The sequence below is a fragment of the Coregonus clupeaformis genome, chromosome 17, assembly GCF_020615455.1.
Source record: "Coregonus clupeaformis isolate EN_2021a chromosome 17, ASM2061545v1, whole genome shotgun sequence".
Classification (NCBI taxonomy): Eukaryota; Metazoa; Chordata; class Actinopteri; order Salmoniformes; family Salmonidae; genus Coregonus; species Coregonus clupeaformis.
This window is the reverse complement of record NC_059208.1, coordinates 43,491,970-43,564,058: the sequence shown is the minus strand read 5'-3', so window position 1 is coordinate 43,564,058 and position 72,089 is coordinate 43,491,970. Positions and strand designations below refer to the sequence as shown.

At 41.3% G+C, this 72,089-nt stretch overlaps 3 protein-coding genes, 1 long non-coding RNA gene and 1 pseudogene across 7 annotated transcripts; all 5 read right to left on the bottom strand.

Annotated features, from left to right (window-relative positions):
* Nucleotides 1-6,772: 6,772 nt before the first annotated feature.
* On the bottom strand, nucleotides 6,773-11,977 carry LOC121586486 (major histocompatibility complex class I-related gene protein). 2 transcript variants are annotated; one of them, XM_041903198.2, is made up of 6 exons: nucleotides 11,766-11,976; nucleotides 9,940-10,212; nucleotides 9,514-9,807; nucleotides 9,114-9,398; nucleotides 8,800-8,916; nucleotides 6,773-7,758 (listed from the first exon to the last, which is right to left on the bottom strand). In XM_041903198.2, exons 1-6 carry the CDS (start codon nucleotides 11,833-11,835, stop codon nucleotides 7,751-7,753), a joined length of 1,047 nt encoding a protein of 348 aa, XP_041759132.1. In that variant the 5' UTR covers nucleotides 11,836-11,976; the 3' UTR covers nucleotides 6,773-7,750. The 2 variants fall into 2 exon arrangements, with proteins under 2 accessions (XP_041759132.1, XP_041759131.1); XM_041903197.2 differs by lacking the exon at nucleotides 6,773-7,758 and adding an exon at nucleotides 7,766-8,399 and having other exon boundaries at nucleotides 11,766-11,977.
* Nucleotides 11,978-29,113: 17,136 nt separating this feature from the next.
* Nucleotides 29,114-34,351, bottom strand: LOC121586484 (major histocompatibility complex class I-related gene protein-like). 2 transcript variants are annotated; one of them, XM_041903194.2, is made up of 6 exons: nucleotides 34,149-34,351; nucleotides 32,328-32,600; nucleotides 31,902-32,195; nucleotides 31,502-31,786; nucleotides 31,188-31,304; nucleotides 29,114-30,122 (listed from the first exon to the last, which is right to left on the bottom strand). In XM_041903194.2, exons 1-6 carry the CDS (start codon nucleotides 34,216-34,218, stop codon nucleotides 30,115-30,117), a joined length of 1,047 nt encoding a protein of 348 aa, XP_041759128.2. In that variant the 5' UTR covers nucleotides 34,219-34,351; the 3' UTR covers nucleotides 29,114-30,114. The 2 variants fall into 2 exon arrangements, with proteins under 2 accessions (XP_041759128.2, XP_041759129.2); XM_041903195.2 differs by lacking the exon at nucleotides 34,149-34,351 and adding an exon at nucleotides 33,232-34,142.
* Nucleotides 34,352-48,314: 13,963 nt separating this feature from the next.
* On the bottom strand, nucleotides 48,315-57,368 carry LOC123481361. The gene is made up of 3 exons (XR_006661907.1): nucleotides 57,175-57,368; nucleotides 48,503-48,618; nucleotides 48,315-48,401 (listed from the first exon to the last, which is right to left on the bottom strand). It is a non-coding gene; the product is annotated as an uncharacterized LOC123481361 (long non-coding RNA).
* A 792-nt stretch (nucleotides 57,369-58,160) lies between these two features.
* Nucleotides 58,161-59,500, bottom strand: LOC121585773 (annotated as a pseudogene).
* Nucleotides 59,501-62,953: 3,453 nt separating this feature from the next.
* LOC123492874 (H-2 class I histocompatibility antigen, Q10 alpha chain-like) lies at nucleotides 62,954-68,213 on the bottom strand. 2 transcript variants are annotated; one of them, XM_045226379.1, is made up of 6 exons: nucleotides 67,798-68,213; nucleotides 65,255-65,530; nucleotides 64,802-65,095; nucleotides 64,362-64,646; nucleotides 64,023-64,142; nucleotides 62,954-63,744 (listed from the first exon to the last, which is right to left on the bottom strand). In XM_045226379.1, the coding sequence occupies exons 1-6, from the start codon at nucleotides 67,865-67,867 to the stop codon at nucleotides 63,647-63,649; spliced, it is 1,143 nt and encodes a 380-aa protein (XP_045082314.1). In that variant the 5' UTR covers nucleotides 67,868-68,213; the 3' UTR covers nucleotides 62,954-63,646. The 2 variants fall into 2 exon arrangements, with proteins under 2 accessions (XP_045082314.1, XP_045082315.1); XM_045226380.1 differs by having other exon boundaries at nucleotides 67,801-68,209.
* Nucleotides 68,214-72,089: the final 3,876 nt, after the last annotated feature.

Here is a 72,089-nt window from a genome sequence, read left to right as displayed (position 1 = left end):
AAATTTACAGAACAATGTCAGTCCTTGATTCCCAAAACATCTGTAATTAACCCAAGTGATGCACATAGCCTCAAATGCAATTTTTAATGAATCATTTGCCAAGCCTATGTAAAATCGTCACAACATCACATATTTTGTCAAAGATGATTTTGTGAACTAGCCTGATATCTGATCCTCTCGTCTGCCTCGTCACACCTTGTCACGTGACGCACGTCAGTCACACGTTAGCCCCTGCTCTCTCCTGTCTCTCATGACAATGGAACAAAGACACAGAAACAGCTTTTAGTAGTTAATGCAATCACTGAGTATTTCCAACCATTCAATATTCGTTCGTTCTACATTATTCACTCTAAGACTAACCTCAGAACTAAATAGATCGCTCAAAAACATTTTTATTTAATTTTAATCGTCTTTTAATTATTTAATTCAATTCATTATACTTCGCCAACATATATTTAATGTATAAATTCAATAGATCACAAAACAAGTTTCATCTTTAACCATCGCCGATGTAACAACTAGAATATTTGTGTAAAAATTTCTCCTCTGTCTGTCTATTTTCCCTTGCAGGGTAACGCCAAATGGGACCTATGACCTGTACCCACCATTTTGTTTTGTAGGCTTAGCACAACCGCATGTTGTAGTTTTAGCCCCGTAAAATCAAGCGCATGCGCACATCCATTCAAAAATACTTTTTCACCGTGGACTCTCCCCAATCCCAAATAGACGGTTAACAGTCCAGCTGTAACTCCCGTTTCCCCCTTATAGTCAAACAACATTTAACAGCGCTCACAAAACATATAACCTGACTCACACACACAGAGACAAATTTAAGAGACTTTAATCCATCGCAATGGAGTCTCTAAGGATACATTAGCATGTAGCACACAACACAATTAGCATTTAGCATTAGCCTTAGCCACGATGTACCATGTAGCATGAAACACACTCCCATTTAGCATTGACATTAGCTTTAGCCTCTAGCTAACTGCGGCCTACCCAGCCCTAAGTAACCTGCACTGCCCTATCAATTTTAAACATATTTATCCTACCGTTTTTGCTACCGGGACTAATGACCATTACACCGAGAAATTAGACCCAATCAGACATCCCGTCGGACGAAAGTCAAATCATAATCACAATCAGATAAACCTCATTAATCCGAGCTCTCTTTAAAAAAATAAAAAAAACACCGTCCACCCATTCTATCGTGTAAACGGATTTGCCGGCCCGACATCTAAAATGGCCCCCCCTGGAGGTCTTAAATGGTACAGTGCCCTAAAGAATGCGCATATCTGCCTTAATCGTACACTTCAATACTTAAATCCTACCGTTTAATGCTCTAAAAACTCCCAATTATCTGCCGTTTCCAATGGAATAAATTTTAGCAGACTCTAGTCGACCGCAATAACGCCACCCTAGGCAAGGTCGTATGGTACATTTCTCCAGTGTACACAAGTCGTATCCAATCTAACAAACTCCGAAGCGGTAAGAAAACACTCACCCTTTTTGGCCATGCTTCAAAGCGAGTTAGCCTGGCGGTTGACTGAAACAAGGAAGAGACGCAAACCCAGCCCCACGTTGGGCGCCATTATGTCGTATCGGGTGAATGGTGGCCATTATTGCTGTCAACAAAGAGTCCGTCTATGCTGCATCGTGTTAGAGGCTTTTATTAAAATCACGAGGTTACAGCATAAATGACAGGTGACATGACACCCGGAGAGCGACGCCTCCGAATGGCTGCTCGCTCTGACGTTCTTCTTCGTTTTCCCCCCTATTTATAACCAATGATGCTCCCTCTTCTGGCCAATCACCAGTCTCCCCTGTCTACACACACTTCCGGTCTGTTGGATATGGCGTTACACCTAAAACATTCCCTCTTGATACTAACATAAACACATTCCATTTCTTCATGAAAAACATTTAACAAAGGCATAATCTTCAGATACGATACTAGCTTAACGTCCGATGACTGACCAGCAAAATAGTCTAATGTTAACCCCTCTATTTCCATACTAAGCTGGAGTTATTATTTTCTTATTACCGTAGCTAGTAGTTGGCTAGGGTCATCATGTTAATTATGTATTAAAATGCATGATCAATATCCTATGCACTTGCATATGCTGGTGTGTTTGTGGTGGAAATGTGCTTTAGCAAGTAGCTAGAGTTTATACACTTCATTTTATTGTTTCATCTATTAATCCATTCTGCTCACTGTGATTAAAATGTACATAATTTATGCTTATTAAATGCAAACTTTCCCCTTTATTTTCACAGCAGACATGGAGCCCAGCTTCAGAAAACTGCCAAATGGAAGCCTTGTCTTAATGGACAGTAAGGATTCCAGGATTTACAGGACAAAAACTACTAAAAGAGTGTGGAGCAGTGCTGTTTCTCCAAACAAAGTGGTGGATTCAGCCAGGAGGGCTGTACTGCTCAGAGGTGGCAACCCAGCAAGCAGAGCACATTTGCTGGGTCAGCATGAGATGCAGTTTAGCCTTTATAAGGAGCAGACCTGACAAATTGTGGTGTGACCCCCCTCCACCACCCCTCATCTGCAGCTCAGTACTGGTGATGGAGAGGTACTGTGCCCATTCTCTGCTGCTCTGGATGCCCAGGAAGCTCTGGCAGGTGAAGCTGTATTGCCCACATTCTGACTGTGAGAGGGGGGAGTTGACCTCATCAGGACTCCACCAGAAGATCAGGAATTTTGTGGATGTGGATGGATCCTACTATGTGGCAGCAGAATATCTTCAATGTCCCAAGTGCAGTAGGAAGGTCATCAGTTGTAACATATGGTTCCTTACACTGTTCCAAGAAAATACACTGGTAATGGCAGTATAATTTTAATCTAATGAATAATCTAATGCAGCTTTTATATTTAACACAAACAGCAACACATTTCTCTTTGAGAAATGTTATTATAGAGTTATTCCATACTCAGTTCGATGTATTCTCATATATTTGTGTTGTGGGTTTTTTCTTTAGGGAAGCTGATAGGTTTGGAGTACCTCTTTGATCAGACTGGTTTGGTGCTGCAGGATTACAAGGCTGCCATTGAGGAACTGGAGACAGGTGATCCTGAAGGGGAGGATGATGAGGGCTTTGTCGAGCTTGTGGAATTTCAGGACCTGACAGTTCCAGTGCTGGAGACAGCCCTACCTCTTGTTGGCACCTTTCGTCCTACTGCAACCCCGTCTACTGATGTGGAAAATTATCACTATACTTTATTAAAAATCAAAGTTCTTCCAGAGTTTTTGTAGAATTAAGATAGACTTTATTACACAGAGTAACGTGGGCCGAGATGATCTGCAGAGCACCTCCCGTCTCCCTCTACGCTCTCCGTCTATATAGTCATATTCACACACATCCCAGCTCAAAGCCCCTCCCTCTTAGGTTCCCCCACCATTATCTTCAGTTTCCCTCTCTCTACCGCTCCGCCCACTTCCTTAGTCTATGATAGGGCTAAATTTGACTTTCATTCAGTTTAGAAACAATATTATTACAATCAATCACGCCCTTGTCATGCAAAAACACTCATCAACCCCGGCTCTCCCTGCCTTGACCTAAAGATTGATTGTTGGACATGACAGGTCCACACTTAATCATTCAAACATTCCCAAACCCAACTCCCCCCCTTCATGCTGTAATTACTCATGATTAGTCTAAACTCTGTTCAACTCTGGCGCCGCTCTTTGTACTTTGTTTGAGGAGAGATGCATTACGCAACAGTCTGGTTTCAGCCTCTGATAAGGTAGGACAGCCATGGATTAGGTAAGAGCGAGCAATTCGACCCTAGGTCAGATCCCCACTTCACACACACATCCAAGCCCAGTGAAAGGAACCATTCAAGTTCTTGCCTAGCAACAGAGAATCCCGACGATGTGTTCATCACGTCTGTGATTTAACTTTGTTTATCCCATAGTTCACTAAAAAATTCCCATCACTACCAGCATCCAGTCCACAGCTGCATCAGTCAGTCCCCTGTCCTCCACTCCTGTACGGCTACTCCACCACCTGGGTCTCTGTCCTCCACACCTGGGCTCGCCAGTCCATCAGTCAGTCCCCTGTCCTACGTTCCTGTACAGGCTGGGCATTCTGATGGAGGCAGTGTTCAGTCTCTCACCCCGCCGGTGCACTCTATAAACCCTGATGTAAGTAATTAACATTTATTTGGAATTTCTGATGGAAATAGATTTATATGCTTCTTATGTTGATTTATGTCAGTGATACAAGGGCTAATTTGTTACTTTATGTTTCTTTCAGGAATCTGTTGGTCCAGACAACATCGGAGGTTATGGTGGGATCCAGGACTTGGTTGATTACCTGGTCACGCTCCGTTCTCATGGCCTCTGAACACCCACAAAGCATTATTACCTATCGCTCCACAAAAGCCACAGCCCTTGCACACGCATACGCACGTTCACTCACTCCCATAACTGTTGCTATAATTTTGGACTATTTACTTGTACTGCTCACTTTATCTACTTGTTGACATACTGTAGCACATTTCATAGTACATATCGTTACTGTTTGTTTGACTCCTACTTTTATACCTTTTAATATTTGTTTACCACTTGCCTTGTGTTTTTGTTGTTACTTTTATTGTTGCTATTATCATATTTCACTGTTGAGAGGTAGCCCAATAATGGACTAAAGGAGCCTAACGTTACTCCTTAGTCCAAGGACCTTAAATGTTCTTTTTAAAGTGTGAATTGGCTCTGGCAGCCAAAACAGCCAAATACTTTAAACTCTAAACGTGAATCGATTCTCAATTCCGGTACGGTTCTAGAAACATAAATCACGTCGAAATAATTTCAAATGCAAAATACACTTACTGTTTTAACACAGTTGCAGCCAACCTTATTTTTTCGTGACAACATGTTTGTGGCGCTCGTCTTCCGTTTACACATAGGTGTTAGGAGAGGCAGATAGCTTTTTAGCACAGGTAGTCAACTCGGTCTTCCGTCTGTTTTCTGAAAACTCGCGCTATAACATGGAGATATGGCCATGTGGTAACACTAACCCTATAAAGGTGTGTATAATTTTAACATGTTGTTTAGAGCGTTGGGGCTTGTAGTATCGAGTCAATGCTGGCAAATATTGCTGATAAACAAAGGAGTCCGCTCATACTGAACCTTGATCATAAGTTTATTCATATCACAAGCTTTCAGCATTAGTTTACGGATGTCATGACACCCGGAGAACGGCGTCCCAGATTGCAATGGCCGCTCTAACCTCTTCGTCGTTTTTACCCAGTATATATAATCTTCCCAAGATATGGGTGGCTCCCTCTACTGTCCAATCCCCTGTCTACAACACACAGACTTCTCTGTCCTATCCGGGGTGTCACACTAAAACCGGCTCTCTTTCTGCTAAATAAACATCCTTTCAGGTTCCACTTAAAAACATTAACAAAGTCATAATCTTCATATACGACAGGCTCTAAACAAAACTCCCCTGTACAGAAGACGCCTTTGTCCAATGACTCTTATGTGTAATGTAATGGAACTGAGAGTCATGTTCAACGGCTATCTCAGGAGAAGCAAAGAGTTTGAATACAATATACAGTGAGCTCCAAAAGTATTGGGATTGTGAAATGTTTTGTTCTTTTGGCTCACTACTCCAACACTTTGGATTTTAAATGATACAATGACCATGCGGGTAAAGTGCAGACTGTCAACAAAATGTTCATCCATATCGGGTGAACCGTTTAGAAATTAAAGCACTTTTTGTACATTGTCCCCCCATTTTAGGGGACCAAAAGTATTGGGACAAATTCATTTATGTGTATTAAAGTAGTCAAAAAAAATGTATTTGGTCCCATATTCCTAGCACACAATGACTACATCAAGCTTGAGACTCTACAAACTTGTTGGATGCATTTGCTGTTTGTTTTGTTTGTGTTTCATATTATTTTGTTCCCAATAGAAATGAATGGTAAATAAAGTATTGTGTCATTTTGAGGTCACTTATTGTAAATAAGAATATAATAAGTTTCTAAACACTTCTACATTAATGGATTACGGATAGTCCAGATTAATTGTGAATAGCGATGAGTGAGAAAGTTACAGACGCATAAATATCATACCCCCAAGACATCCTAACCTCTCACCATTACAATAACGGGAGATTTGCATTTGTTTCGGGGGGATGACATAAGGGCTATGTTGAGAGGTAGCTTGCAAGTAAGTATTTAATTGCACTGTTTACACCCCGCTGTATTCTGTATATATGATTAATACAATTGGATTTGATTTAATTTGATTAGATTCTTGACAGTAAGGATGCTTGCCGTTTCAGGAGACATAGTTCTAAAAGAGAGTACACCATGGCCATACAGTGGCTTGCGAAAGTATTCACCCCCTTGGCATTTTTCATATTTTGTTGCCTTACAACCTGGAATTAAAATAGATTTTTGGGGGTTTGTATCATTTCATTTACACAACATGCCTACCACTTTGAACCCTCCCACGACAAAACATTTTTTTACTGCTCTAATTACGTTGGTAATTATGTTGGTTACTGCTCTAATTACGGGGGTTTGTGGTGTATTGGCCATATACCACAAACCCCAGAGGTGCCTTATTGCTATTATAAACTGGTTACCAACGTAACTCTCAGTAAAGAAATGTTTTGTCATACCTGTGTTATAAGGTTTGATATACCACGGCTGTTGCGTCGTGCCTAAGAACAGCCCTTAGCTGTGTTATTTTGGCCATATACCACACCTCCTCGGGCCTTATTGTTTAATTATAGAAAGTGCAAAAAAAAGGGCTTGAATTATTTATTTTGTATTTTTTTCAGAAAAACGAATAACTCATACAGGATGTTTCAAAAGCAGTACAAATTATACACATTGTGTGTGTACATCCGTGGGCATGTATGCATTAAGTCATGTAAAATACTGGTTTAGTAAATAGTAACAGCAATGCCAAGCAAAATTAAAGAAATACTTTGGTGAATGCATTTAGTCCAGAGGTAGTATGCATAACACTAGAGGCCCTATTCATTAAAAACCCCTGACTAGGTTTCTGGCAGAAGATACAAAATATTTTTGTCTTGAGCTTCAAGACTGCATGTTGGAATTACTTGTGTCCTCCATACATCAATGTTTACAATGTGATATTAAAAAAACTCCACTGCATATTAATTCAAGTGTAGCTTTGTCTTAGCCTGGAAACCCAGTGAACGGTTTTGAAATGGGCCCTAGGTTGAAATAAACAATCATAACAAATGATATTGCAAATACCCCAAGTATTAACAATGCTCTACAATATTAAACAACATAAAACTTTTACATATACTTGCAGGACCTTAAAACAAGATACACAATCTGGTAAAAACACTGTAAAGAACATGTGCTTTTTTGTTACTCAAAATATTACTTAAAATGTTTGTCTACAACTCTTTTGAAATGTTACTTAAAAATGAGTATGTCATTGATTTGCCAGAGGTATAAAAACATATCAGCATATACCTGTAGACTTATATAACCCTGATCTAGTACAGGTCTAGTTATAATCCCTGAAGACCTATACAAATACCTTAAAGATGCCTCTCCATACAGTAACATCCACTGTAACAGTAAAACAATGAAATATATGACAGAATACATCCATTGAAGAGAATGAGCTACATCAACATGTAACTGAATAACAAGCGTTAGCAATAGCCATACTATAAAATTATGAAATGAATTGACTTTCCTTCGTGGTCCGGTCAGGAAGTTTTAGCCACCAATGGTCATCTAACAACCTGCACATAATTAGACATGGAAAATATGTGCATTATTAGATTGAACATGAGTTAACAGTGCATAATAGAGTTGCACTGATTACTTATTACTGACATGTAAAAACAACTCTCAACCAACAAATTTCAGAAAAAGCAGTCATCTAAATTACTGCAAAATCCTATTTCATCTAAATTAATAATGGGTTACCTGTACCATTTGGCATTTTATTTTATTTTAATTATCAATAAAATATTACATTTGTAAAATAACTGTCCTTAAGGATTATATAGTAATTCTATTTAGCCCTACGTCTAGCCCCCCCAAAATTAGATAATGATTGACATATCATAAAACCATTTTGATAATGAAAATATGCTGATTGTGTGGTAACCAAACAATATGCTATTTTCTTCTAATTGCTTTTTTAGTGTATATGTGATTGATAATAGTGCCTTGTTCTGTTCTCTGACATAAGGTAACTCAGGTTTCACTGCATGTTTATTATCATACTAACATTGCTTGTCTTATAGAGCAATCAAAGAAACCTTTGGACTATGGTGAATGATCACACAGAAAATCTCTCATATTGGGGTCAGCCATTTTCTTCATCTTTTGAGAACGGCAAAACCTAAATCAGAAAAGGCCACTCCATTGCCAGTAGCTGGAAAAAACACAATCTAAAGTTCCAGTAAATTGAAAAAACAAAATTATCTGTGACTTTCAAAAGTAACTTTTAACACAATGTATTTAATGCAACCATTCTCTTCAGAAGAGGATAATGTAATAGGAATGAGTGTCTAAAATAGGCCGTATTTTTCAGAACCAAAACATATATCTAAATACAGTAAATGGATGAGCAGTTAGTTGTTTTGATATAGAAACATCATGTTGTCCTCACAACTAGTGTCAAAAGTATGTTATACATAACATTCAACCATTATGTTGATAAATCACATGTATACAGACCGAGGGAGAGGCTGTGATACTAACCTGTAGTTCTCAAGCCAGGAATAATTTGATTTAAAAAAAAAATAGTTTCATTGATATAAATCCAGACCTACCAATTATGACTCTTCTGTACCGAACCAACAGGACCACCAAGATCAGAACTCCAATAATGACAATGACTGCCGGAATGACTCCACCAACGACACTTCCGCAGTCACAACATTTTCCATCTGCAAAACAAAAGGCATAGTTTTTATAAAAAGCAACAATATGTAACCAGAAGCTAATTTCAGTTTCGTTCCTGCTTCACTTGCAAAGCTGTTGTTAGTATGCTGTTCAGATCAAATTAAGATTGTTTCCTATGTCAATAACACTAAACCAAATTAACCATCAATAACACTACTAAACCAAATGAACCATACTTTACCCCATTTTTCCACAATTGGCTCCTTCAAAGTGTCATGGTTGACATAGCATTCATAAGTTTCCTTATCTGCCTCTGGGATCTGCACACTCATCCTGATCTGGTAGGTGTCATCATCATTGGGTAGGACTCCTGTAGACAGCACTCCATCATGTTTGGTCAATGGAACACCATTCTTCTTAATATGCATAACCACATCTTTGGGATAGAACCCTGTGGCCATGCAGGTCAGTCGGACATGTCCTGCAATTTGGGCCTTTTTAGCAAATGGATATACCTTTGGAGGGGCTAAAGAGGGAATAAATGGAGAACATTAATATTATTTCTGATCTCACATTTACGAATGGTCGTTTTTTGTTAACCATTTGTTAGGCTATACTATTTAAGGTTCATAAGTACTCACAATCAGCACTACTGAATTCTTTCTCCCCATATTCCATGAATTTAGACAGCCAGTCCACACACTCCTTCTCCAGGTAGCCCTTGGTGTACTGGTTGAGGATCTGCACCCCGTCCCACTTCCTCTTAGTCGGCAGAGCTTGATCAACTGGGGCCACCCACTGCATAGTGGCATCATCGAAGGCCAGGAAGTCGTCACCATCGTAGCTGTATTGGTCAATGCCCTTCATGAATTTCAATGTGCCGTCTGGCTGTTGGTCAATCTCACAGCCATGCTTCCACTGAAGGATATGGACATCTGAAACAAAAAATAAACAATGAAAAATGAGGTAAATGATGCCTCTATGGCAATATACATAGATAACTAATGACCCACAATTTTAAAAGATTAACGGTGAGCGTAGGACACATTTCAGGTGTGGTCCCTCACCAGTGCTGTTATGCATCATGCGGTCCATCAGGATGTTGACGTTAACTTTGAACCACTGCTCCTTGCTCTTGCGTGACTGAGTGCCTTTTTCCCAGTAGTCTGCTGGCAGCTTCTCCCTCATCCAGTCCTGTTTGGGAATCTTCTTCTTTGCCACACTGTCATAGTAGTCGATCTGTTTGTTATTGATCAGGCCCATGGCAGTGAACTCATGGATACCAGGCAATTCTACTGGCTTTGAGAGGGCAGTGTAGATGTAATTCAGGGAGTAGATGGCTGTAGAGGAAAACTTTTTACATTAAGATAATTTATCGGAATTTGCCTTCTCTCTATGTTACTCAGACAACGCAGTAAAACATGAACAGGAAATTACTGTATGTCAAATATTTATCTCTATCACACTGTAGGTCTGTAACGGCAAACAAAATAATGTAGTCAATTAATAGTGTCAAAGAGACCTTGCATGATGTTGTCTAAATGGTAGGTAACATATCAATAACAAATAAGCCCACACTAGTGCATTAGTGAGAAGTGGGACACATTCTGCAACTTATAAATCAACCTATTTCATATTAATATATTAAAAAGGATACTTTGGGATTTTGGCAATGAGGCCCTTTATCTAATTCCAGAGTCAGATGAACTCATGGATACCATTTTTATGTCTCTCTGTCCAGTATGAAGGAAGTTAGCATTGGCTTGTGAATTTACCTCTAACTAGCATTAGCGCAATGACTAACAGTCTATGGGTACAGCTAGTTAGCGTTGGCTCTCAAAAGTACCTCTAACTTCCTTCATACTGGACGCAGATACCTAAAAATAGTATCCACGAGTTCATCTGACTCTGGGGTAGCAGATAAAGGGATTCATTGACAAAATCCTGAACTATCCCTTTAACCCAACACCTACCGACCTCATGAAGAGCTTTGGAACTCTTGATATAATGATTAAGGTGTTGGCTTGACAGTCGCTGGAACTGGGTTTGAGTCCCGGTCCGGGCTACCCTGTGAATTTGCTACATTGGTGTCAGAAATGGGATGTGGCCCGTGAGGTCATCGGAGAGGGACTTGGTAAAGAGAAGTGTGGGGACACGCTCGCCTGAATTAAGGTGGTAATGTAGTGACCTTAACCCAACACCTACCGACCTCATCAAGAACTTCGGACCTCTTGGTGAAACGATTAAGGTGTTGGCTTGACAGTCGCTTGATCCAGGTTTGAGTACCGGTTGGGGCTATCCCCCAGATTCACTACCATAAAGAATATAAATCATATGTCTTTCCTTTGTACATGTATTGTTTTGTTGTTGTATTGTTTGTATATCGTATTTTAAATATCAGTGAGTGTATAAGTGTTTTGTTACTTGTTATGACTTGTGTTTTGTTTGTGGGCCCCAGGAAGAGTAGCTGCTGCTAAACAAATAAACAAATGTGTGTAAAATTGCAGAAGTCATTATCAGTATATAGGCTACTGTAAAATTGCAAACACATTACAAACATATTAAATCTTCTTGCACTTGTTTTACTTTGTGATAATAAAAAATAAGTAGATGACGCTATGCCTGGTTATTCCAAGCAAAGTAAAAATATGTGTGTTCTTGTTCTTGTGCTGGCCTGTAAGTGCGCAATAGATTTCCGGTAATCGATACAATGGATGGAGAAACGCGCATAAAGGTCCACTACAAATGCTATAATGCAATTTAAACAAGTAGACTATTATGCTAATAGGCCGCAGCAGTTTATATAGCGATTTTAAAAGTATTATTTTGTATTATTTTTTTGGCAAGCCTGGATGTAAACTTTTACTTTCACTTTTGATAGTCGAGTACTTACCGCTTTGGCTCTGGCAAATACATTCTAATGAAAAATATAAAACAAAAACCATCAAATTAGGTCTATACATCTTGTTAATTAAACTACAGGTGTTTTCTTAAGCTATATCCCTATTTTTAAAAGTAAATGTCGATGGAAAGCTCCTTCACAAATGTCTGATGAGTTGCTGCTGCTTCTGCTTCCTCTTCTTCTTCTGTGGGTTTTATGGCGGAGTACTTTTTTTATTTTTTTTTCATAGTCATTTAGCAGACGTTCTTATCCAGAGCGACTTACAGTTAGTGAGTGCATACATTTTCATACTGTCCCACCGTGGGAAACGAACCCACAACCCTGGCGTTGCAAGCGCCATGCTCTACCAACTGAGCTACATGATTTTCTTTTGTAATAATAATAATAATCCATTTAGCAGACGCTTTTATCCAAAGCGACTTACAGTCATGCGTGCATACATTTTTGTGTATGGGTGGTCCCGGGGATCGAACCCACTACCTTGGCGTTACAAGCGCCGTGCTCTACCAGTTCAGCTACATGGAATATTGGCGAAAGCCATATCACCATCTCAGGTCCTAGAGCCTGAGAAGGGAGATATGGAGATTTAAAAGAAGGAAGAAATGGGAGTTTTGTTTTGGCAATGTACTATTTTCATTAGGGTGGAGTAAGTTAGTATCACTATTAAGTATGGATTTTGTTTTGTTTTTTTGTTTTATATATATTTTGTGGTTTCAAACCGTCCAGTTGCTGCCACCAAAATCCATTGTCCACCAGATGGAAGCAGTTTGTGTGCAAGGTTTCAGAATGATCCAGAGAAGAATTACATCACTACACAATATTTTGTATCAAGTCTGCCAAATTGTCATGCAACGGACACACCGATTGTGTTTGGCTTTTTGGTACACAATAAATACATTAATTTCCAATAGAACGCTGCGTCTACCTTGCAGCATTGCGTTGCGGAGACAGTTGCAGTGCGTTCTGTGAGGTGCATACCTTGGATTTATCGAACGTATGCGTCAAACCTTATGCGTAAATGGGTTGACAGAAATGGTAGCAGAAGGTGAATGTTGAACTTTTGTTGCACACATTTCTAGATGATGCTGCATACTATTTTGCGCAAAAACACAGTCGGTGTGTTCAAAAAGCGATGCATTGCATTCTTTGCCATTTGATGAGTATTTCTATCCAATGATTTTCGAGGGCTGAAATAAACGTGGGAGGTTTCCGTGGCTGTAGCCTGTGGCGTCATAGTGAAGAAAAATATAGACAAGGCTATTAAAATATCACAACATATTTTTACTTGAAATCAAATATTTAATAAAATCTCTACAATAAGTCAATTACAATAAAATGTGTTGTTACAACTCTATCATAGGTCTACACAATGGTAACACCTGACCTTATTCTCTTTATTTTATTTGAGGTACTTAAACTTTTGAAACTGTTGTCACTGACAATTCATGTGTAGTGATTTCATTTATTGTTTATTTGCTTTACTTTAATGTTATTTTATGTTTCTTAAGAGAAAATATACTTGTAGTGATGTCCTATGTTCATTTGTTATTTTATTGCAATTTGAAATTTAATTTGAAATAAAAAATTAAAAGGCTGATTTTTCACTGTAGATAGGAATGGATAACTTATTTCATGCACAACATGAAATAAACATTCACATACCCTCAATAATTGTATTATGTAACAATAATGATAATTTGAATTTTACATTGACAGACTTTTTCTGACCACTTGGTAAACTTTCTGTTTATCGGTTTGTAAGTCTATTTTTCTCGATGATACATACAGTGGGGGAAAAAAGTATTTAGTCAGCCACCAATTGTGCAAGTTCTCCCACTTAAAAAGATGAGAGAGGCCTGTAATTTTCATCATAGGTACACGTCAACTATGACAAATTGAGAAAATAAAATCCAGAAAATCACATTGTAGGATTTTTAATGAATTTATTTGCAAATTATGGTGGAAAATAAGTATTTGGTCACCTACAAACAAGCAAGATTTCTGGCTCTCACAGACCTATAACTTCTTCTTTAAGAGGCTCCTCTGTCCTCCACTCGTTACCTGTATTAATGGCACCTGTTTGAACTTGTTATCAATATAAAAGACACCTGTCCACAACCTCAAATAGTCACACTCCAAACTCCACTATGGCCAAGACCAAAGAGCTGTCAAAGGACACCAGAAACAAAATTGTAGACCTGCACCAGGCTGGGAAGACTGAATCTGCAATAGGTAAGCAGCTTGTGGGAGCAATTATTAGGAAATGGAAGACATACAAGACCACTGATAATCTCCCTCGATCTGGGGCTCCACGCAAGATCTCACCCCGTGGGGTCAAAATGATCACAAGAACGGTGAGCAAAAATCCCAGAACCACACGGGGGGACCTAGTGAATGACCTGCAGAGAGCTGGGACCAAAGTAACAAAGCCTACCATCAGTAACACACTACGCCGCCAGGGACTCAAATCCTGCAGTGCCAGACGTGTCACCCTGCTTAAGCCAGTACATGTCCAGGCCCGTCTGAAGTTTGCTAGAGTGCATTTGGATGATCCAGAAGAGGATTGGGAGAATGTCATATGGTCAGATGAAACCAAAATAGAACTTTTTGGTAAAAACTCAACTCGTTGTGTTTGGAGGACAAAGAATGCTGAGTTGCATCCAAAGAACACCATACCTACTGTGAAGCATGGGGGTGGAAACATCATTCTTTGGGGCTGTTTTTCTGCAAAGGGAACAGGACGACTGATCCGTGTAAAGGAAAGAATGGGGCCATGTATCGTGAGATTTTGAGTGAAAACCTCCTTCCATCAGCAAGGGCATTGAAGATGAAACGTGGCTGGGTCTTTCAGCATGACAATGATCCCAAACACACCGCCCGGACAACGAAGGAGTGGCTTCGTAATAAGCATTTCAAGGTCCTGGAGTGGCCTAGCCAGTCTCCAGATCTCAACCCCCATAGAAAATCTTTGGAGGGAGTTGAAAGTCCGTGTTGCCCAGCGACAGCCCCAAAACATCACTGCTCTAGAGGAGATCTGCATGGAGGAATGGGCCAAAATACCAGCAACAGTGTGTGAAAACCTTGTGAAGACTTACAGAAAACGTTTGACCTGTGTCATTGCCAACAAAGGGTTTATAACAAAGTATTGAGAAACTTTTGTTATTGACCAAATACTTATTTTCCACCATAATTTGTAAATAAAATCATTAAAAATCCTACAATGTGATTTTCTGGATTTTTTTTCTCATTTTGTCTGTCATAGTTGACGTGTACCTATGATGAAAATTACAGGCCTCTGTCATCTTTTTAAGTGGGAGAACTTGCACAATTGGTGGCTGACACTTTTCTCAATTGAACGATTCAAGTAAAAACATCATACAACCAGACTTCTATAATGATCATACAACATCAACTATGGCTGAAATTCCAACACGAAAGATAACTTCTCTTTTGCTTTCTGTTTGCCATGTAAAAATCCTATTTTTATGTGGGTAGTTGGATGTATTTGTTTATGTTTTCTTATCGGTATATTGGTATCCAAGTTCATGTCATTTTCTGGTGTTGTTGTGTGTCTACACAATATCCTGTCTTTTGGGCATTGGGTAATTGGTATTATGCAATCATAAGTAGTTTATTGAGGTCACAACCATACTATAGATTACATTAAATACTAAACAGAGCTGTTATCCTCACAGAGGACAGTCCTGCGTGCTTAGTCAATTCTCCTTTTAAAGACGTTCTCCGGTACTTTTGTATACTTTTTAGCCAGTAGTTCTGAAAGTAGTGCTAACGAGCCAAAAGTGGTCCCTGAAAATTGCTTGTTATGTCACATATGTGCAGATATGTGCTCCCTCTCTCACTCTGTTGTGTGTGCATCTTGCTAGGTGTTACTCAAATGGCGAGGGGCTGAAGCTCATTGGCTGAAACTCGAATTGCTAGGGGGCTGGCCCATGTGGGGGAAATGGTGCTGCACAGCTTCCAGAAAACAGTCGCTTTCAAACTAGGGATTTTGTGGCCAATTAAGGTAAGACAGTAATTCTGCTCATAGATTATGCATGTATGAACTACACATTGAAACATCCAGCCCAAAGCAGGAGGTTTAAAAATACTTATGTCGTGTATTAGGATCATGTCTTTGTTAATGGTTTTAAGTGGAACTGAAAGAATGTTGTTTATGTTAGTTCAAAAGTAGCCAATTGTGGGGTGACGCCCCAGGGGAGACCGGTGATTGGACCGCAGAGGGAGCAACCCATATTTTCACATTGTTTATAAGTATATGCTGGGGGCATAGGGGGTTAGAGCAGCCATTAGAATTCGAGGACACTGCTCTCCAGACCCTGCAAGTCTGTAACTCATGCTGAAAGCTTGTGATATGAATAAAACTTATGATCCAGGTTCAGTATGAGCGGACTCCTTTGTTTATCAGCAATAATTGCCAGCATTCACCCGATACGACACTTACTAATTGCCAAAGTTCCAGAGCATGCCTAAGAGGATTGTAGCATGATCCTAACTAAACCTGGTCTGTTAAAAGCATTCTAGTAAGGTACGACTTCTCCAATTTGACTGATAGGTGTTTACTTCAGCTATCTGATCTGTTGAAAAATGCTTTTAGACAACGAGTAAATAAAAGACTACCTACACTTCCATTAGTTAATATAGCCCATTTATTAAAGACCTCATATTGTCACATTGTGACAAGGTGTGAATGAAGGAGTCAGGCACAGGAGGTAAAATACTGAAGTCCAGAGATTAATCCGTTTGCATAAATCAAACGCCTCAAGCGTCAAACGAAACTATACAAGGGAAAATATCCACCTTGGCAATAACACAGTGAAATGTAGCTCAACCGAGCTACACGCTCTCACAACAAACAATCACTTACAAAGACAAGGGGAACACTTATACACATACTAATTAGGGGAATGAGCACCAGGTGTGTGTGATTGACAAGACATGACAAGTGGAGTGATGAGAATCGGATCGGCAGTAGCTAGTACTCCGGTGACGACGAACGCCGAAGCCTGCCCGAACCAGGAGGGGGGGCAGCCTCAGCAGAAGTCGTGACACATATTTGGGGTGGGATTGGGTTACTTGATCTTGCGCACAGATTTCCTGGCACTCACTGTGTACAATATCAACACAAACGATGATGGGCCAATTGTGCGCCGCCCTATGGGACTCACAATCACAGCCGGTTGTGATACAGCCTGGAATCGAACCAGGGGGTCTGTAGTGACACCTCAAGCACTGAGATGCAGTGCCTTAGACCACTGCGCCACTCGGGAGCCCATGACCCGAGTGGCGCAGTGAACCATGACAAACCGTGGAACAAAAAAAGTAGTCGCGAGGAATAATCATAAAATGCTTACATTTACCATAGCATTATTATATACTGAACTAAAATATAAATGCAAGATTGAACAATTTCAAAGATTTTACTGAGTTACAGTTCATATAAGGAAATCAGTCAATTGAAATATATAAATTAGGCCCTAATCTGGGCAGGGGTGCATTACATTTACATTTACATTACATTTTAGTCATTTAGCAGACGCTCTTATCCAGAGCGACTTACAGTTAGTGAATACATATTTTTTTATACTGGACCCCCGTGGGAATCGAACCCACAACCCTGGCGTTGCAAACGCCATGCTCTATCAACGGAGCTACATCCGTGCCGGCCATTCCCTCCCCTACCCTGGACGACGCTGGGCCAATTGTGCGCCACCCATGAGTCTCCCGGTCACGGCCGGCTGCAACAGAACCTGGATACGAACCAGGATCTAGTGGCACAGTTAGCACTGTGATGCAGTGCCTTAGACCACTGCGCCACTGCGCATTCATGGGTGGACCTTGGATGGCATAGGCCCACCCACTTGGAAGCCAGGCCCACCCACTGCGGAGCCAGGCTCAGCCAATCAGAATTTGTTTTTCCCCCACAAAAGGGCTTTATTATAGACAGAAATACCACCCCACCCCTCCTCAGGTGAAGAAGCCGGATGAGGAGGTCCTAGGCTGGCGTGGTTACACATGGTCTGCGGTTGTGATCCTCAATGACTTTAAATGCATTGTATCCAGGTGTGGTTGTAGTGTGTTTTTAAATGGTCAAATAAATCAAACAAAGGATAATTATTTTGCCTGAACTGAAATAATGGATGGATGTTTATCAGAAGTAATTGAATGTAATGTAATTTAATTGTAACTGAACAACTGCACTGCACATAAAGAATTTGCACTTTACTGGAGTCTATTGTACATCATGAATGAACAGCATTAGGTGAAAATTGATGGGAAATACTCTTAGACAAATACAAGCAGACCTCTTCTGGAATGTATATACTATTCTTTAATGTTATCAATAACATCAGTCTGACCATTTACAATAACTGCCTGGCCAAGTTGCCAAAACCCAGCAATAGGCTACAATAAAAAGAGACACATGGACAATGCAATACTTAAGAGTTAAAACACATGGTAATGTTATGAGACAACGATTAAATTATGTGGCATAAATATTGCTGCTGCCTGAGCTCTGTCTTCAACCACTCCTCTCTGGAGAGTCTCTGCTTGTGGGCAGTAAACAGTCCCTTTACATTGGCTGTGCCCAGTCTGCTAGGTTCTGAACTGGCCAAATTTTTTGGCATGTGTTGCTACTGACTTTCCTTTTGTAGGCACGGCGCATTCTGTGGGTGGGTATGGTCACGGATGAAGCTTTTGTGGTAACAGTGGGTGTTGTCTGGAATATCACCTGGGGAACAAATTACATGAAGCACTGTCCAGAGACAGATGGAAGTTGAACAACCAGAACACCTCTGGTGCCAGACAGCTGGTTATTTGGTAAATAGCTGCCTCTGATCAGAGGTGGTCCAATGGTAGGTGAAGTACAAACTCTTCTTGGTTATTGTCACGTTCGTTGACGGACGGGATGGACCAAGGCGCAGCGTGATACGCCGAGACCGGCTCAATCGATGCCTCCAATGACGCTATCTCTTTCATTGTTACCCAACGCTTAGGGTTACCTGAACTGTACTCATATCCTTCCATATCCTTTTCTGTACATAATGCCCTGAATCTTTTCTACAACGCCCGGAGAACTGCCCCCTTTATTCTATGTACCCAACGCACTAGAAGACCAGTTCTTAAAGCCTTTAGTCGTATCCTTATTCTAGTCCTCCTCTGTTCCTCTGGTGATGTAGAGGCTAACCCAGGCCCTGCAGCCCCCAGTATCACTCCTACTCCCCCAGGAGCTATCATTTGTTGACTTCTGTAACCGTAAAAGTCTTGGTTTTCTGCACATAAATATCAGAAGCCTCCTTCCTAAGTTTGAGTTATTCACTGCGTTAGCACACTCCGCCAACCCTGATGTTCTAGCAGTGTCTGAATCCTGGCTTAGGAAGGCCACCAAAAATTCAGAAATTTCCATCCCCAACTATAACATTTTCCGTTTAGATAGAACTGCCAAAGGGGGTGGAGTTGCAATCTACTGTAGAGATAGCCTGCAGAGCTCCATCATACTATCCAGGTCTGTGCCCAAACAGTTTGAGCTTCTACTTCTAAAAATCCACCTTTCCAGAAATAAATCTCTCACTGTTGCCGCTTGCTACAGACCCCCCTCAGCCCCCAGCTGTGCAATGGACACCATATGTGAATTGATTTCCCCCCATCTATCCTCAGAGATGTATTGCTTGGTGACCTAAATTGGGATATGCTTAACACCCCGGCCATCCTACAATCTAAACTAGATGCCCTCAATCTCACACAAATTATCAACGAACCTACCAGGTTCAACCCTAAATCCGTAAACATGGGTACCCTCATAGATATCATCCTGACTAACTTACCCTCTAAATACACCTCCGCTGTCTTCAACCAGGATCTCAGCGATCACTGCCTTATTGCCTGCGTCCGTAATGGGTCCGCGGTCAAACGACCACCCCTCATCACTGTCAAACGCTCCCAAAAACACTTCAGCGAGCAGGCCTTCCTAATTGACCTGGCCCAGGTATCCTGGATGGATATAGATTTCATTCCGTCAGTAGAGGATGCCTGGTTGTTCTTTAAAAGTAATTTCCTCTCAATCTTAAATAGACATGCCCCATTCAAAAAATACAGAACTAAGAACAGATATAGCCCCTGGTTCTCCTCAGACTTGACTGCCCTTGACCAGCACAAAAACATCCTGTGGCGTACTGCATTAGCATCAAATAGCCCCCGCGATATGCAACTTTTCAGGGAAGTTAGGAACCAATATACACAAGCAGTTAGGAAAGCAAAGGCTAACTTTTTCAAACAGAAATTTGCATCCTGTAGCACTAACTCCAAAAAGTTTTGGGACACTGTAAAGTCCATGGAAAATAAGAGCACTTCCTCCCAGCTGCCCACTGCACTGAGGCTAGGAAACACTATCACCACCGATAAATCTACAATAATCGAGAATTTCAACAAGCATTTTGCTACGGCTGGCCATGCTTTCCACCTGGCTACCACTACCCCGGCCACCAGCTCTGCACCCTCCGCTGCAACTTGCCCATGCCCCCACCGCTTCTCCTTCACACAAATCCAGACAGCTGATGTTCTAAAAGAGCTGCAAAATCTGGACCCCTACAAATCATCTGGGCTAGACAATCTGGACCCTTTCTTTCTAAAACTAGCCGCCGAAATTGTCGCAACCCCTATTACTAGCCTGTTCAACCTCTCTTTCGTAACGTCTGAGATCCCCAGAGATTGGAAAACTGCCGCGGTCATCCCCCTCTTCAAAGGGGGTGACACTCTAGATCCAAACTGTTACAGACCCATATCCATCCTGCCCTGCCTTTCAAAAGTTTTGAAAGCCAAGTCAACAAACAGATCACCGACCATTTCGAATCCCACCGTACCTTCTCCGCTATGCAATCCGGTTTCCGAGCTGGTCATGGGTGCACTTCAGCCACGCTCAAGGTCCTAAACGATATTATAACCGCGATCGATAATAGACAGTACTGTGCAGCCGTCTTCATTGACCTGGCCAAGGCTTTCGACTCTGTCAACCACCGCATTCTTATTGGCAGACTAAATAGCCTTGGTTTCTCAAATGACTGCCTCGCCTGGTTCACCAACTACTTCTCAGATAGAGTTCAATGTGTCAAATCGGAGGGCCTGTTGTCTGGACCTATGGCAGTCTCTATGGGGGTGCCACAGGGTTCAATTCTTGGGCCGACTCTTTTCTCTGTGTATATCAATGACGTCGCTCTTGCTGCTGGTGACTCTCAGATCCACCTCTACGCAGACGACACCATTTTGTATACATCTGGCCCTTCATTGGACACTGTGTTAACAAACCTCCAAACGAGCTTCAATTCCATACAACACTCCTTCAGTAGCCTCCAACTGCTCTTAAACACTAGTAAAACTAAATGCATGCTCTTCAACCGAACGCTGCTTGCACCCGCCCACCCGACTAGAATCACTACTCTCGACGGGTCTGACCTAGAGTATGTGGATAACTACAAATACCTAGGTGTCTGGTTAGACTGTAAACTCTCCTTCCAGACTCACATTAAGAATCTCCAATCCAAAGTTTAATCTAGAATCGGTTTCCTATTTCGCAACAAAGCCTCCTTCACTCATGCTGCCAAACATGCCCTCGTAAAACTGACTATCCTACCGATCCTTGACTTCGGCGGTGTCATTTACAAAATAGCCTCCAACACTCTACTCAGCAAATTGGATGTAGTCTATCACAGTGCCATCCGTTTTGTCTCCAAAGCCCCATATAATACCCACCACTGTGACCTGTACGCTCTTGTTGGCTGGTCCTCACTACATATTCGATCGCCAAACCCACTGGCTCCAGGCCATCTATAAATCACTGCTAGGCAAATCCCCGCCTTATCTTAGCTCATTGGTCACCATAGCAACACCCACCCGTAGTCTGCGCTCCAGCGGTTATATCTCACTGGTCATCCCCAAAGCCAACACCTCCTTTGGCGCAATTCCTTCCAGTTCTCTGCTGCCAATGACTGGAACAAATTGCAAAAATCTCTGAAGCTGGAGACACTTATCTCCCTCACTAACTTTAAGCATCAGTTGTCAGAGCACCTTACCGATCACTGCACCTGTACACAGCCCATCTGAAATTAGCCCGCCCAACTACCTCATCCCTATATTGTTATCTATTTTGCTCATTTGTACCCCAGTATCTCTATTTTCACATCATCTCTTGCACATCTATCATTCCAGTGTTAATACTAATTGTAATTATTTTGCACTATAGCCTATTTTATTGCCTACCTCCATAACTTGCTAAATTTGCACACTGTATATTATATGTATTTCTGTTGTATTTTTGACTTTGTTTTGTTTTACCCCATATGTAACTCTGTGTTTGTTTTTATCGCACTGCTATGCTTTATCTTGGCCAGGTCGCAGTTGTAAATGAGAACTTGTTCTCAACTGGTTTACCTGGTTAAATAAAGGTTAAATAAAAAAATAAAAAAATAAAAACAGGGTAGGGGCAGGGGCAGGGTGGGCATTCCGCCTCGGAGGAGGATCCGGCTCCGGGCGTGACAACCACCTATTCTCCGCCTCCCTGTTGCGCCCCTGGTCTGGTCTGGACCTCAGCGCGCTGCTTCCCCTCTCCTTCCTCCCACTATACTCCAAGCCCTGTCTGGACCCTGGTGTGGGAGACCCAGAACCAGAAGAGGGGCTGACGTCTGGGTCTGGACTATAGCCGCTGACTGGAGCTGGACCAGGCACCGGTGGAGCGGACTGCTCTGGCTCCGGAGTGGAGCCGCTGACCGGAGCTGGATCAGGCACCGGTGGAGCGGACTGCTCTGGCTCCGGAGTGGAGCCGCTGACCGGAGCTGGACTGGACCCCGGTGGAGTGGACTGCTCTGGCTCCGGAGTGGAGCAGCTGACCGGAGCTGGATCAGGCACCGGTGGAGCGGACTGCTCTGGCTCCGGACTGGAGCAGCTGACCGGAGCTGGATCAGGCACTGGTGGGGCGGACTGCTCTGGCTCCGGACTGGAGCTGCTGACTGGTGCCGGACCAGGCACCGGTGGAATGGGCACGGGCCGTGCCGGACTGGACACACTCACCACTGGTCTGGTGCGAGGAGCAGGCACGGGCCGAATACAATTACATTCTAGACGATTCTGTGCTTTCAACTTTGTGGCAACAGTTTAGGGAAGACCCTTTCCTGTTTCAGCATGACAATGCCCCCGTGCACAAAGCGATGTCCATACAGAAATGGTTAGTCGAGATCAGTGTGGAAGAACTTGACTGGCCTGCACAGAGCCCTGACCTCAACCCCATCGGACACCTTTGGGATGAATTGGAACGCCAAGCCTAATCGCCCAACATCATTGCCCGACCTCACTAATGCTCTTGTGGCTGAATGGATGCAAGTCCCCACAGCACTGTTCCAACATCTAGTGAAAAGCCTTCCCAGAAGAGTGGAGGGTGTTATAGCAGCAAAGGGGGACCAACTCCAAATTAATGTCTATGATTTTGTAATGAGATGTTTGACGATCAGGTGTCCACATACTTCTGGTCATGTGGTGTAGCTACGAACCTATTCTACATAGTTTTATCTCCGGTGTGATCCATAGCAGTCTCCGTAGCGCATCATTGTCCTCTTTAGATAGGGAGATATCCTCCTGGTACTCATCGACCACTTTCTCAACTGCCCCAAAAATATCCACAACCGTTAAATGCTCCGAAAGAAACGCATTCAAAGACTGTAATTTATTAATTGTTTGTGGTTATTCACCTTCTTGAGTGTCTGGCTTCATCCACGAGGAAAGAATGTTCGAAATCAAAACAAATTCCCTCCCTCCCAGTTTCTACTTCCGTGTTGTCATCTTACGTTCTTATCAGCATGGTGAGCCCAGAAAAACAAATTAGCGCGGGTTTACTACACGGTACAGACCAGTGGTAAAGGGAAAATATGTGGGCAGAGAGGAACATTTGGGGTGGGTAAAATAGTGTTTATCCAAAATTATAGGGTAATCTGGAATGATCATTTCTTGTATGAACTAAAATAACACATTATAGATTGATCTAGATCAGAGAATGCCGTTAGCAGGTGTGTCGCAGCCGGCCGCAACCGGGAAACCCATGAGGCGGCGCACAATTGTTTTGACACTGACACAGGTTATCGAAGTAACATAGCTAGTGTCGTATCGGGTGAATGGTGGCCATTATTGCTGTCAACAAAGAGTCCGTCTATGCTGCATCGTGTTAGAGGCTTTTATTAAAATCACGAGGTTACAGCATAAATGACAGGTGACATGACACCCGGAGAGCGACGCCTCCGAATGGCTGCTCGCTCTGACGTTCTTCTTCGTTTTCCCCCCTATTTATAACCAATGATGCTCCCTCTTCTGGCCAATCACCAGTCTCCCCTGTCTACACACACTTCCGGTCTGTTGGATATGGCGTTACACCTAAAACATTCCCTCTTGATACTAACATAAACACATTCCATTTCTTCATGAAAAACATTTAACAAAGGCATAATCTTCAGATACGATACTAGCTTAACGTCCGATGACTGACCAGCAAAATAGTCTAATGTTAACCCCTCTATTTCCATACTAAGCTGGAGTTATTATTTTCTTATTACCGTAGCTAGTAGTTGGCTAGGGTCATCATGTTAATTATGTATTAAAATGCATGATCAATATCCTATGCACTTGCATATGCTGGTGTGTTTGTGGTGGAAATGTGCTTTAGCAAGTAGCTAGAGTTTATACACTTCATTTTATTGTTTCATCTATTAATCCATTCTGCTCACTGTGATTAAAATGTACATAATTAATGCTTATTAAATGCAAACTTTCCCCTTTATTTTCACAGCAGACATGGAGCCCAGCTTCAGAAAACTGCCAAATGGAAGCCTTGTCTTAATGGACAGTAAGGATTCCAGGATTTACAGGACAAAAACTACTAAAAGAGTGTGGAGCAGTGCTGTTTCTCCAAACAAAGTGGTGGATTCAGCCAGGAGGGCTGTACTGCTCAGAGGTGGCAACCCAGCAAGCAGAGCACATTTGCTGGGTCAGCATGAGATGCAGTTTAGCCTTTATAAGGAGCAGACCTGACAAATTGTGGTGTGACCCCCCTCCACCACCCCTCATCTGCAGCTCAGTACTGGTGATGGAGAGGTACTGTGCCCATTCTCTGCTGCTCTGGATGCCCAGGAAGCTCTGGCAGGTGAAGCTGTATTGCCCACATTCTGACTGTGAGAGGGGGGAGTTGACCTCATCAGGACTCCACCAGAAGATCAGGAATTTTGTGGATGTGGATGGATCCTACTATGTGGCAGCAGAATATCTTCAATGTCCCAAGTGCAGTAGGAAGGTCATCAGTTGTAACATATGGTTCCTTACACTGTTCCAAGAAAATACACTGGTAATGGCAGTATAATTTTAATCTAATGAATAATCTAATGCAGCTTTTATATTTAACACAAACAGCAACACATTTCTCTTTGAGAAATGTTATTATAGAGTTATTCCATACTCAGTTCGATGTATTCTCATATATTTGTGTTGTGGGTTTTTTCTTTAGGGAAGCTGATAGGTTTGGAGTACCTCTTTGATCAGACTGGTTTGGTGCTGCAGGATTACAAGGCTGCCATTGAGGAACTGGAGACAGGTGATCCTGAAGGGGAGGATGATGAGGGCTTTGTCGAGCTTGTGGAATTTCAGGACCTGACAGTTCCAGTGCTGGAGACAGCCCTACCTCTTGTTGGCACCTTTCGTCCTACTGCAACCCCGTCTACTGATGTGGAAAATTATCACTATACTTTATTAAAAATCAAAGTTCTTCCAGAGTTTTTGTAGAATTAAGATAGACTTTATTACACAGAGTAACGTAGGCCGAGATGATCTGCAGAGCACCTCCCGTCTCCCTCTACGCTCTCCGTCTATATAGTCATATTCACACACATCCCAGCTCAAAGCCCCTCCCTCTTAGGTTCCCCCACCATTATCTTCAGTTTCCCTCTCTCTACCGCTCCGCCCACTTCCTTAGTCTATGATAGGGCTAAATTTGACTTTCATTCAGTTTAGAAACAATATTATTACAATCAATCACGCCCTTGTCATGCAAAAACACTCATCAACCCCGGCTCTCCCTGCCTTGACCTAAAGATTGATTGTTGGACATGACAGGTCCACACTTAATCATTCAAACATTCCCAAACCCAACTCCTCCCCCCCCTTCATGCTGTAATTACTCATGATTAGTCTAAACTCTGTTCAACTCTGGCGCCGCTCTTTGTACTTTGTTTGAGGAGAGATGCATTACGCAACAGTCTGGTTTCAGCCTCTGATAAGGTAGGACAGCCATGGATTAGGTAAGAGCGAGCAATTCGACCCTAGGTCAGATCCCCACTTCACACACACATCCAAGCCCAGTGAAAGGAACCATTCAAGTTCTTGCCTAGCAACAGAGAATCCGACGATGTGTTCATCACGTCTGTGATTTAACTTTGTTTATCCCATAGTTCACTAAAAAATTCCCATCACTACCAGCATCCAGTCCACAGCTGCATCAGTCAGTCCCCTGTCCTCCACTCCTGTACGGCTACTCCACCACCTGGGTCTCTGTCCTCCACACCTGGGCTCGCCAGTCCATCAGTCAGTCCCCTGTCCTACGTTCCTGTACAGGCTGGGCATTCTGATGGAGGCAGTGTTCAGTCTCTCACCCGCTCGGTGCACTCTATAAACCCTGATGTAAGTAATTAACATTTATTTGGAATTTCTGATGGAAATAGATTTATATGCTTCTTATGTTGATTTATGTCAGTGATACAAGGGCTAATTTGTTACTTTATGTTTCTTTCAGGGAATCTGTTGGTCCAGACAACATCGGAGGTTATGGTGGGATCCAGGACTTGGTTGATTACCTGGTCACGCTCCGTTCTCATGGCCTCTGAACACCCACAAAGCATTATTACCTATCGCTCCACAAAAGCCACAGCCCTTGCACACGCATACGCACGTTCACTCACTCCCATAACTGTTGCTATAATTTTGGACTATTTACTTGTACTGCTCACTTTATCTACTTGTTGACATACTGTAGCACATTTCATAGTACATATCGTTACTGTTTGTTTGACTCTACTTTTATACCTTTTTAATATTTGTTTACCACTTGCCTTGTGTTTTTGTTGTTACTTTTATTGTTGCTATTATCATATTTCACTGTTGAGAGGTAGCCCAATAATGGACTAAAGGAGCCTAACGTTACTCCTTAGTCCAAGGACCTTAAATGTTCTTTTTAAAGTGTGAATTGGCTCTGGCAGCCAAAACAGCCAAATACTTTAAACTCTAAACGTGAATCGATTCTCAATTCCGGTACGGTTCTAGAAACATAAATCACGTCGAAATAATTTCAAATGCAAAATACACTTACTGTTTTAACACAGTTGCAGCCAACCTTATTTTTTCGTGACAACATGTTTGTGGCGCTCGTCTTCCGTTTACACATAGGTGTTAGGAGAGGCAGATAGCTTTTTAGCACAGGTAGTCAACTCGGTCTTCCGTCTGTTTTCTGAAAACTCGCTATAACATGGAGATATGGCCATGTGGTAACACTAACCCTATAAAGGTGTGTATAATTTTAACATGTTGTTTAGAGCGTTGGGGCTTGTAGTATCGAGTCAATGCTGGCAAATATTGCTGATAAACAAAGGAGTCCGCTCATACTGAACCTTGATCATAAGTTTATTCATATCACAAGCTTTCAGCATGAGTTTACGGATGTCATGACACCCGGAGAACGGCGTCCCAGATTGCAATGGCCGCTCTAACCTCTTCGTCGTTTTTACCCAGTATATATAATCTTCCCAAGATATGGGTGGCTCCCTCTACTGTCCAATCCCCTGTCTACAACACACAGACTTCTCTGTCCTATCCGGGGGTGTCACACTAAAACCGGCTCTCTTTCTGCTAAATAAACATCCTTTCAGGTTCCACTTAAAAACATTAACAAAGTCATAATCTTCATATACGACAGGCTCTAAACAAAACTCCCCTGTACAGAAGACGCCTTTGTCCAATGACTCTTATGTGTAATGTAATGGAACTGAGAGTCATGTTCAACGGCTATCTCAGGAGAAGCAAAGAGTTTGAATACAATATACAGTGAGCTCCAAAAGTATTGGGATTGTGAAATGTTTTGTTCTTTTGGCTCACTACTCCAACACTTTGGATTTTAAATGATACAATGACCATGCGGGTAAAGTGCAGACTGTCAACAAAATGTTCATCCATATCGGGTGAACCGTTTAGAAATTAAAGCACTTTTTGTACATTGTCCCCCCATTTTAGGGGACCAAAAGTATTGGGACAAATTCATTTATGTGTATTAAAGTAGTCAAAAAAAAATTTTTGGTCCCATATTCCTAGCACACAATGACTACATCAAGCTTGAGACTCTACAAACTTGTTGGATGCATTTGCTGTTTGTTTTGTTTGTGTTTCAGATTATTTTGTGCCCAATAGAAATGAATGGTAAATAAAGTATTGTGTCATTTTGAGGTCACTTATTGTAAATAAGAATAGAATAAGTTTCTAAACACTTCTACTTTAATGGATTACGGATAGTCCAGATTAATTGTGAATAGCGATGAGTGAGAAAGTTACAGACGCATAAATATCATACCCCCAAGACATCCTAACCTCTCACCATTACAATAACGGGAGATTTGCATTTGTTTCGGGGGATGACATAAGGGCTATGTTGAGAGGTAGCTTGCAAGTAAGTATTTAATTGCACTGTTTACACCCCGCTGTATTCTGTATATATGATTAATACAATTGGATTTGATTTAATTTGATTAGATTCTTGACAGTAAGGATGCTTGCCGTTTCAGGAGACATAGTTCTAAAAGAGAGTACACCAGGGCCATACAGTGGCTTGCGAAAGTATTCACCCCCTTGGCATTTTTCATATTTTGTTGCCTTACAACCTGGAATTAAAATAGATTTTTGGGGGTTTGTATCATTTCATTTACACAACATGCCTACCACTTCGAACCCTCCCACGACAAAACATTTTTTTACTGCTCTAATTACGTTGGTAATTATGTTGGTTACTGCTCTAATTACGGGGGTTTGTGGTGTATTGGCCATATACCACAAACCCCAGAGGTGCCTTATTGCTATTATAAACTGGTTACCAACGTAACTCTCGTAGTAAAGAAATGTTTTGTCATACCTGTGTTATAAGGTTTGATATACCACGGCTGTTGAGTCGTGCCTAAGAACAGCCCTTAGCTGTGTTATATTGGCCATATACCACACCTCCTCGGGCCTTATTGTTTAATTATAGAAAGTGCAAAAAAAAGGGCTTGAATTATTTATTTTGTATTTTTTTCAGAAAAACTAATAACTCATACAGGATGTTTCAAAAGCAGTACAGATTATACACATTGTGTGTGTACATCCGTGGGCATGTATGCATTAAGTCATGTAAAATACTGGTTTAGTAAATAGTAACAGCAATGCCAAGCAAAAATAAAGAAATACATTGGTGAATGCATTTAGTCCAGAGGTAGCATGCATAACACTAGAGGCCCTATTCATTAAAAACCCCTGACTAGGTTTCTGGCAGAAGATACAAAATATTTTTGTCTTGAGCTTCAAGACTGCATGTTGGAATTACTTGTGTCCTCCATACATCAATGTTTACAATGTGATATTAAAAGAAACTCCACTGCATATTAATTCAAGTGTAGCTTTGTCTGGAAACCCAGTGAACGGTTTTGAAATGGGCCCTAGGTTGAAATAAACAATCATAACAAATGATATTGCAAATACCCCAAGTATTAACAATGCTCTACAATATTAAACAACATAACACTTTTTACATATACTTGCAGGACCTTAAAACAAGATACACAATCTGGTAAAAACACTGACGAAACACACATACTGAAAATGTGTTGTAAAGAACATGTGCTTTTTTGTTACTCAAAATATTACTTAAAATGTTTGTCTACAACTCTTTTGAAATGTTACTTAAAAATGAGTATGTCATTGATTGGCCAGAGGTATAAAAACATATCAGCATATACCTGTAGACTTATATAACCCTGATCTAGTACAGGTCTAGTTATAATCCCTGAAGACCTATACAAATACCTTAGAAATGCCTCTCCATACAGTAACATCCACTGTAACAGTAAAACAATGAAATATACGACAGAATACATCCATTGAAGAGAATGAGCTACATCAACAAGTAACTGAATAACAAGCGTTAGCAATAGCCATACTATAAAATTATGAAATGAATTGACGTTCCTTCGTCGTCCGGTCAGGAAGTTTGGCCACCAATGGTCATCTAGCAACCTGCACATAATTAGACATGGAAAATATGTGCATTATTAGATTGAACATGAGTTAACAGTGCATAATGTAGTTGCACTGATTACTTATTACTGACATGTAAAAACAACTCTCAACCAACAAATTTCAGAAAAAGCAGTCATCTAAATTACTGCAAAATCCTATTTCATCTAAATTAATTATGGGTTACCTGTACCATTTGGCTTTTTATTTTATTTTAATTATCAATAAAATATTACATTTGTAAAATAACTGTCCTTAAGGATTATATAGTAATTCTATTTAGCCCTACGTCTAGCCCCCCAAAAATGAGATAATGATTGACATATCATAAAACCATTTTGATAATGAAAATATGCTGATTGTGTGGTAAGCAAACAATATCCTATTTTCTTCTAATTGCTTTTTTAGTGTATATGTGATTGATAATAGTGCCTTGTTCTGTTCTCTGACATAAGGTAACTCAGGTTTCACTGCATGTTTATTATCATACTAACATTGCTTGTCTTATAGAGCAATCAAGGAAACCTTTGGACTATGGTGAATGATCACTTAGAAAATCTCTCATATTGGGGTCAGCCATTTTCTCCATCTTTTGAGAACGGCAAAACCAAAATCAGAAAAGGCCACTCCATTGCCAGTAACTGGAAAAAACACAATCTAAAGTTTCAGTAAATTGAAAAAACATAATTATCTGTGACTTTCAAAAGTAACTTTTAACACAATGTATTTAATGCAACCATTCTCTTCAGAAGAGGATAATGTAATAGGAATGAGTGTCTAAAATAGGCCATATTTTTCAGAACCAAAACATATATCTAAATACAGTAAATGGATGAGCAGTTAGTTGTTTTGATATAGAAACATCATGTTGTCCTTACAACTAGTGTCAAAAGTATGTTATACATAACATTCAACCATTATGTTGATAAATCACATGTATACAGACCGAGGGAGAGGCTGTGATACTAACCTGTAGTTCTCAAGCCAGGAATCACTATGATGGGAAAATTAAATTAAAAATTAAAAAAAGTAAAAAAAGTTTCATTGATATAAATCCAGACCTACCAATTATGACTCTTCTGTACCGAACCAACAGGACCACCAAGATCAGAACTCCAATAATGACAATGACTGCCGGAATGACTCCACCAACGACACTTCCGCAGTCACAACATTTTCCATCTGCAAAACAAAAGGCATAGTTTTTATAAAAAGCAACAATATGTAACCAGAAGCTAATTTCAGTTTCGTTCCTGCTTCACTTGCAAAGCTGTTGTTAGTATGCTGTTCAGTTCAAATTAAGATTGTTTCCCGTGTCAATAACACTAAACAAAATTAACCATCAATAACACTACTAAACCAAATGAACCATACTTTACCACATGTTTCCACAATTTGCTCCTTCAAATTTCTATGGTTGACATAGCATTCATAAGTTTCCTTATCTGCCTCTGGGATCTGCACACTCATCCTGATCTGGTAGGTGTCATCATCATTGGGTAGGACTCCTGTAGACAGCACTCCATCATCTTGGGTCAATGGAACACCATTCTTCTTAATATGCATAACCACATCTTTGGGATAGAACCCTGTGGCCATGCAGGTCAGTCGGACATGTCCTGCAATTTGGGCCTTTTTAGCAAATTGATATACCTTTGGAGGGGCTAAAGGGGGAATAAACGGAGAACATTAATATTATTTCTGATCTCACATGTACAAATGGTGTTTTTTTGTTAACCATTTGTTAGGCTATACTATTTAAGGTTCATAAGTACTCACAATCAGCACTACTGAATTCTTTCTCCTCATATTCCATGAATTTAGACAGCCAGTCCACACACTCTTTCTCCAGGTAGCCCTTGATGTACTGGTTGAGGATCTGCACCCCGTCCCACTTCCTCTTAGTCGGCAGAGCTTGATCAACTGGGGCCACCCACTGCATAGTAGCATCATCGAAGGCCAGGAAGTCGTCACCATCGTAGCTGTATTGGTCAATGCCCTTTATGAATTTCAATGTGCCGTCTGGCTGTTGGTCAATCTCACAGCCAACCTTCCACTGAAGGATATGGACATCTGAAACAAAAAATAAACAATGAAAAATGAGGTAAATGATGCCTCTATGGCAATATACATAGATAACTAATGACCCACAATTTTAAAAGATTAACGGTGAGCGTAGGACACATTTCAGGTGTGGTCCCTCACCAGTGCTGTTATGCATCATGCGCTTCATCAAGATTTCGACGTTGACTTTGAACCACTGCTCCTTGCTCTTGCGTGACTGAGTGCCTTTTTCCCAGTAGTCTGCAGGCAGCTTCTCCCTCATCCAGTCCTGTTTGGGAATCTTCTTCTTTGCCACACTGTCATAGTAGTCGATCTGTTTGTTATTAATCAGGCCCATGGCAGTGAACTCATGGATACCAGGCAATTCTACTGGCTTTGACAGGGCAGTGTAGATGTAATTCAGGGAGTAGGTGACTGTAGGGGAACACATTTTAACATTGAGATCATTTGACTGAATTTGCATTCTCTCCATGTTACTCAATGCTGTAAAACGTGAATATGAAATTACTGTATGTCAAATATCTATGTCGATCATAGGTCTGTAACGGCCAACAAAATAATTTATTCAATTAATAGTGTCAAAGAGACCTTGCATGATGTTGTCTAAATGGTAGGTAACATATCAATAACAAATAAGCCCACACTAGTGCATTAGTGAGAAGTGGGACACATTCTGCAACTTATAAATCAACCTATTTCATATTAATATATTAAAAAGGATACTTTGGGATTTTGGCAATGAGGCCCTTTATCTAATTCCACAGAGTCAGATGAACTCATGGATACCATTTTTATGTCTCTCTGTCCAGTATGAAGGAAGTTAGCATTGGCTTGTGAATTTACCTCTAACTAGCATTAGCGCAATGACTAACAGTCTATGGGTACAGCTAGTTAGCGTTGGCTCTCAAAAGTACCTCTAACTTCCTTCATACTGGACGCAGATACCTAAAAATAGTATCCACGAGTTCATCTGACTCTGGGGTAGCAGATAAAGGGATTCATTGACAAAATCCTGAACTATCCCTTTAACCCAACACCTACCGACCTCATGAAGAGCTATGGAACTCTTGATATAATGATTAAGGTGTTGGCTTCACAGTCGCTGGAACTGGGTTTGAGTCCCGGTCCGGGCTACCCTGTGAATTTGCTACATTGGTGTCAGAAATGGGATGTGGCCCGTGAGGTCATCGGAGAGGGACTTGGTAAAGAGAAGTGTGGGGACACGCTCGCCTGAATTAAGGTGGTAATGTAGTGACCTTAACCCAACACCTACCGACCTCATCAAGAACTTCGGACCTCTTGGTGAAACGATTAAGGTGTTGGCTTGACAGTCGCTTGATCCAGGTTTGAGTACCGGTTGGGGCTATCCCCCAGATTCACTACCATAAAGAATATAAATCATATGTCTTTCCTTTGTTCATATATTGCTTTTTTGTTGTATTGTTTGTATATCGTATTTTAAATATCAGTGAGTGTATAAGTGTTTTGTTACTTGTTATGACTTGTGTTTTGTTTGTGGGCCCCAGGAAGAGTAGCTGCTGCTAAACAAATAAACAAACCTGTGTAAAATTACAGAAGTCATTATCAGTATATAGGCTACTGTAAAATTGCAAACACATTACAAACATATTAAATCTTCTTTGCACTTGTTTTACTTTGTGATAATAAAAAATAAGTAGATGACGCTATGCCTGGTTATTCCAAGCAAAGTAAAAATATGTGTGTTCTTGTTCTTGTGCTGGCCTGTAAGTGCGCAATAGCTTTCCGGTAATCGATACAATGGATGGAGAAACGCGCATAAAGGTCCACTACAAATGCTATAATGCAATTTAAACAAGTAGACTATTATGCTAATAGGCCGCAGCAGTTTATATAGCGATTTTAAAAGTATTATTTTGTATAATTTTTTTGGCAAGCCTGGATGTAAACTTTTACTTTCAATTTTGATAGTCGAGTACTTACCGCTTTGGCTCTGGCAAATACATTCTAGTAAAAAATATAAAACAAAAACCATCAAATTAGGTCTATACATCTTGTTAATCAAACTACAGCCGTTTTCTTAAGCTATATCCCTATTTTTAAAAGTAAATGTCGATGGAAAGCTCCTTCACAAATGTCTGATGAGTTTCTGCTGCTTCTGCTTCCTCTTCTTCTTCTGTGGGTTTTAATGCGGAGTACTTTTTTATTTTTAATCGTCATTTTGCAAACGCTCTTATCCAGAGCGACTTACAGTTAGTGAGTGCATACATTTTCATACTGTCCCACCGTGGGAAACGAACCCACAACCCTGGCGTTGCAAGCGCCATGCTCTACCAACTGAGCTACAGGATTTTCTTTTGTTACATGGAATATTGGCAAAAGCCGTACCACCATCTCAGGCCCTAGAGCCTGAGAAGGGAGATATGGAGATTTAAAAGAAGGAAGAAATGGGAGTTTTGTTTTGGCAATGTACTATTTTCATTAGGGTGGAGTAAGTTAGTATCACTATTAAGTATGGATTTTGTTTTGTTTTTTTGTTTTATATATATTTTGTGGTTTCAAACCGTCCAGTTGCTGCCACCAAAATCCATACTTAATAGTGATACTAACTTACTCCACCCTAATGAAAATAGTACATTGCCAAAACAAAACTCCCATTTCTTCCTTCTTTTAAATCTCCATATCTCCCTTCTCAGTCTCTAGGGCCTGAGATGGTGATACGGCTTTTGCCAATATTCCATGTAACTCTTTTGCAGAGAAATCTTTCAGCCCCAGGAACCATTCCGCCGCAACCGCAATGATTTCAATCTTCCTAGATCTTTTCTCCACCTTGGCAGTGCCATTAATCACCATTGCGATAAAGGCTACAAAGTTCACCTTTTTAACCTTTAAAATGTCAGGATCATCTTGGTGAAAGGCAACCCCTGCAGCGTGCATTGAAGGCCTATCCACCACAATGGACTCTTCAGGAGCACCATTCAAACCCTAAACCCTTTTAACCGCTGCTGCATAGGAAATGCTCTGTACAACCCGAACTTTGGCCACCTCATTTTCTTTCACCCGTGTCGGGCATTCAAAAGACGTGGCTTCATGGTTCCCACCACAATTACAACATTTAACTTTTTTATCACTTTTGTAACACATTAAATGATATTTTCCACAACTTGGACATCTTGGTTTCTCCCTTCTGCAAACCCTTGACACATGACCAAAAGCTTTACAGTGATCACACTGCATTGGTCTTGGGATAAATGCTCTGACTTTGTAGTTTATATACCCCAACTGCACTTGAGTAGGGAGAGACTCCATATAAAAAAACAAAAGAACAGATAAACTCTTCACTTTTTCATCATTCACCTCTCGAGTCATCCGACGTGCATCAATCACTCCAGGAATAATTTTAGCCTAAAATGACATACCCAAATCTAACTGCCTGTAGCTCAGGACCTGAAGCAAGGATATGCATATTCTTGATATCATTTGAAGGAAACACTTTGAAGTTTGTGGAAATTTGAAATTAACGTAGGAGAATATAACACATTAGATGAAGTAAAAGATGGTAGAAACAAAAAACGTGTTTTTTATTTATTTATTTTTTGCATCATCTTTGAAAAGGCCAGACAGTGATGTACGATTCTAGATGTAATTTAGATGTTGTCCACCAGATGGAAGCAGTTTGTGTGCAAAGTTTCAGAATGATCCAGAGAAGAATTACATCACTACACAATATTTTGTATTGTCACGATCGTCTATGGAGTAGGACCAAAGCGCAGCGTTGGTAGCGAACATATTTATTATTTAAACGTACACACGAACAAAACAATAAACAACGAAAACGTGACGTCTAATGGTACAACATGAAACCACACGAACAAAATCCCACAAACACAAGGTGAACACAGACAGTTTAAATATGGCTCCCAATCAGAGATAACGAGCCGACAGCTGTCACTCGTTACCTCCGATTGGGAGTCATTGACCAAATAGGGAAACACAAAACCAATGACCACCCAACCAAAACAAAACACAACCAAAACGAACACACCCTGGCTCAAAATACAAAGTCCCGGAGCCAGAGCGTGACAGTACCCCCCCCTAAAGGCGCGGACTGCGACCGCGCCTCAAACCCCCAAATAGGGGAGGGCTGGGTGGGTGTTGCTCCTCGGAGGCGGCTCCGGCTCCGGGCTTGACCACCACCCTACTTCAATCCCCGCATAATGGCCCTGATCCGATCTGACCCAGCTGGCTGGATCAGGACTGACGACGCGCACCCCTGGCTTAGCGCGTGAGGCAGGAACGGACCGGACCTGGCTGACGATACGCACCCTAGGCTTGGTGCGTGGAGCCGAACGGACCTCACCAGGCTGCGGACTCGCATCCTGGCCAGTGCGAGTAGCAGGAATGGGCTGGACCGGGCTGACGACTCGCACCCTTGGCTTGGGTGCGAGTAGCAGGAACAGGCCGGACCAGGCTGACGACTCGCACCCCTTGGCCGGTGCGAGTAGCAGGAACGGGCTGGACCAGGCCGACGACTCGCATCCCTGGTTTGGTGCGAGTAGCAGGAACGGGCTGGACCAGGCTGACGACTCGCACCCTTGGCTTAGTGCGAGTAGCAGGAACGGGCCGGGCTGGGCCGACGACGCACACCGCAGGCTTAGTGCGAGTGGCAGGAACAGGCCGGGCTGGGCTGGCGAAGCACACCGTAGGCTCTGCGCGTGGAGCATGAACATGCCAGGCCGGTCCGGCGACGCACACCGTAGGTTTCGTGCGTGGAGCAGGAACAGGCCGGGCCGGGCTGGCGACGCACACCGTAGGTTTTGTGCGTGGAGCAGGAACAGGACGGGCTGGGCTGGCGACGCACACCGTAGGCTTCGTACGTGGAGCAGGAACAGGCCGGGCTGGGCTGGCGACGCACACCGTAGGCTTCGTACGTGGAGCAGGAACAGGCCGGGCTGGGCTGGCGACGCGCACCACAGACTCGGTGCGGAGCGCAGGAACGGGCCGGGCTGGGCTGTCGACGCACACCGTAGGTTTGGTGCGGGGAGCAGGAACAGACCGAGTCGGACTGGCGGCGCGCACCACAGGCTCCATGCGAGGAACAGGCACAGACAGGGCCGCACTGAGGACACACACCCCTGGCCCTACACGGGGATCAGGAACGGGCCGGACCGGACTGGTAACACACCCCAGTACCCTTCGCCGTGCCTCCACACCTTCCTTCCCCTTCGTGACCAGTGGCCCCCTTAACCTGGCGGCCTTTTCTGCCAACCTACTGCACTCCTCTAACCCGTACTCCTTCTGCCCCGACGTCGTGAGCCCCCCCCTAAAAATTTTCTGGGGGTCTCTCCTCTCCGTGGACCAGGCCTCTATAGTCCTCTCCCAACCTTCGCTCTTCTGTCTCCACCACTCGTCATCCAACTCCTGGAAACGCTGCTTGGTCTCGTTGTGGTGGGATTTTCTGTCACGATCGTCTATGAAGTAGGACCAAAGCGCAGCGTTGGTAGCGAACATATTTATTATTTAATAAACGTACACACGAACAAAACAATAAACAACGAAAACGTGACGTCTAATGGTACAACATGAAACCACACGAACAAAATCCCACAAACACAAGGTGAACACAGACAGTTTAAATATGGCTCCCAATCAGAGATAACGAGCCGACAGCTGTCACTCGTTACCTCCGATTGGGAGTCATTGACCAAATAGGGAAACACAAAACCAATGACCACCCAACCAAAACAAAACACAACCAAAACGAACACACCCTGGCTCAAAATACAAAGTCCCGGAGCCAGAGCGTGACATGTATCAAGTCTGCCAGGAGTTTTCCCAAATGTGCCGAATTGGTTTACAAGTACATAACTATAGAGAACATACAAAAATGCTATGGTAATACAACATTTAAGTTTGCACACTCCCAGGAATGTCATAAATTATGGCTCATTAGCTTCCCTACAGAAAAGACACTAACCTTCACACATCTAGATGGCCGAACAGGGTGGGTGTTGTTAAGTTGCGTCAATTCAAATCTGGTATTAGGAACAAAAGAGGTCAATACACGTCTTCTAAAATAGACTAGTATTTTAATTCATGCAAAACCTTCAATGGTAAATATAATGTTCGTATATACGGGTCCACTGAAATACCACGCAGGGCAGACAGAGAACTAATCCATTGTTACAGATTCTTCTTCAAATACTCTGACAGAGATATTTCCCACTCCCTGCTGGCCAATCAGAGTAGAGACTGAGCGTGGTTTAGACTTACTCAGCCAATCCGTTGGCGCACCGGCTGGTCCCAGTCCCTTGGCGCTCCACTTGTTGCACACTGTTGCCAGGCTTAAGTTTTTATCATAACAACCTGTAGAGTCAGCACCCAAAAAAACACCATTCCACTGTACTGTGAGTACCTACGTTCAAGGACGGTTCACAGACAACGGTTCACAGACAACAAAGAGGCAGTGTTCGTATCTGTAAGAAATACAAGTCTTATCTGTTCTACCCCCTAACGTTCCTTTCATGAATCACAGCTTGTTATGTGAAACAATTTATATCAGTATAGTACAAACCTTCTATGCTTATCATTAATGCATTCCTTCTAAGCTATTCATCACATACGGATCCAATTATGAGAAAATAGAACCCCACTGTGTGGTGTCAGAGGTCAAACTGTAGAACCCAGTTCCTACATTTGAATATAAAAATTGATTTTTCAAACAAAACTACACTACATTTTTATCTCTGGGACCCTCAGGATGACAAATCAGATTAAGATTACTGAATGTAAGTACATTATTTACCTTCAGAGGTGAATGTACCAAACCAGTTGCCGTGATAAGTGTTTTGTTGTTGTGCATTACCCTCAAACAATAGCATGGTTTTTCTTCACTGTAATAGCTTTTGTAAATTGGACACTGCAGTTAGATTAACAAGATTGTAAGCTTTCTGCCCATACAAGACATGTCTATGTCCCGGAAAGTTGGCTGTTGCTTACAACACCATTCTAGTCATATATTGCATATTGAGCAACAACTGTCCCGTATGGGACACCGATCCTGTAGAGGTGAACAAACCTTACTCCGACAATATATAAAGGGACATTCTCCATACTGTACCCTACTTTGCTCCTTTTTCCATTATTTTGAACAATATTCTAATCCTCCTTGATTCTACCGCCATTAGATTCACAATCCACTTCATCGTCCGCCTCCGCCATCTTTTCAAATCTGTCATACCCTCGTGTCAGTTCAACGTTTTTTGCGACGGCCACCAACAGCACCGCCCAAATTGTCATGCAACGGACACACCGATTGTGTTTGGCTTTTTGGTACACAATAAATACATTAATTTCCAATAGAACGCTGCGTCTACCTTGCAGCATTGCGTTGCGGAGACAGTTGCAGTGCGTTCTGTGTGGTGCATACCTTGGATTTATCGAACGTATGCGTCAAACCTTATGCGTAAATGGGTTGACAGAAATGGTAGCAGAAGGTGAATGTTGAACTTTTGTTGCACACATTTCTAGATGATGCTGCATACTATTTTGCGCAAAAACACAGTCGGTGTGTTCAAAAAGCGTTGCATTGCATTCTTTGCCATTTGAAGAGTATTTCTATCCAATGATTTTCAAGGGCTGAAATAAACCTAGCTGTTGTCAGGTAAAATAGAGCGTGGGAGGTTTCCGTGGCTGTAGCCTGTGGCGTCATAGTGAAGAAAAATATAGACAAGGCTAAGAAAATATCACAACATATTTTTACTTGAAATCAAATATTTAATAAAATCTCTACAATAAGTCAATTACAATAAAATGTGTTGTTACAACTCTATCATAGGTCTACACAATGGTAACACCTGACCTTATTCTCTTTATTATAGTTGAGGTACTTAAACTTTTGAAACTGTTGTCACTGACAATTCTTATTTATTGTTTATTTGCTTTACTTTAATGTTATTTTATGTTTCTTAGGAGAAAATATACTTGTAGTGATGTCCTATGTTCATTTGTTATTGTATTGCAATTTAAAATTAAATTTAAAATAAAAAATTAAAAGGCAAGATTTTTCACTGTAGATAGGAATGGATAACTTATTTCATGAACAACATGAAATAAACATTCACATACCCTCAATAATTGTATTATGTAACAATAATGATAATTTGTATTTTACATTGACAGACTTTTTCTGACCATTTGGTAAACTTTCTGTTTAAAGGTTTGTAAGTTTCTTTTTCTCTGATGATACATATTTCATCATAATGTCATGACTGATTGCTCTGACATAGGTGTCAATCAGTACATCTCTACTGTCAACTCATCCCTCCCTTCATCATCAATTCATCCTCCAGCCCTCTACCTTACCCTTTTCCAAGTTCCCCACACTCCAGTAGTCCGAGTGCCTCCTCTTTTTCACAACCCCTCCATCCGAGTGCCTCCCTTCTGTCTGTTGAAAGCCTGAAGCCCGCCGGCGATGTACGTGAGAGCCTTGTTCCTGTTTCCTCCCCCCTCTCCTTCCTCTTCTCCACCCTCTTGGTAGTGCAGAGTGTCCATAGGGTGGCCGGGGAAGGGACCCAGCGGCCTCCTCTCCAGATCCCCCCTCTGGCCCCTCATCATGCCCTTCTGTCCCCAGCTGTTCTCTGCCACCAGCTCCCTGAGCATGCCCAGAAGTGGGTCCTCTGGTCCCAGCTTCAGCAGCGGCCCCCAGGTGCTGCCTGGAGCTGGAGTAAGTCAGCCTCCCACTCAGGGTTCTCCAACGTCGGCAGGATGGAAAGGGGGAAGTGGGGGTCCCCGTGGCCCCCGGGATGGGAACCAGCAGAGCCAGTGAGAAAAGAGTGAGCATCGGCTGAGAGGCACAGAGAAGGAACGAAGATAATCTCATCTATAGGTTGTTGGAAAGATAAAGTAGTTCTAAAATAAATCACAAAATGTAAAAAGATGGCTGTAGTTTAATTAGTAAGATGTATAGACATCATTTGATGGTTTTTGTTTTATGTTTTTCACTGGAATGTATTTGCCAGAGCCGAAGCGGTAAGTTGTGTACTCGAATATCAAAGTGAAAGTAAGAGTTTACAGCCAGGCGTGGCAAAATAATAATAAAAATGTATTTAAAATCTCTTACCATATATACTGCTGCGGACTATTAGCATAATAGTCTACTTGTTTTAATTGCATTATAGCATTTGTAGTCAACCTTTTTGCGCGTTCCTCCATCCATTGTATGGATTACTGGAAAGCTATCAATCAATCAATCAATCAATTTTATTTTATATAGCCCTTCTTACATCAGCTAATATCTCGAAGTGCTGTACAGAAACCCAGCCTAAAACCCCAAACAGCTAGTAATGCAGGTGTAGAAGCACGGTGGCTAGGAAAAACTCCCTAGAAAGGCGAAAACCTAGGAAGAAACCTAGAGAGGAACCAGGCTATGAGGGGTGGCCAGTCCTCTTCTGGCTGTGCCGGGTGGAGATTATAACAGAACCATGCCAAGATGTTCAAAAATGTTCATAAGTGACAAGCATGGTCAAATAATAATCAGGAATAAATCTCAGTTGGCTTTTCATAGCCGATCATTAAGAGTTGAAAACAGCAGGTCTGGGACAGGTAGGGGTTCCATAACCGCAGGCAGAACAGTTGAAACTGGAATAGCAGCAAGGCCAGGCGGACTGGGGACAGCAAGGTGTCATCATGCCCGGTAGTCCTGACGTATGGTCCTAGGGCTCAGGTTCTCAGAGAGAAAGAGAGAACGAGAGAATTAGAGAGAGCATACTTAAATTCACACAGGACACTGGATAAGACAGGAGAAGTACTCCAGGTATAACCAACTAACCCCAGCCCCCCGACACATAAACTACTGCAGCATAAATACTGGAGGCTGAGACAGGAGCGGTCCGGAGACACTGTGGCCCCATCCGAAGAAACCCCCGGACAGGGCCAAACAGGAAGGATATAACCCCACCCACTCCGCCAAAGCACAGCCCCCGCACCACTAGAGGGATATCCCCAACCACCAACTTACAATCCTGAGACAAGGCCGAGTATAGCCCACAGAGGTCTCCACCACAGCACAAACCAAGGGGGGGGCGCCAACCCATTGCGCACTTACAGGCCAGGCACAGTGTAACAAGAACACACACATTTTTCTTTGCTTGGAATAACCAGGCATAGCATCATCAACTTATTTATTTAAATCACAAAGTAAAACATGTGCAAAGAAGATTTAATATGTTTGTAATGTGTTTGCAATTTTACAGTAGCCTATATACTGATAATGACTTCTGCAATTTTACACACGTTTGTTTATTTGTTTGGGGCACACAAACAAAACACAAGTCATAACAAGTAACAAAACACATCATAAATTGCAAACCTATCCAGATATTTGGAAGCCCTGATTCTTAGGGCCCTATTCAAGAATAAGAAAAAATTTACTGTGTGGGGCAACAAAGAAGATAAACTTCATAACACAGCATTCCTCCTTCCCACACAGAAATATGATTTTACCCTGAAATAGCACTAAGTGTGTTCGATAAGATAGGACATGATATCTAGCAGCACACAAAATGCATACCTAACATGAAGATTTCTACAGGTGTTTACTTAGAACCATTTACTATGTAAGCACTGAATCATATGTAGCTGCTGTACATATTAGTACACAGAAATAAACTGAATATCAACGTCCACACCTAATACCAACCACATAAGCATTGATAAATCCATTGGCTTACCTTGTAGAGTTTTCAGTGTTTCTGCCTAAAAGAGTTTATCAGCTGACAGCATCGTGTCCTCTGTCACTGATTGGTTAATCGGGCCCTTGATGCACAAGTGTAACGCAACTCTGACATCTACATTCTTCTGGCTTGGAAACAGGTCTTACTTAATTGATGGACTCTAAAGTGCCCAATTATTGTGCTTGATTGTGAAGTGATTCATTAGGATTTGAAGAAACCTTGTCAAGGTCTCAGTCATTAAGGTCATCTCACGGGGAGGACACAGACACACCTGAAAGAATTCCATTGTCCAGTTCCTGACAAAATCCCAATCCTTATAGACATAATTCATAAATACTCCGGATCAGTCACTTTTCTCAATTGAACGATTCAAGTAAAAACATCATACAACCAGACTTCTATAATGATCATACAACATCAACTATGGATGAAATTCCAACACGAAAGATAACTTCTCTTTTGCTTTCTGTTTGCCATGTATAAATCCTATTTTTATATGGGTAGTTGGATGTATTTGTTTATGTTTTCTTATCGGTATATTGGTATCCAAGTTCATGTCATTTTCTGGTGTTGTTGGTTGTCTACAAAATATCCTGTCTTTTGGGCAGTGGGTAATTGGTATTATGCAATCATAAGTGGTTTATTGAAGTCACAACCACACTATAGATTACATTAATTACTAAACAGAGCTGTTATCCTCACAGAGGACAGTCCTGCGTGCTTAGTAAATTCCCCTTTTAAAGACGTTCTCCGGTACTTTTGTATACTTTTAGCCAGTAGTTCTGAAAGTAGTGCTAACGAGCCAAAAGTGGTCCCTGAAAATTGCTTGTTATGTCACATATGTGCAGATATGTGCTCCCTCTCTCGCTCTGCTGTGTTTGCATCTTGCTAGGTGTTACGCAAATGGCGAGGGGCTGAAGCTCATTGGCTGAAACTCGAATTACTAGGGGGCTGGCCCATGTGGGGGAAATGGTGCTGCACAGCTTCCAGAAAACAGTCGCTTTCAAACTAGGGATTTTGTGGCCAATTAAGGTAAGACAGTAATTCTGCTCATAGATTATGCATGTATGAACTGCACATTGAAACATCCAGCCCAAAGCAGGAGGTTTAAAAAAGACTTACTAATTGCCAAAGTTCCAGAGCATGTCTAAGAGGATTGTAGCATGATCCTAACTAAACCTGGTCTGTTAAAAGCATTCTAGTAAGGTACGACTTCTCCGATTTGACTGATAGGTGTTTACTTCAGCTATCTGATCTGTTGAAAAATGCTTTTAGACAACGAGTAAATAAAAGACTACCTACACTTCCATTAGTTAATACAGCCCATTTATTAAAGACCTCATATTGTCATATTTGGGGTGGGATTGGGTTACTTGATCTTGCGCACAGATTTCCTGGCACTCACTGTGTACAATATCATCACAAACATCTATACATCTTGTTATTGATTACTGCATTGTTGGGTTCAGAGCTTGCAAGAAAGGCATTTCACTGTACTTGTGCACATGACATTAAAACTTGAAACTCTAAACCACGTGCACATATTGATATCATAACAACCATGACAAACCGTGGAACAAAACAAGTAGTCGCAAGGAATAATCATAAAATGCTTAAATTTACCATAGCATTATTATATACTGAACAAAAATATAAACGCAAGACTGAAAAATGTCAAAGATCTTACTGAGTTACAGTTCATATAAGGAAATCAGTCAATTGAAATAAATAAATTAGGCCCTAATCTATGGATTTCACATGTCTGGGCAGGGGTGCAGCCATGGGTGGACCTTGGAGGGCATAGGCCCACCCACTTGGAAGCCAGGCCCACCCACTGGGGAGCCAGGCCCAGCCAATCAGGTGAAGAAGCCGAATGAGGAGGTCCTAGGCTGGCATGGTTACACATGTACTGCGGTTGTGAGGTCGGTTGGACGTATTGCCAAATTCTCTAAAACGACGGAGGCAGCTTATGGTAGAGAAATTAACATTAAATTATCTGGCAACAGCTCTGGTGGACATTCCTGCAGTCAGCATGCCAACTGCACGCTCCCTCAAAACATGAGAAATCTTTAGCATTGTGTTGTGTGACAAAACTGCACATTTTAAAGTGGCCTTTTATTGTCCCCAGCACAAGGTGCACCTGTGTAATGATCATGCTGTTTAATCAGCTTCTTGATATGCCACACCTATCAGGTGGATGGATTATCTTGGCAAATGAGAAATGCTCACTAACAGGGATGTATACACATTTCTGCACAACATTTCAGAGAAATAAGCTTTTTGTGTGCGTATGGACAATTTCTAGGATCTTTTATTTCATCTCCTGAAACATGTGACCAACACTTTACATGTTGCTTTTATATTTTTCTTCAGTAAATATAAACCCTGAATTGTTAATAATATGTATTGGCCATTGAGAGGATTTGAAGCCACCAGTCGGACATATTGGCACTCCCCAATAGGAGCAGTCCTCCATAGGAATGAATGGAATTTCAATTAAAGGACACAATTAAATGTATTTAAGTAGTTGGGACAGTAACATTAGTCATTTAAAAAAAGTATACCTTAACGAAAATGTGTTTATATGTTCTTTAATTTCAAATGTTATGTTTAGCTCACATAATACATATAATTTAAAAGTATGCACTAAGGTGTCTGTAATAGAATAAATATGGCAAAAACGAATGTAGACATCAATAAATGCATTTCTATAGCTTCCTTCAAAAGCACCACAATTCTCTCGCCCTCCATTTGGCAAAACTGACCATAATTATATCCTCCTGATTCCTGCTTAGAGGAGTAAAAACTAAAGCAGGAAGTACCAGTGACTTGCTCAATATGGAAGTGGTCAGATTATGCCGATGCTACGCCACAGGACTGTTTTGCTAGCACAGACTGGAAAATGTTCTGGGATTCATCCAATGGCATTGAGGAGTATACCTACTCAGTCACCGGCTTCATCATTAAGTGCATCAACAACATCTTCCCGTACGTACATTTCCCAACCAGAAGCCATGGAATACAGGCAACATCCGCACCGAGCTAAAGGCTAGAGCTGCCGCTTTCAAGGAGCGGGACACTAATCTGGACCCTTATAAGCAATCCCGCTATGCCCTCAGATGAACCATCAAACAGGCAAAGCGTCAATACAGGACTAAGATTGAATCATACTACACCAGCCCTGACGCTCGTCGGATGTGGCAGGGTTTGAAAACGATTACGGACTGCAAAGGGGAACACAGCTGCGAGCTGCCCAGTGTCGCGAGCCTACCAGACGAGCTAAATGCCTTTTATGCTCGCTTCGAGGCAAGCAACACTGAAGCATGCATGAGAGCACCAACTTGATCCTGGACTTCCTGACAGGCCTCCCCAAGTGGTAAGGGAAGTCAACAACACATCTGCCTTGCTGATCCTCAACACTGGGGCCCCTCAGGGGTGCATGCTTAGTCCCCTCCTGTACTCCCTGTTCACACACGACTGCGTGGCCAAGCACGATTCTAACACCATCATTAAGTTTGCTGATGACACAACAGTAGTAGGCCTGATCACCGACAACGATGAGACAGCCTATAGGGAGGAGGTCAGTGTTGTGCCAGGACAACAACCTCTCCCTCAATGTTAGCAAGACAATGGAGCTGATCGTGGACTATAGGAAAAGGAGGGCCGAACAGGCCCCCATTAACATCGACGGGGTTGAAGTGGAGCGGGTCGAGAGTTAAGTTCCTTGGTGTCCACATCACCAAAGAACTATCATGGTCCAAACACACCAAGACAGGTGTGAAGAGGGCACGACAACACCTTTTCCCCATCAGGAGACAGAAAAGATTTGGCAATGGTCCCCAGATCCTCAAAAAGTTCTACAGTTGCACCATCGAGAGCATCCTGACCGGTTGCATAACATTTCTGGCTTTTTCCAAAGTATTCTGTCACAATAATGCTCCTCTACTGTATGTGGCTTGTGTGGGAACATGACAACATTTATAAGTAAGTTGTTTTGATCTTGAAGCATGATCTTATCCTTGTCAATCTTCATACTAAAGCTGAAAGTATCAAATCAAATCAAATGCTGTTTGTCACATGCGCTGAATACAACAGGTGTAGACCTTACTTCTCTTACCAATCAAAGAAAATATTTACTAAATAAACTAAAGTAAAACAAAATAAAAAATAAGATAAAAAGTAACACAATAAAATAACAACAACACGGCTATATACAGGGGGTACCGGTACCGAGTCAATGTGCGGGGGCACAGGCCAGTCGAGGCAATTCGTACATGTAGGTAGGGGCAAAGTGACCATGCATAGACAATAAACAGCGAGCAGCAGCAGTGCAAAAACAAAGGGGGGTCAGTGTAAATAGTCCGGGTGGCCATTTTATTAATTCTTCAGCAGTCTTATGGCTTGAGGGTAGAAGCTGTCAGTATGTGTAGTATGATAGGTTCATTGTGTCAAACAGCATGCTTGTTATTCTTCAGTGTTTTACTTCCCTCGCGTTTATACTAATTCACTATAACCCTCAATACACAGGCTTTTTCTTTGGTAAACCCTGCAGTCTTTTTTGTATAATTGTTTGGTAAACCCCACAGTCTTCTTTCACCTAAACGTTACATAATAGTATCACTATACATACTCAGCTATAATCAACTACATTGTCCTTGTTATGCTCAAAGTTACAAAGTTAATGCGACTTTGTAATTATAGGTCTGCAGTAGGTATGTAAGTCCTTCAGAATGGTTACATTAGCTACATACCCTGTAGTTTATAGGTCTGCAGTAGGTATGTAAGTCCTTCAGAATGGTTACATTAGCTACATACCCTGTAGTTTATAGGTCTGCAGTAGGTATGTAAGTCCTTCAGAATGGTTACATTAGCTACATACCCTGTAGTTTATAGGTCTGCAGTAGGTATGTAAGTCCTTCAGAATGGTTACATTAGCTACATACCCTGTAGTTTATAGGTCTGCAGTAGGTATGTAAGTCCTTCAGAATGGTTACATTAGCTACATACCCTGTAGTTTATAGGTCTGCAGTAGGTATGTAAGTCCTTCAGAATGGTTACATTAGCTACATACCCTGTAGTTTATAGGTCTGCAGTAGGTATGTAAGTCCTTCAGAATGGTTACATTAGCTACATACCCTGTAGTTTATAGGTCTGCAGTAGGTATGTAAGTCCTTCAGAATGGTTACATTAGCTACATACCCTGTAGTTTATAGGTCTGCAGTAGGTATGTAAGTCCTTCAGAATGGTTACATTAGCTACATACCCTGTAGTTTATAGGTCTGCAGTAGGTATGTAAGTCCTTCAGAATGGTTACATTAGCTACATACCCTGTAGTTTACCTGTTGACTCTTTGATGGTCATGGCATCACTTTCCAACTTGTCTCTGAAGATGCCGGACACGGCCACCTTGTATTCAGTGTTGGGAATCAGTCCAGTCAGAGGGTAGGTGTTCATGTTACCATTCACCAGCATCTTCACCATGGGGAGAAAGAGCGAGAGAGAGCTATATAAAGAGAAGGATAGAGATTAATTTCAGTAGGCAACAGAAGAAAAAACTGACAGAGACAGACAGAGACAAAAAAACAGAAAGACAGACAGAAATACCTATTCAGTTGCTCCTCCTCTGGTTGGGGTCCAGGTGAGTCTGTGTAGAGGACCACGTCTTGGGCTCTCTGTGGAGAACACACTGCTCCTCAAGTTCAGAGGCTTTGGGACAATCTCTGGATTAGACACAAAGGGCGTAGTCATTTAAAGAGAGCACACATGACACATACATTTTCCATCTAAATTGCTTCCTAAAAACATTCAGAATTCATTGCACACAGGTAGTTCATATAGAGTGTATCACAATGAGATAGCTGCATAGGCTGGATGTAAGTTGGCAGTAAATGTTACAAATTCCCTGCCTCTTTTTAGCACCTCACAACCCTACCTGTCGTCTGCCGAAAAATAAGTCAATCAAAATTACATATTTGTATTGCTAAAGAAAAGCAGGACAGCAACACACAAGAGCAATAGAGAATTACAGTAGAGTAGAGCAATAGAGAAGTACAGTAGAGTAGAGCAATAGAGAAGTACAGTAGAGTAGAGCAATAGAGAATTACAGTAGAGTAGAGCAATAGAGAATTACAGTAGAGTAGAGCAATAGAGAAGTACAGTAGAGTAGAGCAATAGAGAATTTCAGTAGAGTAGAGCAATAGAGAAGTACAGTAGAGTAGAGCAATAGAGAATTACAGTAGAGTAGAGCAATAGAGAAGTACAGTAGAGTAGAGCAATAGAGAATTTCAGTAGAGTAGAGCAATAGAGAAGTACAGTAGAGTAGAGCAATAGAGAATTACAGTAGAGTAGAGCAATAGAGAATTACAGTAGAGTAGAGCAATAGAGAAGTAGAGTAGAGCAATAGAGAATTACAGTAGAGTAGAGCAATAGAGAATTACAGTAGAGTAGAGCAATAGAGAAGTACAGTAGAGTAGAGCAATAGAGAATTTCAGTAGAGTAGAGCAATAGAGAAGTACAGTAGAGTAGAGCAATAGAGAATTACAGTAGAGTAGAGCAATAGAGAATTACAGTAGAGTAGAGCAATAGAGAAGTAGAGTAGAGCAATAGAGAATTACAGTAGAGTAGAGCAATAGAGAATTACAGTAGAGTAGAGCAATAGAGAAGTACAGTAGAGTAGAGCAATAGAGAATTACAGTAGAGTAGAGCAATAGAGAAGTACAGTAGAGTAGAGCATTGTCTCCGTGCTGCTGTGCTGTTTGTTGCTACTTGGCTACCTGCCAAACTATTCACGTTTTACTTTTAATAAACGTTTAATCAATCTCTGTGTTCAACACATTTACCAACTTTTTAGTTTTGTCCTCACTCATCTTTTTTCGTTAAACTTTTTCACCCCGGACGTTTTATCCCGAGACAGAAGAGTCATTTTCCTGTGCGTTTTAGCTGCCAACTTTACTTTATTTTCCTTTTTTCCATCGCAACTTTTTTCCCTTATTCAACTTTTTTCACTCCGGACGCTTTATCTGGACATGGTTCGTCAACATCTTCAACAGCCGAAGCTAAGTAGTAACATTAACATGATGTCTTCTAATTGCAGTCGCTGTACTCATAATATACAGGAGAACGATCGCCTTACGGCGAGAATAGCTGTGCTACAAGCCCAGCTTCAGACGCAATCGTTAGGCAAGGGTAATTTCAGTGTAGGAAAGGAAGAAACAGCGTCTGTGCCACCAGTAAGTACAGACAGTAACGTTAGTATAAATCCCCCCGCACAGTCCCCCGCAGCCGGACAACTTTCTCATGGCTTCTGGAGGGAAATACTGTTGGAATGCTCAACCGGTGTCGCTCATTCAGCCGACAGAAACTTTCAACCGGTTTTCCCCATTATGTAGCGAGTCGGAGTCTGAGTCTGAGTCTTCTCTTGTCTCTACTCCTCCCGTTACGGGGTCTGAGACGCCGAAGGCTCCCACCATTAGCTCTGACAAATTGAAAACCCTAGTCATTGGCGACTCCATTACCCGCAGTATTAGACTTAAAACGAATCACCCAGCGATCATACACTGTTTACCAGGGGGCAGGGCTACCGACGTTAAGGCTAATCTAAAGATGGTGCTGGCTAAAGCTAAAACTGGCGAGTGTAGAGAGTATAGAGATATTGTTATCCACGTCGGCACCAACGATGTTAGGATGAAACAGTCAGAGGTCACCAAGTGCAACATAGCTTCAGCGTGTAAATCAGCTAGAAAGATGTGTCGGCATCGAGTAATTGTCTCTGGCCCCCTCCCAGTTAGGGGAAGTGACAAGCTCTACAGCAGAGTCTCAGCACTCAATCGCTGGTTGAAAACTGTTTTCTGCCCCTCCCAAAAGATAACATTTGTGGATAATTGGCCCTCTTTCTGGGACTCACCCACAAACAGGACCAAGCCTGACCTGCTGAGGAGTGACGGACTCCATCCTAGCTGGAGGGGTGCTCTCCTCTTATCTACCAACATAGATAGGGCTCTAACTCCTCTAGCCCCACAGTGAAATAGGGTGCAGGCCAGGCAGCAGGCTGTTAGCCAACCTGCCAGCTTAGTGGAGTCTGCCAATAGCACAGTCAGTGTAGTCAGCTCAGCCATACCCATTGAGACTGTGTCTGTGCCTCGACCTAGGTTGGGCAAAACTAAACATGGCGGTGTTCACCCTAGCAATCTTATTAGGATAAAGACCTCCTCCATTCCTGCCATTATTGAAAGAGATCGTGATACCTCACATCTCAAAATAGGGTTACTTAATGTTAGATCCCTCACTTCAAAGGCAGTCATAGTCAATGAACTAATCACTGATCATAATCTTGATGTGATTGGCCTGACTGAAACATGGCTTAAGCCTGATGAATTTGCTGTGTTAAATGAGGCCTCACCTCCTGGTTACACTAGTGACCATATTCCCTGTGCATCCCGCAAAGGCGGAGGTGTTGCTAACATTTACGATAGCAAATTTCAATTTACAAAAAAAAATGGCGTTTTGTCTTTTGAGCTTCTAGTCATGAAATCTATGCAGCCTACTCAATCACTTTTTATAGCTACTGTTTACAGGCCTCCTGGGCCATATACAGCGTTCCTCTCTGAGTTTCCTGAATTCCTATCAGACCTTGTAGTCATAGCAGATCATATTCTAATTTTTGGTGATTTTAATATTCACATGGAGAAGTCCACAGACCCACTCCAAAAGTCTTTCGGAGCCATCATCGACTCAGTGGGTTTTGTCCAACATGTCTCTGGACCTACTCACTGCCACAGTCATACTCTGGACCTAGTTTTGTCCCATGGAATAAATGTTGTAGATCTTAATGTTTTTCCACAAAATCCTGGACTATCGGACCACCATTTTATTACGTTTGCAATCGCAACAAATAATCTGCTCAGACCCCAACCAAGGAGCATCAAAAGTCGTGCTATAAATTCTCAGACAACACAAAAATTCCTTGATGCCCTTCCAGACTCCTTCTGCCTACCCAAGGACGTCAGAGGACAAAAATCAGTTAACCACTTAACTGAGGAACTCAATTTAACCTTGCGCAATACCCTAGATGCAGTTGCACCCCTAAAAACGAAAAACATTTGTCATAAGAAACTAGCTCCCTGGTATACAGAAAATACCCGAGCTTTGAAGCAAGCTTCCAGGAAATTGGAACGGAAATGGCGCCACACCAAACTGGAAGTCTTCCGACTAGCTTGGAAAGACAGTACCGTGCAGTACCGAAGAGCCCTCACTGCTGCTCGATCATCCTACTTTTCCAACTTAATCGAGGAAAATAAGAACAATCCAAAATTTCTTTTTGATACTGTTGCAAAGCTAACTAAAAAGCAGCATTCCCCAAGAGAGGATGGCTTTCACTTCAGCAGTAATAAATTCATGAACTTCTTTGAGGAAAAGATCATGACCATTAGAAAGCAAATTACGGACTCCTCTTTGAATCTGCGTATTCCTCCAGGGCTTAGCTGTCCTGGATCTGCACAGCTCTGCGAGGGCCTGGGATCGGGAGAGACACTTAAGTGTTTTAGTACTATATCTCTTGACACAATGATGAAAATAATCATGGCCTCTAAACCTTCAAGCTGCATACTGGATCCTATTCCTACTAAACTGCTGAAGGAGCTGCTTCCTGTGCTTGGCCCTCCTATGTTGAACATAATAAACAGCTCTCTATCCACCGGATGTGTACCAAACTCACTAAAAGTGGCAGTGATAAAGCCTCTCTTGAAAAAGCCAAACCTTGACCCGGAAAATATAAAAAACTATCGGCCTATATCGAATCTTCCATTCCTCTCAAAAATTTTAGAAAAAGCTGTTGCGCAGCAACTCACTGCCTTTCTGAAGACAAACAATGTATACGAAATGCTTCAGTCTGGTTTTAGACCCCATCATAGCACTGAGACTGCACTTGTGAAGGTGGTAAATGACCTTTTAATGGCGTCAGACCGAGGCTCTGCATCTGTCCTCGTGCTACTAGACCTTAGTGCTGCCTTTGACACCATCGATCACCACATTCTTTTGGAGAGACTGGAAACCAAAATTGGTCTACACGGACAAGTTCTGGCCTGGTTTAGATCTTACCTGTCGGAAAGATATCAGTTTGTCTCTGTGAATGGTCTGTCCTCCGACAAATCAACTGTACATTTCGGTGTTCATCAAGGTTCCGTTTTAGGACCACTATTGTTTTCACTATATATTTTACCTCTTGGGGATGTTATTCGAAAACATAATGTTAACTTTCACTGCTATGCGGATGACACACAGCTGTACATTTCAATGAAACATGGTGAAGCCCCAAAATTGCCCTCGCTAGAAGCCTGTGTTTCAGACATAAGGAAGTGGATGGCTGAAAACGTTCTACTTTTAAACTCGGACAAAACAGAGATGCTTGTTCTAGGTCCCAAGAAACAAAGAGATCTTCTGTTAAATCTGACAATTCATCTTGATGGTTGTAAAGTCGTCTCAAATAAAACTGTGAAGGACCTCGGCGTTACTCTTGACCCTGATCTCTCTTTTGACGAACATATCAAGACTGTTTCAAGGACAGCTTTTTTCCATCTACGTAACATTGCAAAAATCAGAAATTTTCTGTCCAAAAATGATGCAGAAAAATTAATCCATGCATTTGTTACTTCTAGGTTAGACTACTGCAATGCTCTACTTTCCGGCTACCGGATAAAGCACTAAATAAACTTCAGTTAGTGCTAAATACGGCTGCTAGAATCCTGACTAGAACCAAGAAATTTGATCATATTACTCCAGTGCTAGCTTCCCTACACTGGCTTCCTGTTAAGGCAAGGGCTGATTTCAAGGTTTTACTGTTAACCTATAAAGCGTTACATGGGCTTGCTCCTACCTATCTTTCCGAGTTGGTCCTGCCGTACATACCAATACGTACGCTACGGTCACAAGACGCAGGCCTCCTAATTGTCCCTAGAATTTCTAAGCAAACAGCGGGAGGCAGGGCTTTCTCCTATAGATCTCCATTTTTATGGAACAGTCTGCCTACCCATGTGAGAGACGCAGACTCGGTCTCAACCTTTAAGTCTTTACTGAAGACTTATCTCTTCAGTAGGTCATATGATTGAGTGTAGTCTGGCCCAGGAGTGTGAAGGTGAACGGAAAGGCTCTGGAGCAACGAACAGCCCTTGCTGTCTCTGCCAGGCCGGTTCCCCTCTCCACTGGGGTTCTCTGCCTCTAACCCTGTTGCAGGGGCTGAGTCACTGGCTTGCTGGTGCTCTTTCATGCCGTCCCTGGGAGGGGTGCGTCACTTGAGTGGGTTGAGTTACTGACGTGATCTTCCTGTCTGGGTTGGCGCCCCCCCTTGGTTTGTGCTGTGGTGGAGACCTCTGTGGGCTATACTCGGCACAGTAGAGTAGAGCAATAGAGCATTACAGTAGAGTAGAGCAATAGAGAATTTCGGTAGAGTAGAGCAATATTTTGGAATAGTCTTTCTGGCCATCAGTCTTTCTCCTTTAGTACATTTAACATTTTAGCAGACACTCTTGTCCAGAGCGACTTACAGTATTGAGTCCATACATTTTCATAATTTTTTCCAAACTGGTCCCCCTCAGAAATCGAACCCACAACCCTGCCGTTGCAAGCACCATGCTCTACTTACTGAGCTACACGGGACCACTGTACCAAACGGCTCTCCACAACTAACAACTGGGGAGAATAAAGGGGAGGGGAGAGCCAGTCTTACTGGTGGTAAATCAGCCAGTCAGGGGCTTGGCGACCCCCATCATTCAATGCCAAGATGGTCACAGTGTACTCTGTCAGTGACATCAGGTTACTAAGCAACACTGGGGTTTTGTTGCATTCACATTCGCCCTATGGTCAAAGAAGAGGTAAGGTGAGTGTTAATTAATCTCAAAGATATGTACCGGTAGATGGCATTCTGATACAGTCTTTACATGTGGTCCCTGTAGCCAACCGCCAATCCCCAAAAAGTATGCACGCATGACTTAATCCATAAATTTTCCTGGCAAATATTGAAAACATTCATTCATTTTAAGAATAACGTCAAATAACAATAATGATACTGGGATGTCTGTGCCTCCTGGATTTGCCTTTTTTAAGGTAGTACACAGAACAAAAATAGAAACGCAACATGTAAAGTGTTGGTCCCATGTTTCATGAGCTGAAATAAAAGATACCAGAAATGTTCCATACGCACAGAAAGCTTATTTCTCAAAAATATTGTGCACAAATTTGTTTACATCTCTGTTAGTGAGCATTTCTCCTTTTTCATGATGATTCATCCACCTGACAGGTGTGGCATATTAAGAATTTGATTAAACAGCATGGTCATTACACAGGTGCACCTTGTGCTGGGGACAATAAAAGGCCACTCTAAAATGTGCAGTTTGGTCACACAATGCCACAGATGTCTCAAGTTTTGAAGGAGCATCTAATTGGCATGCTGACTGCAGGAATGTCCACCAGAGCTGTTGCCAGATAATTGAATAATAATTTATCTACAATAAGCCGCCTCCAACATCGTTTTAGAGAATTTGGCAGTATGTCCAACAGGCCTCACAACTGCAGACCATGTGTATGGCGTCGTATGGGCGATCGGTTTGTTGATGTCAACATTGTGAACAGAGTTCCCCATAGTGGCGGTGGGGTTATGGTATGGGCAGGCATAAGCTATGGACAACGAACACAATTGCATTTTATCGATGGCAATATGAATGCACAGATACCATGACGAGATCCGAGTCCCATTGTCGTGCCATTCATCCGCCACCATCACTTCACATTTCAGCATTATTGTGGAAAGGTTAATATAATAGTCTGTTTAAAACATTTACATGCATTGCAAGAAGAACGATTTCTCTAATAATCCTGTTTAAATGAACTCATCTGAAATCAGGCTACTGATGGGACTTAGATAAATGCAGAAAATCGGCAATCAAAATAAACGTTCTACCCCGGTGACCACGTTACATTTGTGAATACTATTTGATTCTGAGTTCGGACATATACATTTTGTATGTGAAAACTATTTATAAGATGCATACTTTCAGTTTTCCCGAACTCACTTCACTCGCGCATAATAGAGGGATGGTAGCACTACCTGGTTCTGCACATGCGCAGATCAAATACACAGCTGGAACGCTGATTAAGCTGTTTACATGTCCTAATAATTTGAAAGATTGCTCAGAAAACCATGTGTTGTAATCGGCGTATGCTTACTTCGATTTTACGCCGATTAAGATAAGCAGAGGAAGGTGTTTACATGACTAATGCCATACTCGGCCTTCTGCCATAATCAGTTTAATATCGAATTATTGGTGTGCCTGTAAACTAATAATTGTTTAATGTGTTGATGTAAGAACTAAGATTCATATGTTATCAAGTTTACCATGTGATTTGTTCCCGAGGTAAAGAAAATCTCTTCAATGAATTATTGGACACCTTTTTAAACATTAACACTAAGGGTTCGATTCAATCTGTAGCACTGATGCAGAACATCAGCGCTGTAAAGCAGTTCACAATTAAAGGGGAAATCTGTAGTTGCTACATCCATATTTGGACTCTTTATAAATTCATTAAATATACCCATTGATTCTTCAAGAATATAACTTAGAAATGCCTCATGAGCTTAGTTCAACTGTCGTACCTTATCAGAACCCAAAATATCAGCTTGTTTTACTCCAAGGTTTGTAAACAAAATAAATGTAAACAAACACTATGTAGCCTCAAAACATGGTTAAAACTATCATTTTGGTATCATGGATGGTTAGTCCTTACATCCATAGCTCTGTTTATGAATTTGAGAGTGGTTAGCTACATTTCTCCAGGCCCATCCTTCAGCTTTTTAACGAAACAGGGGCGAAGAATATGCTTTGTTATTGTTTCAACTGCTGATTGCCCCTTTAATTTTTATTTCTAATTGAGCCCACATATGCAGCGTCTACCATGAATGCCATCTCTGCGACCGCGGGAACATTGCCTTTAATTGTCAATCGCACTATAAAGCGGATCTTTAGTGCTACGGATTGAATTGAGACCTGACTATGACATAATGGACCACACATGTGGTCCTCTGTAGCTCAGCTGGTAGAGCACGGCGCTTGTAACGCCAAGGTAGTGGGTTCGATCCCCGGGACCACCCATACACAAAAATGTATGCACGCACGACTGTAAGTTGCTTTGGATAAAAGCGTCTGCTAAATGGCATATTATTATTATTATTATTATTATTACATAAAGTCCAGTCATGTTATTAGCTGAGTGTTGGTGTGAGCTCTTACCTCATGGGTCTTTAACCCCTTGGTCATGGCCCACCAGCAGTAGCAGTTGGCCTTGAAGAGCGGTGTTCCCCAGGTGAACGTTACAGAACTGTGGTCGATTTTGGAGAATTGCAGGTTCTGCGCCTGGAGTGCTGGGAGAAGAAGGGGCATAGTTCTAGACAAATGTCTTCTCTCTACAAAAATAACAATGTGTCTCAAATTACATAACCACATTATGTTATAGAACAATAACTGCATGAAACTTACATATTATGCCCCTTTTCAAAAGAAACAGTATCAAGGGAACTGAGATCCAAATGAGCAGAAGGACTACAACAGCACCAATGACACCACCTGTGACTTGGCTACAGTCACAGCATTTTCCATCTTTATGGAAGAAAAGAGGATATATTAAGCATTGATAATAAAATCCTATATATTGAGCTTGAAACTGTTCTCAATTGCATAGAATTTTTCAACAATCAACCACTTCATTTATGTTCATTATTCAAATTAACTAAATATAATATTAAATACTGATGAATGGGGGAGAATTATATTATTATTTTACATTTACATTTACATTTACGTCATTTAGCAGACGCTCTTATCCAGAGCGACTTACAAATTGGTGCATTCACCTTATAGTTATGTCTCATTTTTTATAGATAGCTAACCAAAATATAATCTATATTCATGACCTCATAACTGTGAGAGCAAAGAAACGTCTACACTAGAATACTTTACCCCATTTTTCCACAATTGGCTTCGGTAAATCAAACAACATTTGGTTTAGTTTTGGCAGAAACCTGTGGCCATGCAGGTCAGTCTGACATGTCCTGCAGTTTTGGCCTTTTTTGCAAATGCATGGACCTTTGGAGGGGCTAAAGAGAGAATTAACAGTTTTACAAAGTGTGGATTGCAGTCAATCCTTGTCTGTAGACGGCTTTAGAAGCAATATCTTTAAAAAAAAAATGTATCTGAAGTATCTGTTGCAAAAAGACCCTTTGAGTTATCCAAAGTCAGGCTACACTATGTGAGGTTTAGAACACTATTCAAAAAGTACTCACAATCATCCCTACTGAATTATTTCTCCCCACCCACTGCATAGTGGCATCATCAAAGGCCAGGAAGTCATCATCACTATTGTAGCTGTTCTGGTCAGTGCTGTTTATGAAATTCAATGTGCCGTCACTACATTGGTCAATCTCACAGCCATGCTTCCACAGAAGAATATGGAGATCTGAAAGGAAAAACAAGTAGAAGAAGAGAGAGAATGACTTAACCATACTATGGCATTGTACTTAGAGTCAAGTCAAATAATAATAAAATAAAATAAATAAAATAAGTCTTAGAAGTTAGTACTTAGAAATTCATCCATTATGTTGGAGTTTTAGTCAAATATCTACTGTAGGCTATGTAGAGTGATACAAATGCAAGCGTTGTTTCTCACCAGTGTTGTTGTGCCTCATGCGCTCCATCAGGATGTTGACATTGACTTTGAACCACTGCTCCTTGCTCTTGCGTGGCTGATTGCCTTTTTCCTAGTATTCTGCTGGTAGCTTCTCCCTCATCCAGTCCTGTTTGGGAATCTTCTTCTTTGCCACACTGTCATAGTAGTCGATCTGTTTGTTGTTCATCAGACCCATGGCAGTGAACTCATGGATACCAGGCAATTCTACTGGCTTTGACAGGGCAGTGTAGATGTAATGTACTGACCATTTCTCTACTGGTCACAAAGAGGGAAACATGAGTTAGTCGTGACTTCTGAGTAGAGATAAAATGCTTCTTCTTCAAAGACCAAAATAATTGAAAACAATTGTTTTAAGGAATATCAAATTAATTGGAATTCTAAATGAATGGATGATGGTGATAAAATGTACCTTAATCAATCTGTTAAATGTTTTTTATTATTTGTATTTAATAATCATTCCATTTTTGTTCACCACTTAGCCTACAATGGTTATTGAAAGAGACCAAACGAAAACTGATCCTGGATCAATGAAATTGGACACTTGGCTAGTCGGCAACATAGCATTTCCAACCAATCAAACTGTCCTTTTATGTTGCCAGGTGAGATGGTTTTCACAGCTGTATAGTCAAGTACAGTCAATGGAACTTGGCAGCAACAGGCAAATCAAATATTGTAGATGAATTACCTATATAGTTTAACCCTTGTGTGGTGTTCATGTTTTTGATATTCACCCAATGTTCGCTGGTCTGATGGACCCACAACATTATTGGGTTTTTAAAACAATACAGCCATAACAATTTCCGTAAAAATAATTCATACTTAATATTTAGATGTTGACTTATATAAAGTACAAGCAATATAGACAGCATACATGGTTAATATTTGCCATTTACCGCTGCTAGATCACATTTAGCAATAAAAGCGCTATTTGTCTTTTTTTATCAAGTTTTATTTTTGTAAACAAAAATCAATTGTAATCAAGACATGGGTGGAATAAATCATGTTTATATTGAACAAATATAAAGGAAACAAGGTTTTCATCACTATTGCTGTTTATTGCTTTGAACTGACAGATTTTACATCCAGTATTTTATGGAAATTATAAATGATCCCCATTGAAAACAAATTAAGGCCGGTCTACACACCACATGAGGGACAGAGTTTTACTGTGTGTGTGTTGCCAATGTATTTCTTGCACTTGATGCATGTGTACTGTGTCTTCCTGTCCTTCTTGGGTCCACACACATCGCAGCGCTTCTTCTTGTTGCTACCGGCTGCAATGTAGAATGATGAAAACACTTTGTTCAGGAATTTTGCTAACATCTCACTCACTCACATATATAGTTACAGCAGGTCAAGGTAGGAGAGTCAGACACACACACATGCAGCAACATCACTCACACTTACTTCCGGTATTAGAGTTGTTGGTTCTGTGGGTCGGGCGGATGGGGCACCAGCATCCTCCTCCTGAATCCTCCTCATGATGGCTGCAGAAGCTGGGGTCCCTGGGATATGTTGCCTCCTCTGGATTTGAGGTCTTACCAATGCCTTGCCCAGCTCCTCGAGAAAGAGCCGTCTCCTCTGGAGCTTCCCCCTGTTCCAATCTGGGTTCAACGCCATCCAGATGACAAACGCGTTGTACGCCGAGATGTCCAAGATGTTGAAGAATATCACAAGTGGCCAGCAAATGGTTTTTCTTTTGCAGCTGTAGCCAGTCACCAGCTTGTCTAAATTGTACACCCCTCCTTTTGTGCCATTGTAATCCATTATGATTTCAGTTTTTTGATGTTCCTGGCCACAGATTCTCCCATCCCTATGCAGCGTACCACATTTTTGCCTTTCTTTGGCACGTAGGACACTAGGGACGTAGGACACTAGGGACATGTCGGCCGTGAACACAAACTTAGAGGAATTGATAGGCCTGTTCTGTGTGTTCAACAGCTGAGGTGGGAGCTCTGGCTTGTTTTTTCGTACTGTTCCTACCATCGTCAGCTTCCTCTTGAGGAGCTCCTGTCTCAGCTTGTGAGAAGTAAAAAAGTTATCGCAAGTGATGTTGTGGCCACGGAGTCCCTGTGTCACATCCAGGACAACCCACATCCCTTGGTTCTTCTCAGGGGCTCCTCCATCTGGCTTCCCTGAATAAACTTACAAGTTCCCCGCATATGATGAAGCAGCATCACAGGCAGCCCAGATCTTCATTCCATATTTTGCAGGTTTAGACGGAATGTACTGCCTGAAGGGGCAGCGGCCCCTAAATGGCATAAGCTGCTCATCAACAGTAATGTTGGGCCCAGGGCTGTAAAACAGGGGAAGACGGTCCAGAGACATGATCCTCATATTCGGAAAATTCATCATCTTCCAAAGTGGAAGACGCTCCTTCCACACTAGTTTCTCTCTCTGCAAAAACAATTCTAAGGCCCTCTGAGCATTGATTATTTTTGCCATACTGATTGATTGTGGTAAAGAGCCACACATGCAAATCTATTTATTTGGTGTGTCCCTCCCCCAATTTGCACCTGGCTGGGGTAGAGTGTGGGAAAATACTACATTTTTTACAATGTATCGAAATAATGTATTGAAATAATGTATTGTAATAACATTGTGCAGGCTCCCGCAAGACATTGTGAGGTTTCACACACTACAAAAAGGTAAAGAGTGCAAGAAAAGCAGGAGACAGGCAGACAGGCAGCAAGACAGACAGGTTCTTGGTGCTATGTTGAAACAGTAGGCCTAGGGAGGAGGAAGACAGAGTGAAGGCACACAGCAAACCTTTTTGTTTCATTTTTACTTGTTTTCACCTACACACACACTTTTCCACACTTTTATTACCCTCGGGTCCAGTGGACCCGAACACCACATACAGTGAGGGAAAAAAGTATTTGATCCCCTGCTGATTTTGTACGTCTGCCCACTGACAAAGACATGATCAGTCTATAATTTTAATGGTAGGTTTATTTGAACAGTGAGAGACAGAATAACAACAAAAAAATCCAGAAAAACGCATGTAAAATTGTTTATAAATTGAATTGCATTTTAATGAGGGAAATAAGTATTTGACCCCTCTGCAAAACATGATTTAGTACTTGGTGGCAAAACCCTTGTTGGCAATCACAGAGGTCAGACGTTTCTTGTAGTTGGCCACCAGGTTTGCACACATCTCAGGAGGGATTTTGTCCCACTCCTCTTTGCAGATCTTCTCCAAGTCATTAAGATTTCGAGGCTGACGTTTGGCAACTCGAACCATCAGCTCCCTCCACAGATTTTCTATGGGATTAAGGTCTGGAGACTGGCTAGGCCACTCCAGGACCTTAATGTGCTTCTTCTTGAGCCACTTCTTTGTTGCCTTGGCCGTGTGTTTTGGGTTATTGTCATGCTGGAATACCAATCCACGAACCCAATGTTCAATGCCCTGGCTGAGGGAAGGAGGTTCTCACCCAAGATTTGACGGTACATGGCCCCGTCCATCGTCCCTTTAATGTGGTGAAGTTGTCCTGTCCCCTTAGCAGAAAAACACCCCCAAAGCATAATGTTTCCACCTCCATGTTTGACGGTGGGGATGGTGTTCTTGGGGTCATAGGCAGTAACAAAATGTTGGGATGTTGTAGTTCTTAGGTTACTCATGAATGTTTTTGACAGTTTGCGCGCATTTGGCCTATCCCTTTTTCTTGTCAACAATAAATAGCCTAACTTAACAAAACATTACATTTTTTACATGAAACAATCATTAAACACGAGTCATCTAAATGTGCCTCTATAATAATAGTTTCACCATATGTAAACAAAAATAAAACGGAATCTCCTATAAGCAACTTGGCCAAAACAACATTTTACTTTTAGCAACATTACAGATAAATAATCTTAGGCCTACCACTGTTCACCGTCGAAAGTGTCCCAAAAAGGAACAAAATTATTTTGAATGCTCACATGAATAATGAATTGCCCGAAAATAATAAGAAAATCTATCCTAAATCAATTTTGTGTCAAATTCGCAGGTGAGCCACACAGTGCAACGACAGTGAACCTGGGCTTTCTTACCAGGTGAACTCCTCTCTTTCCTCATGGAACGTGGTCAAACTAGTTTGGTTGCTTGTATTAACTGTAGCTAGGCCTACTTCATGCAATATACATAATCTTGACTTTATTCGTTGGTATCCTTCATTATTATTAATGACTAAAAAGCATAACAAGGATCCTATAATTATTGGAACAGTCAAATGTGGCATCATGCATTGTTGAACACATAAGGGCTACTGAGGCATTAACATTGGTTCATAAAGTAGTATTTTATTAAAGCAGTGATTTATTTCCCCCCCCCCCCCCAAAAAAACATATTTAAAAGCATTTCAGTGCATGTGTGTGCAATGATTTAAATGATTGGTTTCTAGTTTAAAATAAACAATCTACAATAGAAATAGAATAAGGTTCCAATACCAATATATTAAAATGTCCAACATATAGGCGATTTACAAATCAATTTGTTGAAAAATTATTTGGCACATTTTATTCTCACAAGGAATCTATTATGATATTCAAAAGATCAAAATGTTCATTAATAAGTATTCATATCCAAACCGATCTGATCAAAATGGTCAATGCTTGGGAATGAACACATCCAGATTGACAGTATTTGTTGATTAACAAAACAGAATCACACATTCTTTGCTAGATTTGGATGCGTTGTCACTCACTCCCCAATGGCTGAGAGAATAGAGAGAGAAAGTCATCATGGGAATGGTGCTTGCTTTTTATACTAAGGCTATAGCTGCACTAACAGTAGGAATGCTAGTGACAGTCATTTAGATAACTAAGAATTACACCTAAATAATAAATAGTAATGGTACAGTTAGAATTACATGTCCATGTAGTCTCATGATGCTGATATTTGTAAAAGTATGTTGGAATGTTAGTTAATATATGGTTTATACTGTCAGTGGACATGTGCAAGTAGCCTAGTTGGATACAGGGTGGTATGGCTGGAGGCACCAAATCCTTTAAGTGCTCAGATACATAATAGTACACTCAAAAACAACATATTTTTACTTTTGAGGATGAGATTGGGAGGCCATTTAGAGGTGACTGGATCCCAGTAGGTGGTTGAGCTCCTTTTTTACCAGCCCCTAAAACAATGGAGCAAAATGTTAACGCCAAATATGACAGGTTTTTATTAAATTAGTATCTGAAACAGTGGAAGACACAGTGGAAACACAGGGGTAGGAAACATAAATATACAATACTTCACTTTGTTTGACCTCCTGACTTGAGATTAACTAAGGTCATGCCCTGATGTCAAAAAAGGTTGCGACATTACTTAATCGCTTTAGTTTATCTCACAGAACAATACCAATAAGAAAAATAACATACTGTATGAAATTCATTCACAATGTGAGAAACGTACATATTTTGCGTCTTTTCCAAAGAACAAACGGTGAGGCAACCAAGATCAACAGGAGGACCACCACAACAAATGCACCAATGATAACACCTGTTTCTTGGGAACAATCACAGCATTTTCCATCTGCATGGAAGACAAGATAAGAGGACATATTCAGCATTAACAATAACATCTTGTACATTGAGCTTGAAAAACAGTTGTCACATTTTAATAATCTGCATTCATGACCTGTTAACAGTCTCAGAAACGTCTGATTTTACCACAATTGATAACCATGCTAATAGCTGTTTTTTTTATTTTATAAATGCAGTACCGGTATATTAAATATAAGGACTACTTTACCCCATTCTTCCACAATGGGCTCCTTCAATGCTCTGTGGTTGACATAGCATTCATAACCGGCTGTGTCAGCTTCTGGGATCTGCACACTCATCCTGATCTGGTAGGTGTCATCATCATTGGGTAGGACTTCTGTAGACAGCACTCCATCATGTTTGGTCAATTGGACCCCATTCTTCTTAATATGCATATCCACATCTTTGGGATAGAACCCTGTGGCCATGCAGGTCAGTCGGACATGTCCTGCAATTTGGGACTTTTTAGCAAATGCATATACCTTTGGAGCGGCTAAAGAGTGAATAAACAGAGAACATTAGTGTTTCATTTCTGATCTCACAGGTACAAATATGCCTTTTCTGTAATCCACATTTACACTATTTGAAGTTTAGATGACCATTCAAATGTCAGTCCTTATTAGCCTCTTTCATACAGTAAGTACTCACAATCATCCCTACTGAAATCTTTCTCCTCATATTCCATGAATTTAGACAGCCAGTCCACACACTCCTTCTCCAGGTAGCCTTTGGTGTACTGGTTGAGGATCTGCACCCCGTCCCACTTCCTCTTAGTCGGCAGAGCTTGATCAACTGGGGCCACCCACTGCATAGAGGCATCATCAAAGGCCAGGAAGTCGTCACCATCGTAGCTGTATTGGTCAGTGCCCTTTATGAATTTCAATGTGCCGTCACTCTGTCGGTCAATCTCACAGCCATGCTTCCACTGAAGGATATGGACATCTGAGAGGGAAAACAAGTAGAATAGGAGAGGGAATGGCTCACCTATGGTATAGTCAAGTCTCCCCCCCTTTTTTTTTCATTGTGAATTATCTTGGAGTTTTAGTCAAAAATCTACATTAGGCTATGTAGAGTGATACCAATGCATGCACGGTCGCTCACCAGTGTTGTTGTGCTTCATGCGGTCCATCAGGATGTTGACGTTAACTTTGAACCACTGCTCCTTGCTCTTGCGTGACTGAGTGCCTTTTTCCCAGTAGTCTGCTGGCAGCTTCTCCCTCATCCAGTCCTGTTTGGGAATCTTCTTCTTTGCCACACTGTCATAGTAGTCAATCTGATTGTCATTCATCAGACCCATGGCAGTGAACTCATGGATACCAGGCAATTCTACTGGCTTTGACAGGGCAGTGTAGATGTAATTTAGCGACCATTTCTCAACTGGTCACAAAGAGTGAAACATGAGTTAGTCATGACTTCTGAGTAGAGATACAGTCAAGTCCATAAGTATTTGGACAGTGACACAATTTGCATTATTTTGGCTCTGTACGCCACCACAATGTATTTGAAAGGAAACAATCAAGATGTGCTTTATACATAGCCCCCAATTTTAGGGGCTCAAAAGTAATGGACAAACTAACATAATCATAAATTAAATTGTTAGTTTTAATACTTGGTTGCAAATCCTTTGCAGTCAATGACTGCCTAAAGTCTGGAACTCATAGACATCACCAGATATTGGGTTTCTTCCCTGGTGATGCTCTGCTAGGCCTTTACTGCAGCTGTCTTCAGTTCCTGCTTGTTCTTGGGGCGTTTTGCCTTCATCAAGTGAAATGCATGATCAATTGGATTCAGGTCAGGTGATTGACTCGGCCATTGCAGAACATTCCACTTCTTTGCCTTAAAAAGGTATTGGGTTACTTTCGCAGTATGCTTCGGGTCATTGTCCATCTGCACTGTGAAGCGCCGTCCAATGAGTTTTGAAGCATTTGGCTGAATCAGAGCAGATAATATAGCCTTAAACACTTCAGAATTTATCCTCCTGCTTTTGTCAGCAGTCACATCATCAATAAATACAAGGGAACCAGTTCCATTGGCAGCCATACATGCCCACGCCATAACACTACCTACACCATGCTACCACAGAGGTGGTATGCTTCGGATCATGAGCAGTTCCTTCCCTTCTCCATACTCTTCTCTTCCCATCATTCTGGTACCAGTTCATCTATGTCTCATCTGTCCATAGGATGTTGTTCCAGAACTGTACAAGCTTTTTTAGATGTTTTTTGGCTAACTCTAATCTGGTCTTCCTGTTTTTGAGGCTTACCAATGGTTTACGTCGCTGTATTTACTCTGGTGAAGTCATCTCTTGATTGTTGACTTTGACACAGATACGCCTACCTACCGGAGGGTGTTCTTGATCTGGCCAACTGTTGTGAAGGGGTTTTTCTTCACCAGGGAAATAATTATTGTCATCCACCACAGTTGCTTTCCGTGGTCTTCCGGGCCTTTTGGTGTTCCTGAGCTCACCAGTGCGTTCTTTCTTTTTAAGAATGCACCAAATAGTTGATTTTGCCACACCTAATGTTTTTGCTATCTCTCTGATGGGTTTGGTTAGATTTTTCAGCCTAATGAGGGCTTGCTTCACTGGCAGTAGCAGCTCTTTGAACTTCATTTTGAGGGTTAACAGCAACAGATTCCAAATGCAAATGCCACACTTGAAATCAACTCTAGACCTTTAATCTGCTTACTTGTAAATTAACTAATGAGGGAATAACACACACCTGGCCATGGAACAGCTAAGCAGCCAATTGTCCAATTACTTTTGATCCCTTAAAAAGGGGGGGGACCACATATAAAAAGTGCTGTAATTCCTACACCGTTTACCCGATTTGGATGTAAATACCCTCAAATTAAAGCTGTAAGTCTGCACTTTCAGCTCATTTTCATTATTTAATTTAAACTCCAATATGCTGCGGTAGACAGCAAAAATAATAATAACTTGGTCAATGTCCAAATATTTATGGAACTGACTGTAAATACTTCTTCAAAGCCCAAAATAATTGATGACGATTGTTTTAAGAAATATCAAATTAATTGGAATTCTAAATGAAGGGATGATGGTGATTAAATATATCTTAATCAATCTGTAAATTTTTTCATATTATTTGTATTTAATAATCATTCCATTTTTGTTCACCACTTAGCTTACAATGGTTATTGAAAGAGAACAACCTAAAAAAAAAATGATCCTGGATTAATGAAATTGGACACTAGTCTAGTCTACGCCATAGCATTTCCAACCAATCAAACTGTCCTTTTCTGTTGCCAGGTGAGATAGTTTTCACAGGTGTACAGTCAGGTACAGTCAATGGAACTTGGCAGCAACAAGCAAAACATAAACATTGTAGCCTAATTATCAATACAGTTTTAAGAACTAAATAAAATGTTGGGACGTTGTAGTTATTAAGTAACTAATTATTATTTTTGACAGTTCACAAGCATTTTCGTGTCAACAGAACAATAAATAACCTAACAAAACAACATTTTCACATGATACAATAATTGAACATCAATCGTCAAAATGTGCCTCTATAATAATCATTTCTCCATGTGTTTTTGTTTTTTTACGTAGGCATATTGCAACTTACCCAAAAAACATATTACTTTCACTTTTAGCAACATTACAGACAAATAAATATTCTTACCACTGTCCACCGTTGAAGGTTTTGCAAAAAGGAACAAAAGTACGACAAAATACATTTTGAACGCACACATGAATGATGAATGGCCCGAAAATAATAATAATAATATGCCTCTCCGAAATAAAGTCTGGTCCCAGGTGAGCCGCACAGTGTAACAACAGTGAACCTTGGCTTTCACAACCAGGTGAGCTCTAGTCTTTCCTCATGGAACGTGGTCAAACAGGTCAAACAAGTTTGGTTGGTCATGTAAACTGTAACTGTAGCTAGGCTTACTTCATGCAATATAAATAAACGTACCTTTATTCATTGCTATCTTACAGGGGTCCTAAAATTACTGGAACAGTCAAATGTGACATGAATTGTTGAACACATACTGTAAGGGCTACTGAGGTGTTCACATTGGTTCATAAAGTAGTCCTTTATTAAAGCAGTGATTTATACTTACAAATATATATATACACTACCAGTCAAAAGTTTGGACACACCTACTCATTCAAGGGTTTTTCTTTATTTTTCTATTTTTTACATTGTAGAATAATAGTGAAGACATCAAAACTATGAAAGAAAAACCCTGGAATGAGTAGGTGTGTCCAAACTTTTGACTGGTACTGTATGTACAGTTGAAGTCGGAAGTTTACATACACTTAGGTTGGAGTCATTAAAACTAGTTTTTCAACCACTCCACAAATTTCTTGTTAACAAACTATAGTTTTGGCAAGTCGGTTAGGACATCTACTTTGTGCATGACACAAGTAATTTTTCCAACAATTGTTTACAGACAGATTATTTCAATTATAATTCAATGTATCACAATTCCAGTGGGTCAGAAATGTACATACACTAAATTGACTGTGCCTTTAAACAACTTGGAAAATTCCAGAAAATGATGTCATGGCTTTAGAAGCTTCTGATAGGCTAATTGACATAATTTGAGTCAATTGGAGGTGTACCTGTGGATGTATTTCAAGGCCTACCTTCAAAAAAGCCAGACTATGGTTTGGAACTGCACATGGGCACAAAGATTGTACTTTTTGGAGAAATGTCCTCTGGTCTGATGAAACAAAAATATAACTGTTTGGCCATAATGACCATCGTTATGTTTGGAGGAAAAAGGATGATAGCTTTTATAGGCCTTTATACAAAGTGGCGTAAACAAGATGGCGTATTGAATAGAAATCGGTACAAAACACCTCAAGATAAAAACATAATATTCAAAATCAGTAAGTTAGACTAAATATTAGCATTTCATATATTCGCAGTTAATATAATTCAATCTGGATAATAACAGAAATAAGATCATAAGGCTAGAGAAATATATCGACAAATATTACTACAACAAGCAACACCCAAACATGACTGAAGACAAGCGTGGAGAGCCGATCCCCAAAAGAAAACGCGACTCATCGACAGATACAGATGATATATGCTTTTCACCACTAGGTATGGTAAGTGTGGAAAGCGACCTGTTGAAGTCGATAAATGACAAATTGGGCATATTAGAACTGGTCAGTAAAGACGTAAAAGAGTTGAAAGCGAGTCTTCAAATGAGTGACGAAAAAGCTTTGGTAATGGAGAAAGAAACCAAATAAATAAAAGTGACAGTCTCTAAAATGGAAACGGACGTTAGGGAATTAAAAAAGGAGAACAATCTTCTGAGAGAAGCCTTACTAGACATCCAAACTAGATCGATGAGGGAAAATCTAGTACTTACGGGTATTCAGGAAAAGGAGGGAGAAATAACAGAGAATATTATGAAGGACTTCCTGCATACAGCGCTACAAATCCCACTCGAGGCTGTCGATAAAATCCAACTCGAACGTGTACATCGTTTCGGAAAAAGAGGACAGAAATATGAGCGCCCAATCGTTGCCAAATTTGCTTTTTTTAAGGACAAAGCTATGGTGAAAAGCCTGGGAAAAAGACTTGCCGGCACGAAAATAGGCATGAATGATCAGTTCCCGAAGGAGATTGTAGAAAGGCGCAAAGTTCTGTATCCAATCTTCAAGGAAAACAGATTAAAAGGGAAACGTGTTGCACTAGTGGTGGATAAATTATATATTGACAACCAAATGTTAAGAGACACAAAGACTACTCCATGGCTATTCTAAAAGTTGTAATGGAGGAGTCAAATATTGGAGCACCTGATACTAGCAATGATAGGGATTGTAATATTAAATAATATTTATAGTAAGTATAGTATTTTATAAATGGATAAAACGATATAACAAGCAGAATAATACATCTTTATATACAAATAATTAGAACATGGATTTTTTGGCGGGAGGTTGTTGTTTTGGCGGATGGTTGTTGTGGTTGGTCCTGTGTTCTCTCTGGCGTCCTTTCCCCCTTGCAGCAGATGGGGGTGCGGGTGCGTTTGCACGCTCGGCCCATTTCTTCCGCAGTCAACCATGTGGTGTGCATTTTTGTGTTTGAAAAGGTACAGCGTTAAGTGAGTGAGAGGGGAAATGGTTGCATATCCCAGAGCCGACCGGGGGTCTATGAACAGGGGTAGTGAGAGAGAGAGCTTTCAATTTTGTGTAGATGAGGGATATACATTTTTAAATATAGTATACATCTAATCTAATTATTCATTGTCCTATCATGATGGAAAGATCCCTAACCCTATAACCTGGACACCCACCTGAGCGACCCATACACCAAAGAGAAGTTCCCATCTATTTTATGGACCTGCTGTGAATATGCAGCCTAAATAGAGAAATAAATGCGGTCAGAGACCTACTTGAGCAGCACCGCCCCCTCAAGATTCTGAGCCTGCCTGGCAGGGTTGGTCCTACAAAGCCAGAGCCCCCTGATGGGAGAGCATAATATACAAGGAAATTCTCAAAGCTGCTAATGAGAACCTTGACGACCTTTTACCTAGCCGGTGGGGATTCCGGTGGGGTACGCCCACCCAGGTAGTGGCAGTGCTGGCAACACTGGCTGCAGTAACCCATGGGGAGGGGGTCACACTCGGACAATCAGAGAGGGGGTTTATCATTGTGGCCCAGGTGGCACAAAATAATCAAAGGTCTGACCGCATGGAGATGCTTGGGAAAATGGTTACAACAGGGGATCAGAGTGTTTGTGTCTCAGGTGAAGAGGGTGGATCTGATCTCCATCACCTAGGACTTGACATAGATTAAGTAGATTAATCAAATCTCACATTGTTATCAATTTCTGCTCAATTTGCATGCTTTCTCAATCAGCTTTAACTGTATGTGCACTCGTAGATCAAGTTATTTCTCGAGTTGGGCTCTGGGATATAACAGCCGTTGAGTATCGGATTTTATGGTGGATTGTGGAGGAGGGGGGTTGAGTGTGTTGGAGTATGTGAGTATGTGCGTGTGTGCTGGTCTGGCATCTGTTGTGGGGGGTGTGGGGATGTTGGGGGGGGTATGGGATGGACCGCAGGGAATTATTTGCTAGGATAATAATTGCTTGTCAATGAATTAAATGTAATACAATGGCAATCCTGGTTATATGTTAGAATCCTATGCGTGAACTGCCGACATTATTACGCATATTAATTGATAATGATGGAAAATAGGATATGCATAATAAAAAATAAATAAAAATAGTTATATAGATATATATATATAGAGGTGAAAGCATTGGAAATGCTTTTGGCGGTTAACCTGCTTCTGTTTTGTGGGTGGCACTGTGTGCTGTTTTCGATGGATGGGTCCTGGCCTCTCGGGGCCTTAGGGATACGGAGGGACGTGGGGGGGATGCTGATCACTGGGATGACGGCTCAACTTGGGATGGGGAGGGGCTTTAGCGGGGGAATTAGTGGAGAACAATTGAAGGGTTACTCCGTAGCAATGCAAATATCACGGTACAGCTATATGGACACTCAATCATTACGCTATTTTTTATTGGTAAATTTACAAACATATATAATGATAAATAGACTTGAAACTTGTATCTCATTATGGTGTATGGTGAAATAAGTATAGCCAGTTATAATTGTAATGGCTTAGCTGATAATGGTCCTCTGTAGCTCAGCTGGTAGAGCACGGCGCTTGTAACGCCAAGGTAGTGGGTTCGATCCCCGGGACCACCCATACACAAAAAAAAATGTATGCATGCATGACTGTAAGTCGCTTTGGATAAAAGCGTCTGCTAAATGGCATATTATTATTATTTATTATTATAATAACAAAAGAAGAACAATATTTACATGGCTCAAAGAGAAGGAATATAATATATATTGTATATAGGAAACTCATTCAACAATTCGAGATGAAGTAGCGTGGAAAAAAGAATGGGGGGGGGAAATATACTTCTCCCATGGG

Bases quoted from the DNA above. Each gene is read 5' to 3' on its own strand.
- LOC123492874 (XM_045226379.1), bottom strand. From the start codon at position 67,867: ATGTGTGCGTTCAAAATGTATTTTGTCGTACTTTTGTTCCTTTTTGCA. The intron at 65,531-67,797 runs GTAAGAATATTT...CTTTGTGACCAG, and splicing joins ACCTTCAACGGTGGACAGTG to TTGAGAAATGGTCGCTAAAT. The intron at 65,096-65,254 runs GTGAGCGACCGT...TTTCCCTCTCAG, and splicing joins CATGAAGCACAACAACACTG to ATGTCCATATCCTTCAGTGG.
- LOC121586484 (XM_041903194.2), bottom strand. From the start codon at position 34,218: ATGTATAGACCTAATTTGATGGTTTTTGTTTTATATTTTTTACTAGAA. The intron at 32,601-34,148 runs GTAAGTACTCGA...GTTCCCCTACAG, and splicing joins TATTTGCCAGAGCCAAAGCG to TCACCTACTCCCTGAATTAC. The intron at 32,196-32,327 runs GTGAGGGACCAC...TTTTTGTTTCAG, and splicing joins CATGATGCATAACAGCACTG to ATGTCCATATCCTTCAGTGG.
- LOC121586486 (XM_041903197.2), bottom strand. From the start codon at position 11,835: ATGTATAGACCTAATTTGATGGTTTTTGTTTTATATTTTTCATTAGAA. The intron at 10,213-11,765 runs GTAAGTACTCGA...TTTCCTCTACAG, and splicing joins TATTTGCCAGAGCCAAAGCG to CCATCTACTCCCTGAATTAC. The intron at 9,808-9,939 runs GTGAGGGACCAC...TTTTTGTTTCAG, and splicing joins CATGATGCATAACAGCACTG to ATGTCCATATCCTTCAGTGG.